The 72,089-nt window shown below is 38.1% G+C and overlaps 1 protein-coding gene across 1 annotated transcript; it reads right to left on the bottom strand.

The window, feature by feature from the left end:
* Window positions 1-13,514: 13,514 nt before the first annotated feature.
* On the bottom strand, window positions 13,515-70,846 carry LOC146003602 (trypsin-1-like). Its single transcript, XM_083141914.1, has 8 exons — window positions 70,646-70,846; window positions 37,857-37,973; window positions 37,054-37,126; window positions 28,320-28,485; window positions 24,895-25,100; window positions 22,160-22,362; window positions 18,812-18,872; window positions 13,515-13,921 (listed from the first exon to the last, which is right to left on the bottom strand). The coding sequence occupies exons 1-8, from the start codon at window positions 70,718-70,720 to the stop codon at window positions 13,800-13,802; spliced, it is 1,023 nt and encodes a 340-aa protein (XP_082998040.1). The 5' UTR covers window positions 70,721-70,846; the 3' UTR covers window positions 13,515-13,799.
* Window positions 70,847-72,089: the final 1,243 nt, after the last annotated feature.

The raw sequence follows: 72,089 nt of genomic DNA, 5'->3' as shown, positions 1-72,089 counted from the left end.
AACTGAAACAAACCAATAGCCACTCTTACGTAATCAGAAATGAGGTTTTGGCGCTAATTAAAGGACTTCTCACCCCACCCCCAGAGAGGCGCACCTTGCATCCATCTGGCTCAGTAAAAAAACTGCCTCACCTCAATCAATCGGGCCTTGTATCGGATTTTCTGAGATCCGGCAACTGGCTGATTATCTGAGAGAGTCGACAACTGTGAGTATCTGGGAGTCTGAGAGCCTCCTAATCGTAACGAGTCGGAACCCGGTATTTATACCTCCGACAAACGGGCCCGCCCCCAACCACCGGGGCAAGGCTCAATTGTTACCTTTCAAACAGGAAAGCCGTTGAGGGAAAACAACTGTTGGCTTCCCAGGCTACTGGGCAAAAAGCAACCTAGGCAAGAGCATTTACAAACATTCAAACTTTTACATATACAGGGTGAGTCACCTAAAATTACCACCGGAAATATTTCGTGAACGATAAATTTTGAAAAACTGCTTTCGTAGATATAAAGGTATGCAAGGGGCTCATGAAATTAGTGGACACAATATGTTCAATATGTAAGGAAATATTGTTTTCAACATAAACTTAGTTTTTTTTAAAAAAAATGGAAACACTTTTTATTTCTAGCTCATTTGAAAGTACGGAAAAATTCATTAAGAGTGGCGTTTGTTGCTTTGTAATACGTCTAGTAGTTCTCAAGTAATTCAAACGTGAAGTTGAGGGTGAAGGCGCATCCCCACTATGCCTGTCAACAGAGCCGAGCGCAAATCCGGTATTGCATACAACCTGCACGTTTGTGTTGCATTTTTCCTACACTCGCCATATAGATAACTATCATCTCGTCCTTTTCATCTCGCCCTTTTCAGAGTTTGAAAATACTATTTTCTCAGCAACAGTTCTGGCGTACGCACATTATCACAAGCGTCTGGTTAATCAGTGTACTTTGTCATGCCCTTGCTTTATATGATAAATCAATGTGAAATATAAAAATAAAATAAAAAATAAGGTAAAGTGCTCCCCTGTGCTTAGCACCACGCCATGAAGGCGTATAGGCGTCAATTTGAAATATACAGGGTGTACTAAAAGTCCCATTACCCCCCCCCCCCCCCTTTGAATTGTAAACACACCTGCAAAATGTTATTTTAACAGCATGCGAATTATGAGAGGATGGTATACCATTAAATCAGACCAATGACCATCATTTACTCCAGAGGATCTGTGTGCACACAGCTATTTTCATGGCACATTTGCCTCCAGGTGCGATGTGAAATCCTCCGTAACTTGGCTGGCGTGAGGGAAGCAAACGCACTGCAAACAGCTTCTTGAAGTTCCTCAGTTGTCCGATAACGATTATGGGCGACTTTCTGTTTGATGTGCCCCCATAGCGCATTATCACAAGATGTCAGATTTGGACTTCGGGGTGGCAATTTTAGAGGTGCTGCTAAATTTGGCGATCCTCGTCCAATCCATTTGTCTCTGAACACATCATTGAGGAATTCCCTTAAATTGGCCACCCCGAAATTCAGATCTGACATCTTATGTTACAGAGGATTTCACATTGCACCTGGAGGCGAATAATACTGTGTCATGAAAATGGCGGTGTGCACACAGATCCTCTGGGGTAAATGGTGGTCATCGGTCTGATTTAATGGTATACCATCCTTTCTTGTAGAAAGAAAAATTGTATAAGGTGCAAAGTTTAATAAATGAAAAATTAAAGATTTGTCATTACCAAACGAGAAGAGTCGATTGTTCCGATGTTCTATACATTATGACGTCAATGAATGAACGCGAATTTAAAATTGAAAGATGTTAATGTACTAACCTTTATGTATGTAATTCATGGCGGAATGTTTAAAATTTATACTTTTTAATCTACAAATTCACTCAGAGAAAAGAAAGACTTTATACAAAACATTGTCAAAAATTAATGTTCCTTTTCCCATTCATATGACTTCAATGTTGTATCCTCCAGACGTAAGAATTGGATATGTTATACTTACTTTTTTGAGAAAAGCTGATATAAAATTATAATATATTTCTGTTACTGAATGAGTTAATGTAGTTATATAAAATTGTATTTAAGAGCGTTTATGAACTTTGTGTGTAAAATGTATATTAAAAATGTAACTCATGTACTTATAATGTATGCTGGGCATAAACAGCCTCCTGTAAAGCTGTAAGTCCAATAAATCTTTGTTGAGTTGAGTTTTTAATCTACAAATATTTGTTTACTCAGAAAGATGAAAGATCAGAACCTTTTAGCTTACTTATGAGTCATTCCATACCAAATCAACACAGATATGTGCAATTTCCAACCTGACCATCTCCGATTTTCATGAAATTTGGGGAGTTGTAATTATGTACGGAACTTAGTAACTATGAAAATTTTTAGTTTCGTTTGTCCTGTAATTGTTAAATTATTCAAGGTCAAAGTTAGCTCTTTTTGAGCCCGCTTACGTGTACTAAATGTACTGTAACTCCGTCCCTATTTCACCTAGGAAGCTCAAATAAAGCTTATTGTACAGGGAATTGGACAAGCTTTCCAGTGATATATATAAAGAGCCCAGTGGCGTCTCGTGGCCTCAAATTTGGCCGGGGCTTATTTTTTAAAGAATTTAAAATATAATGACAATTCACATGAATTACAAAAAATAGGTATTTTTCTTCTTCTAGACTACAAAACTGGACTTATTTTTTAAAAAAAGTATTTAAACGGTAATAACAATTCATATGAATTACAAAAAAACATGTATTTATCTTCCTCTAAACTACAAAATTGGACTTATTTTTTTAAAGAATTTAAAATATAATGACCATTCACATGAATTACAAAAGAAACAGGTATTGCTGTGAAACGTATCTTTCTACGTACGTTGGTTCTCATTTAAACAAGAACTGTGCTCTCCTGTTCTTCTGCTCAGCAAATTTTGTAATTATTTTTTCATCGAAGCCCTCTATGTTTGCAATGTATTCTTTCTCTATTGTAAGCACTCCCAAGGCATTTAGTGTGTCTTGTCCCATTGCATTTCTTAAGCAAGTTTTAATACACTTCAATGAGCTGAAACATCGTTCAGATTCAGCTGTTGCCACTGGAGTTGTTAAAACTATGTTTGTCATTTTTATTGTTTCTGAAAAGGTATCCTGTATTTCTGTGATGGTAGAGAATACTTGTTGCATTGTGAGATTGAGTTGATGTGCATAACAATGCACAAAATAAGCACACGGATAAACATCTCTTACAAGTTTCTGGACTCCAAGCCGTACCCCTCGGAATTCAGATCCACCATCATACGTTTGAGAAACTTATTTATATTTTAGTTTGTACTGTTCTAATGCATCTAATATACATTGGGATATCCCTGATGTAGATCTGTCAGTCAGTTGCACGAAACCATGAAAATGCTCTACTACTTGCGAGCACTGAACAAAACGAATCACAATAACTAATTGTGTCTTATTGGAAATGTCGCTGGTTTCATCAGCTTGTTCAGACACAAACATAGCTTTGTTTACATCCTCCTGGAGGGCCTCACTGTAAACCTGGTACATACAGTCTAACAACTCATTTTGTATCGCGGCTGATGTGTATTTGTTTACTTTGGATTTCTCTAAATGTTCATGCAAACTGTTATCTAGCTTAGCAATCTCACTTACTAAATCTAGGAAGATGCCTCTGTTTAAAGATTGTTCTCTTTCGCTATGTCCTCGTAGAGCAAGTTCATGTTAACCACAGAATTTTAAGCAATTGATAATTCTATTTAATATATGCCTATTTTTCCGGACTAATTCATTGTGCCTTGTAATTGACAGTCTATATCCTTCATCGATTTGTGTTCGAACATCAACCTTTCCAAACAAACTCAATTCTAACGAGTTTCCAATGTGCGAAGAATTAGTTTCATGTGACTTAATTCTTTCAGAAAGATGTTTGAGATCACTTATACCATGAATTGTCCATGAAGCATCACCACCAAACAAAAGGCAATTAAAAGAAAAGAGAGTTTTATTGATCTCGCTAGCTGTCAACCACGGTTTTCTGTTGTACCAGTCTGGATTGAAAAAGCGTGATTGTGATTTGTGTTTTGTATTAATGTAACACTCGGATGGTCAGGACCTAATCGTTTAACAAATTTTTCTTGGTCACTCAATGTCTGAAATGGTGTTGCCAACAAGAAATCCACTTTGTTCATAGCGAATAAAAGCCACCACAACGCTACACTACAACACGAGGGATCGAACGAACGCGACGCGACGGAACTAGCCCTGAATCAACACCCAAACCCATTGCACTCCCCCCTTCGCTCTATCTGCTAGCACGTGACCTGCACTGTAGCGTAGACTACGCCTTCCTCTACGACGAGCCCCGAGACCGATGACTGACATCAATGCCGCTAGGAGCGCTGACGTATCCATTGCAGCAGACGATGAACTTACGTGGGTAAAAATCGCCTTTTAAAAGATTGTGTGATAGTTATGTATTATGGTGATTGAAAATTACGTCAATACGTCCGTTTTTCTTTAGGGGCTAAGTCCCGGAAGCCCCAAGGGACGAGACGCCACTGAACAAGCCTACCTTTGGATAAAAATATAATTTTGTCACGTGACCTTGGCATTTGACCTTGAATATCTCAAAACATGTCATCACCAAAAATCATGAAAAAAATGTATTTGGTTCCTCATGCCATACTCTAAAACATATCAACATATGATTCTGGGACTGCAATGGGATCAGAAGATACAAAATAATATGTGTAACTATGTGACTGATAAAAGCCTCATTACATGAACTAGGACGACTCAAATTTCCCTTAACATCCCCTTACAAAATGTAAAGGAGTTATCCTGGGTATAATTGGTAATCAAAGAAATAGGTTAGGCACAGGGGGATCCCTATCCGTGTGTGTCAAGCGCAGGTTCGGCATATTGAATTCAACGAAAAAATTCAAAGGAAAGGGGGTGATGTGATTTATCAAATCAGGCTAGAATTTAACGCGAAATGAAGTGACGAAGATTTTCCAACATATATTTAACCAGCAAAAAGTTATTACTGCATGCTTAACCATTTTCTCCTTTTCGAGGTGTTAAAAACAAAGCATTAAAATGCTCCTAACATGTTAGTAACTGACAGATCACGCTGACATCTCGGGAGAGAAAGAAGTATACCTAGGTACGGACCATTGCATATGATTTTAATTATAACACCATTAAGCCTTGTTTCCATTATTATGAAAAACTAAATATGCTGACGAAGGCAGTAATTTATTTTATTAAAAACATAAACTAAACGTAACGTTTCAACCTTCTAGCAAGGTCTTCGTCAGACTCTGTATCAGACTCTGTACTTGATACAGAGTCTGATACAGAGTCTGACGAAGACCTTGCTAGAAGGTTGAAACGTTACGTTTAGTTTATGTTTTTAATAAAATAAATTACTGTCTTCGTCAGCATATTTAGTTTTTCATGATTTTAATCAGTGACATTCACCAAATAGTTGAATAGTGAAGAATATTGGGAAAAGTATCTCAAACAAATACTTCCTTTGGGATGAAAAAATCTTCAGAGACGAGGCTAAATTTTATGTTCACAGTTAAGTTAATAGAAAGAATATGCAATGCCTGTGATTTGATAATCTACAGTAGACAGATCCCAGTCGAATAGTTGTTGCTGGCAAGCTATTGATGTGGTATAGTGTATGGAGAACGAGAATGGTTGGTTCATATTCAACAACGAAACCTTGAATGGTGAGGGCTTCTTGGATTTGTTAAGTGAACAGGTTTTTCATTGCTTATGGGATATGACACTTTTCCAGAGTTTTGAAACAGGGCAGAGTGTGACCGCGTTATGTGGACGTTTTGGTAAATTTCTTCATGGTAAATTTCTAGGTAGATTGATGGGCACACGGGTAACATCTTAGGAGGACTTTTACCTTGAGAAATATTTGAAGAGAATGGTGCATGCACTAAAAGTCCCTGATATTGACCATCTGAGAGAAGGCATAGTTGCTGCTTGGGATGGCGTTGCACCTGCTACATTGCCAAATGTTCTATGTGAGTGTGAGAGATGTCAACGTGTGTGCTCACAGGAACATTGACAACATTATAATGTGCATATATCGTAAGTCAAAGATATGCGTATAACTTATTGCTGGCTAAAGATACGTTGGAAAAACCTTCGTCACTTCATTTCTCGTTAAATTCTAGCCTGATTTGATGTATCACATCGCCCCTTTCCTTTGAAATTTTTCGTTGAATGCAACATGGCGGTCAACAATATGCCGAACCTGCGCTTGACACACACGGATAGGGATCCCCCTGTGACTAACCTATTTCTTTGATTACCAATTATACCCAGGATAACTCCTTTAAATTTTGTACGGGGATGTTAAGGGAAATTTGAGTCGTCATAGTTCATGTAATGAGGCTTTTATCAGTCACATAGTTACACATATTATTTTGTATCTTCTGATCCCATTGCAGTCCCAGAATCATATTTTGATATGTTTTAGAGTATGGCATGAGGGACCAAATACATTTTTTTCATGATTTTTGGTGATGACATGTTTTGAGATATTCAAGATTAAAGGTCAAGGTCAAGTGACAAAATTATATTTTTATCCAAAGGTAGGCTTGTTATATATCACTGGAAAGCTTGTTCAATTCCCTGTACAATAAGCTTTATTTGATCTTCCTAGGCAAAATAGGGACGGAGTTACAGCACATTTAGTACAGCTAAGCGAGCTCAAAAAGAGCAATTTATGCTAGCTTTGACGTTGAATAATTTAACAATTACAAGACAAACGAGACTCAAAATTTCCATAGTTATTAAGTTCCATGCATAGTTTCAACTACCCAAATTTCATGAAAATCGGTGATGGTTAGGTTGGGGGCTGTGTTGATTTCGCATGGAATGACTCTTATGTACAAACTACACATTTTTTGCAACCCGCAGTTTTGGAAGGTAACAATTTTCCTAAGCACAATGCATAGTATGCAGTAGGGTAACATGTTTGTTAAGACGCACGATTGGCGTCAAAAGGGGGATATTCATGTTACGACACACGAATCAACTTGTGAGAATGTTTGTTTGAAGCGTCAACTTCACGTTACAATTACTTGAGAACTTCTTGAAGTATTACAATGTAACGAACGCCATTGTTAATGAATTTTTCCGTACTTTCAAATGAGCTAAAATTAAAATATGGTTCCCATTAAAAAATTACTAAGTTTGTGTTGAAAATCGTACTTCCTTACGTAGTTGAACGTATTGTGTCCACTAATTTCATGAGCCCCTCTCATACCTTTATATCTGCTAAAGCAGTTTTTCGATATTTATTGTTGTTCACGAAATATTTGCTGTGGTAATTTTTGGTGACTCACCCTGTATATTTCCAGCTGTGTGTATAACAACCACACAGCACATTTAAAAAAAAACTCATGGCTTAATAAGTACTACAACAACAACTAATAATAATAAGAAGAAGAAGAACAACACTAATACTACTACTACTACTACTACTATTATTATTATTAATAATAATATTAAATGTTATTGCATGTATATAACAGTAATATACTATTCAATAACACTGGCGGCCGCTCAAAAGGACGATACGGACGCCGCACTCCCAAGTATAACCACAAGCGAACAAACTTTACATTAACATTTGTGTATCATAGCTTTCACATTGTGTGAATTGCAAATATTTCGTTGCTTACAGGTCGTTCGTTTGTATTTATTCTCCCGCGAGAATTGCGAAATTTGCACGCCACTGTGCGGGCTTTTTTTACAGCGAGAGAAATCTGGCGGGGAGCCGTCTTCCCACTTTACGTCCCTGCAAGCATTCTGAGGCGAGGCCGAGCGGGGGGAGAGGCGAGGCAACTGTGGGTAAAACACGCACGGGATCTGTGCTTGGGGTGACGGACGATTTCGTCGTCCGAAACCCAACCACCTAGCCGAAGCTGGCCGCTCTCTGCCGAGAACTGTAAACAACGAAGAATTGGCAAGGAAGTTAACATAAGAAAAAAATTCCAAGCGTAAACAAAAATCATTCTACATTCCAAAATCTACCATATTCACTTATGACTAACTCGGAGAGCAATAAATAACGTAATTTCAATTCAAGAAAAAATAAATTATCGGTAATTGAAGAATTACAGACTATTGTTTGGTTTTTGTTATTTAGAATCGCTTTGTGCTACTTTTGGCTAATCACGACTAGGAGAGTGAGTGATGATATAATGAAATTGATGGAAGGACACTCACAAAGAACAGCCATGCCCAGGCCGAGATTCGAACCCGGGACCCCTGGCTTTGTAATGCGGTATGCTGGCCACAGAAGTCGGCTACAGATTCTTGTTTCTTGCAAAGTTATCGCATATGTGAGTTGTATTTCTTTCTATGTCTTTAGTGGAAAGTACATTTGAATTACAATGATTTAGTCTACATCATGTAGATTTAAAAGCATGTTTTGATTAGCACGTTTCAAAATACTCCTGATAATGTGGCAACTTCTGGTAACTTCGTTTCTTTATTTCTTTACTTCAGTTAAATTTCAAGATGATACGGTTAGCATTTTATTATATATTATAGTATTTCCAAGAATTGTCACTTGTTTCTTCTCTTTCCATGGAGTAAGTGAAGCTTTTTCGGTAGTTGTGTGTTTGTCGCGATAAACAGTGTGAAGAACTTGTTGGTTCGAAGTTTCCCTACCAGAAGCCTGGACGAAGAAATAAAAATAATAAAAATAAACATTAAAAAATTGTTGATAATAGGGTTGCTAAAGTCTTGTATGTACTAGATGAACTTTCGCTACAAGCATGTCTGAAGAAGATTTCTAATAAGTTTGAAATTTTTACTTAGTATGTTAGTAAAGGTTCTGGTAACGAAGATATCACCTTTCCAGTGAGACTTTACGATGGTTCTCTATTTCACATATCAATTAGTCATGTTAGACACGATACGTTTTCTGTTCACGTTCAATGCACGTAAATATTCGTTATTATGCTTATCAAGCTGTACATAAACTAATATCACTTCGAATATTTCCCTTTGTTAAGTTAAAAAATGCTACAACGAAATCTGTTAGAATTCTATTTCTTCTCAACCTTTCGTGATATTCGTATTATTGTTAAATAATTATTAAATATATTATAATGGGTGCTAACGTGTAAAAGATGATATTCGGTAAACACGAATGTATCAGTTTCTTATCACAATGGCTGTTATACGAAATTCATCGTTTAAACTCATATTACTAGTACTCAAAATTTGTGACCTCTCGCCCCTCCACTTTGGTTTTCCACGAGCCGCCACTATTCAATAGCCAATACCAGTTACAATACATTTATTTCAATAGAACTGAGGACACATCCTGCTAGAAAAATTCGCTGCACACTGTACATAATTCATTTGATTTATATGAATTTTAAGGTAAAAACCAACAAATGTAATATGTCAACTTAAAGGTAAGAGTTCACGCTACAATTTTTGTTTGGAACATTTTCTTCTCAGATGCCTAGATTATTAATAAATTAATGATAAACATGAAATTAATAGTAAAAAATAAAAACTTGTTTTAATCCGTGATTAACTACTTAATGTTTGCTCCTATCGAAAAACCTAAGACAACATTAAATATAGAACACCTATTAAGCTTTCATTTAGGAAAGAGATCTTTGAGATCGGACAGTTGGTTTTAGAGATATAGTCATTTTTTTTTCAAATGTCAACTTCCGCCATCTTGGATTGGATTGGCCGACATTTCTATTAGCTATCACTTTGAAATGGCAATCATGATATTTTTGGTGTCCCTACACACCCATATAATTGTGGCAAGAAAGAAAATGAGTACCCCCAAATTATACCGAATTCTTGGCTGGCCCATAGACTATGTCAATCTTTTGCCTGTGCTATCTAGAGTTCTTGAGAAAATAGTGCATTCAGAGACGTTAAACTATGATAACACGAATAATTTACTGCCCCCGCTGTAATCAAGATTCCGTGAGAAACACAGCACAGCCACTGCTCTTGCTAAAGTAGTGGATGGTATTCTCTATGCCATTGATAAACAGCAAATCACTATTTTAGCACTTCTGGATCTCAGTAAGTCTTTTGACACGGTTCAGCCAGGGCGGTCTTCCCGGGGCCCCGAAAGGCCGGACGATTGTATTGTATTTCTACACGTTTTGTTAGATTGACCCACTGCATGTAGATAACAGTGACGTGTGAGGCCAGTTATCGTGGTTTCGTATAGGTGCAATTAATTTGCTCCCAACTGGACAATCGTTTTGAAGGCATGAAAGCGTTTTTAGGCACATAGAAAGTGATACATCCTTTTTTGTAGACACTGAACTTCTCAACTAACCTGAAAAAACTTGCAAAAACATTTTCAAATCTTTATTTCAAATTTTAAGTTCTTTCAAACACAAGATAAGGACATGAATGATATGAAAGAGCTGATCTCACTGAACAGCTTCCAGTTATCCTGATATACGCGCAGCTTGTTTCATGTCGCTTACTGTCCCTGTCACAGTAGCAAAGGCAGAGATCATTTTCTAAATTGAAAATTATATATATATACAGGGTTATTATAAATGATGTACCCATTTTCAAAACATCATATTTATTGAGGTACAAATCCAAAGCGAACAAGCTATATACCAATGGAAAGAGGAAGGTTCAAAGTTTGTTACCACAATGTTTGTAACTGTTATAAATGTTCAATGTGGCCACCGTTGGACATCGTCCTCTGACACACGCGGTCGGCCTGTGCTTTTTCCTTTGCACACACTTCCAGTCGCTTCAAATTGCTGAAACGAACGGCTAATGCTTTTCCTAGTTGGTGGTTTGCTACCGAATTTGGTACGGAATGCCCGCTGCACTGCAATTTGCGACTCACTTTTCGCGAACTCAAGCACGCAGAAAACCTTGTGCTCCAAGGTCGCCATCTCGCTCACAACTGACAGAGACGGTCCTCTCGCGAACTCTACCGGCCGCTTCCGCAACCACTACAGCCCGCCGGCCGCTGCCCGCCAGAAACTTTGAACCTTCCTCTTTCCATTGGTATGTAGCTTGTTCAATTTGGATCTGTACTTCCCTGCCTATGACGTTTTCAAAATGGGTCCATCATTTATAATAACCCTGTATATAAAAAGAAAACAATTTGAGTCAGGGACGCTGTAGTGGTCTGGCTTTACTTTTAATTCAAAATGGCAGAGCCAAAAAATCAATTTTAACAAATTAATCGATTCTTTTGCAGACGAAAATCAGGAAAAAATTCTTTAAGTCTTGAGTTTAACATTGTCAATGATATAATCAATTCATCTATAATTTAAGTATTGTATTTAATCATTAATCGTAATTTGTTAATGATTAAAGATATATTGTATTTTACAGCAGCTATTTTATTAGTTATTTTGTACAAGCTCTTATTGTTAGTCTCTGGCATCTGTCAGAAACAAATAAACTCACCTTTAATCATAATCAAGATAATTAAATTTCTTCACCACCACATATGCTAAATTTACACATTTTTTTCTATTCGTAGAACCAGCACTAACTGGGGGTTCTACTTGAGTCTGCCCCTGGGCCCCCATGAATCTCGCTACGCCCCTGGGTGCAGCATGATTTATTATTAGCTAAACTTAAATATTAAAAGTTTTCTCCTTCACCATTAAACTGGATTCAAACATATTTATTTAACAGACGTCAAAGGGTCGTATTACATAATTCACCATCTCATGTGTCTTAGCCTATAACGCTAAAAGCAGGCGTGCCACTTCTGTTCACCCTTTACACTGCAGATTTGCAACAAGTCATAAAATTATTCACTCCACATTTTTACGCAGATGATACCCACCTATATTCTCAAGTCATCACGCTTCATTGGAACATAAGATTCAGTCACTTAATTCTGACTTGAACATCGTCAGTAACTGGTGTGTATCTAACGGTCTTAAAATAAATCCATAAAAATCCACTTTCATGATCATTGGTTCTAATTATTCAAAGCCGTTAATTAAAAATATTAAGATCGAGCCAAAAACAAACAATTTGTCCATTGTCAGGAATAACACTGCTAAAAATCTTGGTCTTATTTTTGAGGAAATTTTGGATTGGACAGAACATGTACGTAAATACGCAATGTAGGAAAGATTATGGAACACTCAGGAATCTGAATCGTTTCCGTGACTTCCTCCCTGCGGTATGTAAGATAAGACTCATCCAAGCATTAATCTACCCATTCTTCGACTATTATGATAATGTTTACGGCCCTCAACTCTCGCAAAAGCCCACTAACAAGAATACAAATGGTGCAAAATGCGTGCTTCAGATACATTTTTCAAGCAAAAAGGTCTGACCGTATTTTTCCATTTTGAAATAATAATCAGGTTCTTACCATGGCCAACAGAAGGAAGTTGCACTATCTCTGTTTCATCCGCCACATACTGACAGAAGATAAACCGCAGTACCTGTTCGAGAAAATGCATTCCCGTAGGAAAATCCATCAAAATGTTACCCATAAGCGGAACAATTGTCAGTCTCTAGGTTCTCGGCCTGTGTATAGAACAGGTGGCAAACCACCATCGTGATGAAATTGGGGAGCTAAGAGTGATTAGCGGTCTCGAAAATCTCCTATAACGGCTGGGCGTTCGACATGCTGACCCCATTATCGGTTGAAGATCTCCACACTTCTGGGCAGGATTGTGGGAGGGAGACTGGCAGTCGGGAGATTGGCCTAGGTCCTTTAAGGGTTGTCGAGCCACGGTTTTTTTTAAGCAGAACAATTTCTATTTACTCCATCATTCTACCACGGCCTACAAATCATATTTCTCCTTTCCGGTTCCCAAGTCATGGAATGCATTGCCTGCGAACATCGCAAGTATAAACAACCCATTAAATTCCAAAGGTAAAGTAAAAGATCTGCATCTGCTGTTAATGGAACAATGGCACACTGATGATGTCAAGCCACTCACTATATGGAATTGTATTATTATGACTATTGTCTTTTGTATTTGTAGTTACACTTTTTCTTTATGCATCTAATTTTTGTGTACTTTTTGTATCTGTATTAAGTATTATTTTACATTTAGTTTACTGCCCTATACGCAGTTTATCATATATGTAGCATCATATTGACAAGGGTTAGGTGGCAGAGCAACCCTTGGCTGGACCTTTTATCACGTTATGTTAATAGGTATTTGTTTCTGTCCAACGAATTATGTGTTCCTATCTTCAAAAGACTCCAAAACAAAGCATGGCCTAGAAGGCCAAATTTTATAAATTCTCCCCCTTGGTAATGATATACATGACAATAATATCTGTTGCACATTTGTGTAATATACCTTTGAATCTGAGGCAATACCCTTTCCAATTAATAAGCGACTTGTGAGAAAAGTATTTTTTGTTTTTTATTCAAAATTAATTACAAAAAAGGAATCGAAACAAATAATGTGTATTTTTAATGACAAAATGTAAGCCTTTTCAATTATTTGTTTTGAACATTATACTTGTCATAAATTGCTTATAATAAGTGCCGTAAATATCCGGTTCCATTTGTACAAACTCACCTGAAAATTGTTAACAATAACTGAGTGTGAAAGAAGAAACGATACAATGCATTCATGGCGATAAAGAGGACAGTCTAATCACATGATATCAAAGATAGATTTCATTAAAGTAAAGATTAATATTTCATAAAATTGATATATCTGTCCTTTGAGTTACTTCGCTTTTACGGAGAGCGAAATATAACGTATCGCGTTGTATCTTAAGCATACATCCTAGATGTGTTCTTACATTTTCACATCATACAATACGAAGCGTCTTTGGTGTTATCATAAATCCATTGCACGTAGTTGGATACTCGAGTATACACTCCTGGATACTTCTCCCTGGCGCATCCCTTTCCCCATGAGACGATGCCTGCAAGGTAGAGTAACTGTTCTCAAATCAATGTTTACACAGATTGTAGCAACAAATGAAAATATGAATCGAAGAACAAACACAGTCATTTGAATAAAATAGGACGTGTGTTCCATGTCTTTTTATCTTGTACAGAGTAGTAGCAGCAAAAATATATTAAATGCAAAGTGTTTAACGTCCACGACAACATTTAGACAAAATAAACTGTACACATGAATAAGTTCTTTCTACACGTCTTATTTACGAAATTAATTTCGAGATACCTTTCCTATTATTAAATCATATTATTTTTCTCGGTGTAAAAATGAGTGCTAAAAATCTTGAACTTAAAAGTAAAGTACTGAAAGCCATAATAATTATAATAAATTGTAAATAAAGAAATAATTATAACTTATTCCATCCGTCCACATATCTATTGAGACGGAAAAATATACGTCAACATTCAAGGGTGGCCAGAGGGTGGGTGTATCGTGTGGCCAATACGTTATATAAACTATAGGGGCGATAATGAGAATTGAACCTTCTTAATGTAATAAATTATGAAAATTTTAAAATATTATTTTATATAATTATCGACAATTTCTTAGTCCGAAAAGTCCCGCACCATAGTCAAAACTACAGCATTTGTTCAATGTGCTCTCCGTTGAGTTCCACACATGTTTGTAGGCGGAATCGCAAATTGTTGAGCACCCAGGGGACATAATCCGGGCAATGACTTCACATACGTCCTTGATTCTTGTGCGAAGTACACCAGTGATTTAACACACCCTCCGAAAGCATAGTCCATAGGATTCAAATCCCTTGAGCGTGGGGCCCATTCGACGGCTCCAAAAAACAGCAAAATTAATTGTATTACCATTTTACCATTTTGCCTATGGTGTGGGACTTTTTCATTTATGTATTTATTTCGTCTTCTTTTATATGGGGAAGGTATGGCTGTAGAGCCTTTTCTTCCACTTGATCATGTTTACAAAAAAATTGAATGTAAAATAATTAAAATATTGAAAAAGAAAGAAAAAAAAAGAAAAAATATATAAAAATTACAGAGAAGTAAAAAATACAAAGAAAAATACATATAAGAATGGTAATCTAACCTATAGATACGGGCACACACACTCACACTCACACATACAGATTTTTACCCTTACACACGTACAAGCAAATAAATAATATTACACTTTCTTAAACACAGTCCAAAACGGAATACTTTGATGATAATTCATATTATCTATTACGTTAAATTATTTTTGTACCTTACGTCCTTCTATCATTCTCTGCACCCGCCACATTATTAGGGAAATCAAACATTTAATTTTCATTATATAATAAGTGTAACTTCAACAATTTTTTGAACGTCACAATTGAGGAAGAGACATGAATTTCAGGTGGCAACTTGTTCCAAAGGCCTTCTGAGGTAACAGTAAAAGAATTTGCATAAAAGTTGGATTTGTGGAGTGGAATGGAGAGCAAAGATCTTTCCGAGATCTGGTGTTGCGGCTGTGAAAGTCGGAAAGATGTTGAAATCGGTTATAGAGATATTGCGGAGGATTTTGTACAGTAAAATTAACTTATGAAAATTACGTTTATCGCTTAATTTAAGCCACTAGACCTTCGCAAAGTACGATGTCAAATGCTCTGAATATTTTATATCGAAAACGAAACGAATGCAGGCATTTTGAATACGCTGCAGTCGGTTAGCTTGTTCGTGATTGACATCCAAGAAAGCAATGTCTCAATAGTCAACAATGGGAAATACAAGACACTGGACCAGTTTGATTTTTATGTGTTCATGGAGGAAGTTTTTTGAGCCGATAGAGTGAATGCAAAGCACCGAAAACTCTTCTAGATACCTAGTTAACGTGCTCTGCCCAGGAGAGATGTTGGTTGAGTATCACACCCAGATTCTTAACAGTAGTGGGAAGGGCAGATGCGTATCATTTACGTTGAGTTTAGGGAGGCTAGATTTATCTATTTTGCTCAAAAATTCTAGGGGAACCTACAAGAATACACTGGGTTTTAGTTGGGTTTAGATGTAAGCCATGGCGTGCAGACCAAGTAAATTGCTTATTTGTTTAAGGTCATTGTTCACAATTTCTATTGCATGCAGTATTTCTTGCGGTGAGAAAGAGAAATATAACTGAAAATCGTCGCCATATATATGGTATTTACAGCAGTTAATCACCGTCGGGAGGTCATTTATATACAGAGCAAATAAGAGGGGGCCGAGTACAGTGCCTTGAGGGACACCACAAGGAATGTTTTTGCACGAAGATTTTCCATATAGGTCAACAACACATTGTTGACGTTCTTGTAGATAGGAGCAGAACTAATTAACCGCGGAGTCGGAAAAATTGAATAACGATGATAATTTAGCGAGTAGAATTTCATGATCAATGGTTTGAAAAGCTTTTGTAAAGTCTAGAAGTACCAGAACCATAAGTTGTTTATTATCCATGACTACTATAGCTCTTTTCAGTTCTTACGGCGGGCGCTCTAGAAGCTGGCAGGGGAAGTGGGGAGCGGGGATTACGCAACAGACCAACCAGACAACAGCAGTGGCGCCGAGAGACACGACGCGGCCGGAAAAAGTACTACGTGAAACTCGTTCTACTGGCCGCTACGTTTCTTATCGTGCTGGATTGGTCGCTTCCCCGCTCCCCACTTCCCCTGCCAACTTCTAGAGCGCCCGCCGTAAGAACTGAAAAAAGCTATAGCCTCATGTCATCGGTTACATTGACAAGAGCCGTGCAAGTGCTGTGGTTACTTCGAAAGCCAGACTGAAAAGGATCTATTAAATTATTTCGCGTTAGAAAGTTCCGGGTTTGAAGGGCTTTAGACAAGGCTGGGACGATGCTGATTGGTCGATAATCGTTCACGTTTATTATGTTGTTTGTTTTAGGTATAGGGCGTACCAGGGCGAGTTTCCAAGACAAGGGAAATGCGCCTGTAATTAAAGATAAATTAAAAATATGAGTGATAGGAGCAAGTACGTGGTAGAGATTTTTTTAAATCATGAGGATAGAAATTTCATCTACTCCTACGGCCGATGACTTTATCTTCTGTAACAATTTTCGGACTTGTTCTGGCGAAAAATAAGAAAAACAAAATTTTGGAGAAGTTGTGGAGCGTGTTTGAATGTTACGAATCGTTTCGTGTTTCACATTATCATCGACGATCGGAAGATCACCAAAGTGATCGTTCAATACTTCCGGTGGAAATTTATTAATGGATTCGTGGTTTCTCCGCTTCCCAACTCCCAGTATTTTCAATTTTTTTAGAGGACGTCAGGTTTGCTTTCGCATGTTAATAGTTCAGACGCGAATCGGCTATTTGATTTTCGTACTTCCTGGGTGCAACGGTTCCTCAGGATTCTGTAATTTTCAAAGATGGATGTGTTATGATCACCGACCTTGATCGCCTCCCTATATTTGGTGTACGCTTTGTCACGCATCGCCATAAGCCGGTGCAACTCGTCCGTCAGCCAGGTGGAAGGGGGACGCGAAACGCGCTTCTGGACACCCTGTAGATATGAAGGGCGATGATTGATTGATTTTAAAATTGATCTTTGGTAAAATAATGATGTCACTGACATAAGAGTTAATCGAGACCTTAACGATGACTGGATGGTTAATGAAATGATGAAGAGACTCATACAAACATTCATTCCTTACAGACAATTCATACAAAGAACGAAGTGGAAGATTAAAAATTCACACTGTTTTTATATATTTATGATTGGAACAAAGGCTGGTTGCAGTGTTTTGAAGGATTTGTTTTATTAAAAAAAAACTTTAAGAAATACAGCATTAAAAACTCTGCTCAAACGTTGGGATCTTCCAATACCATAGAAATGCCCTATGTGTAAGCTATACTTAGGTACTAAAACATTCATATAGATTAAATCCATATAAAAAATATTCTTTGCAGCAGCAAAATTTCATAATAAACTTTCAGAGAAGTTGAAATTGTATGGAGCAAATTAAAGATAAAATAATTATGCAGTATCCATGAAATTTTTCATTAATAATAAATATTTTATAATATCAATTCATATTTTTAATTGTCCTTATGATTAAATTACGTCTAATTTTATATATTCATGATACATTGCACAAATTCTCAATTTATATTGTAATGGTTACATTAAGCATGTAGTATCTTTATTGATCTGTTCAACTGCAAAAGTTAACTGTGTTGGATCTGAATATGTATGTATATGTAATGTATTATATGTATTTTATGCCTATGTATGTCATGCATTTCTTATTATTGTAGGTCTAATAATATCCTGTATCTTTTAATATGGACAAAATTGTAAAATTTCTCTACATATAATTTAAATTTGACGTTATCCCCAGCATTTAAATAATGGACTATGAAGTTAAATTACACATGTGTATGTGCATGTGTGTGCGTATTATAGTTCGTGGGAGAGTACCTTCCCTATCAACCATCTAAACATTTTCTACTTTAGGTTAAGACTGAGATAATTGTGACAGTGGGAATCGACTACCATGATTAAATGAACATTTCAAGTTATTCAGACTAAAGTAGTTTATTCATCCTAATTTATACTAATCAAAATTCATTTTAGAGGTTTTAATTTAAAAATATGTTTGATAAGGTGGATTTTTGTCCTATCGTAAATTATCTAAGTTTGTTATGTAAGATAATATAATCTGTAATATTGCCACATTTCTATTGGAAATCCTTTGTGGGATTAATATTATTTATTAATGTGTTTTGATTGAAAAATTCAATTTAGGGAAAAATATATCACACAGCTTAAAAATGAACATTGTTTCTTCAATGCTCAGAAATTTACTCCTCTTTGCACCATAACTTAACTCAATGAGCTCTAGTGCTCACAGAAAGGAAATTTTAAATTACCTGCTAGCTGTTGACGTCCTAAAACAGAACTGGAATAATGCAAAGGACCACCACTGTCTCCCTGGAATGGAAAATTCACAGACAGATAATACTGAATTTTCTTCAGATTTCGAAATTAGATGTTTCTCCTTTTTATATTATTCTAACAACTACCAAAAAATATTTTCATGCTGATTAGACAGGTTGATACGATCATCGCAATTATACGAAACAGTTGATTACATAGAGAATATTTGCTGAATTCCCTACTCACTCGTTAAAATATGTGTGCCAATTGCATCCATGACTTACTTATTGCATCGCCCATTCCTTCGGTTTGTAAATATCAACCAATATTAACTTAACTGCATCATCTAACGTTCAATATATTTGGTAAAGGAATGAATGATACATTAAAAGTAGGGAAGCTACGTATAAAGATATACTGTTAGAATGCTGAATGGGACCGACCGCCTTACCTTGCTTGTATTCGTTCGAGTCTTCCACGCTGGATCGTAGCATGCTCGAACGTTTACAATGGCATTGTAATTTTAATCTTAATATATAAAAAATGGATGTATGTGTGTATGTGTGTTTGTTCCAGCATAACTCTCGAACACCTGGAGGGATTTCAACCAAACTTGGAACACGTATCACTTGCAACCTGGAAAGAAATACTGTTGTGGTAAGACACCACTGGCATCCCTGGGGGTGGGGCTGGGAAAGAGCGACTTATAAAAGCTAAAAAACGACCGATATTAGTGTGGAATCCAAGATTTTCGGGGTCGATAAGATGAAAAGGGACACTCCCAATGCCGTTCAATTTATTTATTTTTGCTCTTGGAGGTAGAACTAAAAGTGTTGTTCATAAATTGTTGTTAAATTTATATTAAATAAACTCTCGATACAACAAGCGTCAAAAAAACAGAATTTGGTGTACTCAAGGACCGAACAAATAATATCTCACCAAAATCAAATTGCGTCGATATCTCGGAAATGAGAAAACATAAAGATGTAAAATATTCTACAAATGATTAGCACATCTATCTGTCCGTGGTAGTCAAATAATTGAAAATCAACAATGTGCAGACCGTCAATGTTTCTACATTACCGAAACCATTCGAACTATAGATGCTGAAGTTACTACAAAATTTCGTAAAGCTAAAAACTATAAACAAATTAGAGCTACGCAATTTATTCTCTTTCATTTGATACTCGTGTTTTAATGACGTGGTGTTCTTTATATTTACATAGAAACCACTGTTTTCTTTGAGGTGTATGCAGGTAAGGAAGCAATTAGAAACTCATTCCTAATGCTGAAATTTCATGAAAATTTCAAATATCGATTTCTCAAAGAGGTGGAATCTGAAGCAATTGTACTAAGAAAGGAGTAAAAGTTTTACCATTTAGCTTTTGGGGAAATATAAAAGACGTAAGTAAGTACTTAATCGGTGCAGGATGTTAAATTTAAATTTCGTCATAATTTAAGGCTAACTAAAGATAAAGATAAACACTTCCTTTCATCTGGAACATGGTTGGACTCTTTATCTAACGCTCTCTTTCCTTATCCTTTCATTCTTCAGTCCCTTTCTTTTCTTCTCCTTCGCTCTTGTCCTTTCAAATCTTTCTAACACCGTCTTCCATACTTTGTTTATCTTCAGTCCCCCATTCCAGTTTATTGTGTCTTCTTCCCCTTTCTTCTCTATTTCTATAAGGATTTATATTTCTATATTTCAGGTAAAACAACAGTTTACAGGAGAAGGCCACCTGCTGGAACACTTGGTAAGGATTGTTCCAGATAAACACTTTCTAATAATCTTTTGTGTGTGTATATATACCTTCCAGTTCTATACCTTATTTCATTTGTATTTGGTACAGAGTCTGAAGAAGACCTTGCTAGAATGTTGAAACGTAAAGTTTAGTTTATGTTTTAAAATAAAATAAATTCTACCTTGGTCAGCATATTCAGTTTTTGATTAATAATAATAATAATAATGTGATGAGAAAGTAGTTTTATTTTAAATAAATCGTTGTTGATTAACCAAATCAAGATATACTAGAACTAAATACCTGATTTGGAATTGAGCAGTACAATGTGATGCATCAATTTAGTATTTCTTAGCATTTACTTGTTCTAGATAATGATTCTATTTTTCTACAGAGTTTATATTTGGTACCCATTTTGATCTGTAAGGGTTGCAAAACAATGATATTTCGAATTCCAGTCATACTTCAAGTTTTGGTGTCTATCCGTTTTGGTTCTAAAGAAACACAGAACAACGTGCGCACACACACATATTCAGAATCTCTTCATCGTTCATTTTAGTGCATGTTTGTGTGTTTCCCTCCATCTCTCACACTCCCTTACTCTCTATTCTATTGACTCTTTCTCTTATTGATTCCTATTGTTGTGGCATAAGTTGAACATAAAGAACTTTATGACCAGGTGCAAATTTAATATGAAGTGCCATATTCAAATATCGTAAACCGATTTCGAACATGTCGGTATAATTTTAACGAGAATGTTTTGGCTAGACTTTGTCAAGCATTGTAATAATAATTTTCTTTTTCCTTATCTGCGAGAGCTAATTTCGTTTCTGATGGATCCCTAGTCCGCCTCAAGGGAAACAAACCTGCCTATACTGGTGCCAAGTCTGCTGATACAGACGGCGACGTTCTCGTTCACCTTCTACCAACTAGTGACTTGCAGAAGGTTTTCGTTTTTCCCTTCTTGATACATTTCACACGGAGTACGGGAAACAAGATTCGCGCTCTCAAGCCCACCACTGGTGCTTGGTGTTGCTCGTCCTGTCCCTCCCGCCGAGAAGTAGTCCTCTTAACGCGGCTTCAAATCGGAAACAGTCGTCTGATACATCGTCATTTGCTACAAGTGCTGGACCCTCCGCTGTGCAGTAGGCTGCATGTGTACCGCACTTTTATCTTGAATGTGCCCATTTTAATTACCTCAGATAGGATATTAATCTTCTCAACGATTTGTCAACTATGTTGGGAGACAATGTCAGTGCTTTTGCCAATGTTTTAGCTTTTTGAGAAGAACACTGTTTCTGAGGTAGTTTTTAGACTATCCCTACCTTTCTTAATGTGTTGTATTTGTTCGATACAGGTCCATTTACAACTTGCATTTTTAATCTTTCTGAAGGGCCTCTTTACACCGTCACTTTTTTAAATTTTGAGGTAAGAGTTTTACATAAGGCGATTCTCCCCGTATATACTAAAGAGTATAAAATTGCCATACGTGCCGACGTACCCAAAATTTTAAAATCAATCAAGCAATCAATCTACTTTTATGTCACATTACTAATATACTAGCAATAAAAACTAACTAAACTTAATTGTATTGTTAATGACCTGGCAAGCATCCGTTGTTCCGTTGTCTGACTCAGCGCACATCATATTCTCTGTGATGTCCCACGTGTTGTAGTTGGACTTCTTGCATTCCTCGTTGTCGATGACGAACACCGTCGTCTCCATGAGAGTGGACGCCGAGCCGCCGCTCTCCGACGTCTTTCCCCAGCCGGCCACCACCACCGGAAGACCGACGTAATCAACGCCTTCGTTGGACAAAACAAATATTAGCTTAAATCAAATCGAATTGAAGAATCTTAAATTCAACATCTAATAACAAGGACAATTGTTTCAGAGTGTACAGATCTTCGTGGTGAGTTTTTGTAATATCATTGAGGCCTTATAGCTGTGAGCAGTGGCGGCTCGTGGTCTGACTTTATGGGTGTGCACTTCAGACACGTGTCCAGAAGAAGTGTTATTTAACCCCTCTCAAATATTTGCACCTGTTTCTGCGTACTTTATGATGCTAAATGTATTGGCAACCCAAGTTATGACCACTTTTTACTGAAAATGAGGCTATGGGATAGTTTTATTTCATGAAAAATATCAAAAATATTAATATATATATATTGGAAATACTTCGGTGAATTTTCCGTCGATCACGAGAAAAGCAGTGTTATTATATAGATAATTCAATATTCGATAACCTGACAAAATCACTATAAACATAGAAATACCGATCTGTAGGTATTAAATAAACATATACCTACAATAAACGTGATCTTCAACAGTATTAAAATATTTTTAAAATAAGGTTATTATTTTTCGTCTTTAAAACCGTAAATATATAACATGGTTATGATTTATATTGGAGGAAGGTGGAAAGTAGTGGCGCCACAATTCCACCTCGCCCGGATGAAAATGTTATCTCTAGCCACTCCTGCAAACAAGGTACAGCAGAACCAGCGACCACATGCAGAAAACCAGTTGCAATCTATCTAACAGTTGTTTACTTCTAATGACCGACAGAACCAAGCGAAATAAATATTAATGAAAATAACAGAACTTACTCAGTCCACTCCACACTATCCTCTTCGTAGTTCAAACCTTTCCTTTCTATTCCACCGTATCCGTATTATTACTGCAGTTGCTAAACGCTTTGTAGCTAACTTCCCCCCCAAAATTCAACAACGTGGTCTCTGCTTTCTCTTTGTACAGATTTTCCATTCATTATGAAAGCAAACACTTTCCACTGAAACAGGAACGAGATTTTGACAGTGCAACAATTATGCAACGCGCCAGCAGGCACAGCTGATCCACGGTTCTTCTGCGCGGGTTGGTATGATAATTCGACTACTACAAGGGCAGTTTTTTTGACCAAGCTGCACTAAGCAAAGACAAGATAAGACATTGTTTAAAGCACGCCTTTCGCTTTGAGTTGCACCCCCTCCCCCCATTCCGTCTTCCCTTCTTTCTTTCCGTTTCATGCTCGGAGCAGTGTGGGCGAAGATACCATAGAAACTCCCTTCTCCAAAAATATATATATATCCCTCGATTTACGACGATGTGTGGGTTGCCTCTACTCCGCTACACGATTTCAAATGGGACGGGATTGCAACACTGCTGTATCGTGAACACAATGCTAGCAGTGTGCGTGAAGCCCATAATAACGCGATCTAGAAGAGTGAAAATCTTCTCTTTTCTTGCGTGCTGCAAACAGCGGCAAAGGAGCACAGGACAACTTGTGTTCCGAGCGAACGTATCTCATCGGCAGGCGCTGGTAATGCGAACCCGATGGGGCGATTGGGCTTCGGAACGTTTGATATTTTGAAGGACATAAGTGAATAAGTATAAAAAGAATTAATTGCATTGCAGATTTATTTGTATGTGCACGTGCGAATGTGCGAATAGCCAGAAGCCGCTACTGGCTTTAAGTGGAAAAAACGGCAATGCTATACGGTAAAAATGCAAGTAGGCAGCAAACGACATTTTACTTTTCTTGCAGTAAACGAAATGCAGCAAAAAATACACTATCTTGAGTGTGAATACTGTGTGACAAATTATACCTTCAACGTAAAAGTGTCAAATAAGATGAGGAACTTATGTATGGATAGTGGCACATGTATGATCAGAAACTTAGCCATAAGCCCAGGAATTTAACATTGACTGCCGGAAGTCTGTGGATATCATCCTGCTTCCATATCGTATTGAATCGACCTGAGAGGAAAAGTACATGTCACTTGAAAGTATTAACATTTCTGGCACGTGTGCATGTAAAGGTAAGAATAAAATCAGTTTGTCCAGGATACAGAACTCGTAGCGTCGAATCAAGGCCAAAAAGGTCAAAACATTAATAAAAAAAGCTTTCGATCTTGGTATATTTAATTATCTGTGCTACTGGTTTGACATGTTTTTTTACCCCAACACACTCTGTGTATGTGGGTGTGTGTGTGTGTGTGTGTGTGTGTGAGTGTCTGTGTTATTTTCATCGCAGCGATGAAGAGTGTTGAACCTGTCAGTCGACCTCCTCCCTGGAAATTCTCATTGCATATTTCAAATTGAAAAATAGTAAACATCTCATTATATTTAATGTCACTATAACGTAAAAATAGTTTAGATTCAAACATTAAACGTAAAATTTAAGAACCCGAGCAGAAGTAAAAGTAAAAAATGGTTAAAGTAATTTTAGACAATACATTTACCGTATTGAAATACCATTATAAAAAAATAACAAGTAGTGGTGTAGTGAAATCACACTGTGATCACGAAAACTTGTCGAGAAATATTTGTATTTTTACCTGCAGACGGAAGACACACAGGCTTTATCTGCTTGGAAAATGTTACAGGATCCTGTATTTTTACTAGTGCAATGTCATTGTCTAAAGTCCAACTGCTGAAGTCCGGGTGCTTGACGACATCATCAACAGGAATCTCCTGAACATCGTCAGAAGTAGCTTCTCTGTTGTAGGCTCCCAGAACGACACCAAGAATACTATTATCTCGCCTAAAAAAGGCCAACAAGTCTTAAAGTCATTAGAATTTCTCTTAATCTCTCTTAATCTCTTAATATGTATGTAGTATCGGCTACGAGAAATACATTGACATCAACTGACTACGTTAAAGATAGTATTTGTAAATTTACGCTTAAGCGTAGACCTCACTTCCACGTAGTACACCCTGGACTGCTTTTGCAGACTACCGAGGCTCTGGCGTCGACCTACAGCCAGTATAGACCTCTGTAGGGCTGTATGTGTTTTGTTCTTGTGTGTGCTGAGCGCTCCTTTGCAGCCTCAGCTTTTAACCCAAGTAAGAATATTTTAGTCTGCCATTACAGTTATGTTATAGCTATTAGTTATATTTTAGTTATGGTAAAGGGCTGGATCCCGTATAATGTGACGGATGCAAAATAGCCTAACTGCTGACACACCCAAAATTACGGATTGAATTTAACGTACAGCAAGATATTTGCACACATTCGTATGAAGCATAATAAGTGGTATATTTTTTATTTCAAATCAAATATTCCAAAGGCTCTCCCCGTTTTCGTAGAGGTAACTCTTTCACCTTGAAATCAAGTGGTCCCGGGTTCGAGCTCTGGTGGATGCACATTACAGAGTGATTCATATTCCACTCTAAACTGTAAGTCCAGTCCCAATTAACCTATCTGACCATTAAGAGGATTTGGAAGAAATATTGACAAACTTTGTCTAGTAGTCTGAATTTTTCATGGTCTGTAAACATATACTATCTTTGCACCAATGCCAAAGTGCTAAATCTTAATTTGAGATGAAAACATTTTAATATTCAATCTCCTGGGGGGGACAGGTTTTACGTTTGGATAAATATTGTTATCGGTAACATATGTACCGTACCTACTTATGATTTTTTATTAGGTCATATGAGATATCATAGGAATCTATTATTAAAAATGGTCAGAAACTGCACACAATAAAGATCAAACTTTAAATATTGATGGTTTTAGTACATGCGGGACGATATGTCAGCCCTGTAGCTAGATATTTTGGCGCCCTGGGTTTGCCCCCCAAACCCTCCCTCCCCAGCACTGCCAAGTTCTGGCATTTTATGTGTGTCCTTCGAATCCTTGAATACTTGCTCTATACAACAGTGCTAAATGCTTTCTGATGTAAGAAATAAATTTCAATTTATAAAATGTTTAAACTGTCTGTTTGTTTTAGGCTAACCCTGTAGATGGACGATACAACAACAGCCACCACGAATTCTGGCACTCGCGTCTCGCTTGTCTGCAAAATGCAATCCAGGCTGTACTACAGGGAAGATTGGTTGACATTTGTATGTGTTCTGAAAGCGTCATCTCTCACACTCCATAAGGCTATTAAAGTAAAGCATTTGCTATTATATGAAAAGTTCTGCTATATAGAGCACATATGAACATAAATACTTCGTAGCAAAAAAAATGTACATAACATGTTTTCTTACCACTTTGAACAGATACTCTTTCCTACTGATTCTCCTTCACTCTGGCCATGAAACGAAACAAGGAATCTACGAGCTATTATCTCTAGGTTCTAACTGTTGGTAACTACAAAGAAGCATGGTAGCCAGGATAGATGTTTTGCCCACTACACCCATTTCCAAATATGTATGGTTCCTTCACACATTTTTGGCCAAAGTTTTTCAACAGTGTGGTGACTTCAGATCTTCCACGTTTTCTTTGATCTTCTTATCATGTAAAACAATGTCATTCTTCAGTCGCAATGCCATAGAAAGTAAAATTATAGTTGGCTAATCGTCTTTTATAGAAGAGTGAAATCTTGAAATCAGCAAATGTAGGAACTGTCGAAGATCAAACGAAAAATGTTTACATTCTTCTTTAATTTCTTTTATCTTGTTTTAATTCTAAAATATGTTTAACTTATTAAATTTGTGACCCAAATATGCCTTGATCTCCTCGTTGCTTTCTCTTAAATATCATACACAATGAATGTTTATCTTTCATGGGACGGTAAAGTACTACAAGGTTTCTTGTTAACAACACTTTCTTATATGTCTTAAAACTAGATTGTACATCTTTATCAACTTATTCGTCAATGAACTTATACTTTTTTGCTAGTAATAAATCCGTTTGAAGATAGTGTCTGGATGAATTCTCACGGCAGTAATGAGATTCAACTTTCATTTATCTACTTATGTTATTGTATTGTCTTAACCATCTGGTTGTCTCTATTTTTTTTTCTCATCGTCTTCCTCCTCTTCTTACTCCCTCTCATAGCAGTCACTTTAGCAAGGGTGGTCCTGGCAGCTTTTCTGATGCAGCCAAAGTATTCAAAACATTTTTTTCACAAACGTTTATCTTTTGGCCACCAAAACTAAAATGATACTCAGGCTCGCAGCTACGGATAGGCGACGGGCAATGAAGCCTAGGGCGCCATTCAAAGCTCTAAAAAAGAAGCAAATATGCGAAGGAGACATTTTCATTTGTCAGACTATATTCTGGTAACACACTGCTGTAATTTTCTGTTTCCCAAAGTACTAAGACATAACTGAAATATTCTTAAATATGCTAGTTTTAAAAATATATACGCCAAAATCAAATTCCTTATAACTTATATTCTGATTGTGACCCTTAGGCCGTGTCCGAAATGTACAAGACCGTACTTGAAGCGAGCATCCTCCAAGAATGGTCTCGAAGTCATGGACTAGAAGTGAAAGTCTTTCGAATTGCTCTTCGACTACAGCACCAAATACGATCAGTAGATAAAACTGAGGACAATTTTTTTCCCCGCGTTTTAAGCTCTTGTTTTTCACCATAAAATCACATAGCATTTTCAAATCTTCTCATACATACATTTCCACACATTACAAGAACTTCAACCAACAAGTTGCTTGGCTTTCTACCTACGTGATTTCAAACAAACGAACTAGTGCATGAGTCACGTGCTCCGCGCTCTGATCTGGATTGCTCGTTTAATTGGTGCTTTCGAATTGCGCTAGGTGACGTCGCTTCAGTCAAGAACATACTTGTAGTCAAAGTCTGCTCTTTGTACCTTTCGGACACAGCCAGTGGACATTGCCTCCGATATGCAACAACTTTACATGTGAAACTGAATTCCCCACCAACCACCACCGGACTTTTGCGTATTTGTCTACATCAAAAGGACATGTGGTGGCCACACACACTTCGTCGAGTTTACGAGGAAGATAAGGTATTATTTTATCTAAGATTTTAAGGAGTTGTACTTACCCGTTGACGCAGTGCCCAGCGGTGAGGACGTAGCGGTCGTTGATGAGGCTTCCTCCGCAGAAGAACTTCCCTTCTTCCGTGAGCATCGCCATCCACGGGTACTGCCTCTCCATGGCCACCCTTCCTCCCACCACCCTCGACGTGCTGGGACTCGCACTGCCACACACTGTATTCAACAAATAAAACATTAAGAATATGGTAAATTTTCTTTACTGGAATATATTATATTATGTTCTTAATTCAATAATACACATTGTACAATATTCATATTTCTACTCCCTTTTCTTACTGCTGGTATAATCACGGCGATTAGCAATCATAAACTGATACAATACACTCTAACAATATATGCAATTGGGTTTCCAGCAAAAGTATTGGCAACAGAACTCTCGTTTTGTTGTAAGCGCGAAATAGTGTTGTTTATCGCCATCTTTGGCGTTTTCTTACGCCATTTTTCGTCTAACCACACCATGCATGCGGCCTTTAACACTAGGATAGGCGTTGTGTTTCACCATTTCTGGCCTTTCATTACTTTCACTGTATATACATACTTTAGAGTGTTAATGATGGAACAAGCGCAATGGCATTATCCAGATTTGAAATTCAGAAACTCTTTATGTATTATATATACACATGTGGTCTAAAGAATTTTGATAAAAGTAGGAACATAATAGGTTTACTTCTTTGAAGCTCATCAGTGGTGAATCATTCATTTTGAGTTTTTTTTTTATTTTTAACCACTAAACAAAGATTTTTTTATATTTTCCTAAACAGTATACAAGATATGGTTACATAGAACGATTATTATTTTATGTATACGGATAAAAGTAGTCAACCTACTTTCGGAGGTATGCGCTTATGCCCTGGTACCTGAAAATTAACCCAGGGCGTCAGTTCCGCGATTTTTTTACGGATTCCCCCGCTTTTCTTTGATTCATCCTTTATTTTCCATTTTTTTATTACAATAATTCTCTGTGACATTGGCAAGAATGCCCCAGTGTGAAGAACCAAATTTGTTTGGTTTTCCTGAACAAAGTTGGTTTTACATCATTCTACAAGGTAAGAAGATTAAGATAAACGTTAGTAATAGTACGAAGTAAATATGTGTTAGTGTTTAACATTAATATTATTTATGATCACAGATACGAAATTACATAAGTGTGTAATTGGGTGGGTAATATTTTCTTAGGATAAGTTTTATTGTGTGTCGTGTGCATTAGTGTTGATGGATGAGATGAGGAATAGACATTAACACGATTCTATGAATGTTAAGCAGGGTCTATGTTCTAGTATGTTATGTTTCAGATAGTGAGAGTATTATTGGCTTTGAGATGTAAGTATTAATACTAGGAAATGATATGAAAGAACGAGTGGTACCTGATGCAAGGAGACTTGCGGGAGACCAGCAAGAGTTGCTCGGACTGGGATGAACATCGGTACGACGGTTGGTACCTGGGACATCATCAGGAAGGAAAGAAGTAGGGAGATTTCCTGGGAAGTATCGGGTACATTAGTACGTTCGGTAGTGGAAATATGGAGAATTGTCAAGAATCAGTGAGAGAAGTTTGCAGAGTGTTTAGTAACGAGAATAAAGAAGGGGGTGTGAGATTACAGTTTAAGAAAGAAACGAAAAAGAAAAATTTGGGTTAAATTCGGTTGGTTCCTGGGTCGAATCCTTGCAGTGTTATCCTTTACCTTTCTCCTGGGAGGCGTAACCTTTTTTTCGTTTTGGCGTATCACTGTCTTGTGTATTAGTGTGTCCTTCTTGATGTTCCTGTGGGAGGTTCTGTTTCATTATCCTCTTGGTGATCTTAATCCGAAGGAGGGATATCCTGTTATTGAGTTTGTCGAAGGTGGATTCTTTGTGATCTTCTGGGGGGTATATTACATTCCGGAGGTAGGGGTAGAATGGGGAGGTGAGTGATGCCGGATTTGAAGAGGGAATGTTTCTCTTTCGACACCAGGTTTGATAAGTCGTTTAGTAACGTAAAGTGCTCGGATTTCTTATTAACTGGTACGTGTTGAAGTTTGGTAGCTTTTGTCTTAAATCTTCGATTTGTTTGTTCGATGTGTGGCAAAAGAAGGCTTTATGTTCCGGTGTGTCCGTCTCGGTTGTACATTTCAGGCATTTATCAGTCTGTCTGAGGTTGTGCTTATTTAGGTGTTGACCGTAGGGACCGTGTCCCCTTAGGAAATGTATGAGACCTCTCGTGGGATGGAAAAGGTTCAGCGAAAGTCGTTCTTTTATGTTTGGAAGGAAGCTGTGAAGTCTCCTTCCTTGTGTAGCTTGTGTCCATTCCTGTTGCCAGACGCTAAACAAGTGTTGGTAAATTTCTGGTACCGTGACAGGGCGTATTCCAATTAGTTTATAGATTTCGTCCTCTTGTCCATTTCTAAAGTAATATTTTGATGCTCTAGTTTTAATAACGATTTCAATAGGCTGTAGGCCCGCAATCATGAGAAGAGCCAGGGTTAAGTTTGTTCTGAATGCACCCGTAAGGCGAAGTATCACTTTGCGTTGTGAAGATCTCATTCTGTTTTTAATGTACTGTTTACTGGTTTCCATGGCCCACAGGGGCGAGCCATAGGAAATAATAGCATTATATATGGTAATGAGATATGTTTTTATGTGTGATAGTAGAAGGTTGTAGTTTGCGAAACTCAATGTGGCTAGACTGTTTATAGTTGTTTCGGCCTGGGTTGTTGCCAGGGCTATGTTTAAAAAAAAAAAACATCTTCTCTTGAAGAGTAATACCAAGTATTTAGCTTCTCTTACTCTTTTTAAGTTTCTTTCTCTGAGTTTGATTTGAGGGTTTCTTTGTAACTTCCCCTTAAGGATAATATAATGAGTCTTTTCCGAAGCTATTTTGAGTTTAGCATAATCACACCAATCGGATAGCATATTGATTGCAGTAGATGCTTTATCTTCGATTTCCCTTCTTGAGTTACCGGAAGTGAGCATGATAATGTCATCCGCATAAGCTATGATCTGGTCTATGTCTGGATGGTCTTGTAGTTCCATAAGCGCAGGCTCCAAGTTAGTATTCCAAAGCTCGGGTCCCAGAATGGAACCCTGAAGCCAACCTTTTGACGTAATCTTAGTCATTTGTAGATCTTTGATGCTAACTTTTCTGTTAGAGAAATAACTTTTCAGAAGTAGGAAGAGTGTACCTGGGCAGTTCATGTTTTTGAGTGTTTGAAAAAGGCTGGGCCACCACAAGTTGTCAAATGCCCCGGCGATGTCCACCATAATTCCAACCATGTACTTGTTTGGAGTGTTTTGTGTTGTAGACGATAGCAGGCGTAATGCATCGTCAGTGCATTTACCTTTCGTGAACCCAAATTGTATCCCTGATATGGGTTTCAGCAGGCGAAATTCTTTGAGTCTTTTAGGATAAGTTTCTCGAAGAGTTTTTCCCAAAACGTTGAGAAGGCATATTGGTCTGTATGAATTGACCCTGGTTTTATCTTTATTTAGATGTTTCTTGATGATTATTAAGTTTGCTTCCTTCCAGGTTTCTGGGAATATCTTCTGAATAAGGCACTAATTAAATAGTTGAGTAATGTAAGGCGTAAGTACTAGGGTGATTTCTTGTATTATTTCCACAGGAATTCCGTCTGGTCCCGGGGACTTCTTCATTTTCATGCTGCTTATTTCGTTTTCTACTTCCTGGGTAGTGAAAGGTAATATTGGCGATTCTGGATATGGCTGGTGATAGATTTTTCTTGTATCCTTATTTTCATCGCTGTCGTTTTCAGGTTTGTCGTCTGGTATGAGATTCTTCATTAAGAAGTTGATGGTTTCTTGCAAGTCCTTTGTCATATTCGTGTTGTTCTCGTCATTAATTAAGGTGGGAATGGTTTGCGGTTTTTTTTATTTTGCCGGTAGCGATTTTATACGGGGTGCCCCATTTATTTATTTCCAGACGTTTTTCGATGAAGATATTCCATTGTTGTGTCTTATAATTTAGTACCTCAGTTTCGTATTACTCTTTTTGGCACGGTAAATCTGGAGATTGGCGATGTATTGTGCGATGATGGATTTTTGATATAGTTTCCTGGCTTTTTGCATTTGTTTCTTAAGGTTGGTTAGTTTCTTTGGCCATGGCTTCCTCTTCATTTTCCTTTGGTTATTTCTGGGTGTTGAATTTTCAATTGCTTGTCTGATGTTTGCAGAGAGTTCCTCTGCGAGCGTGTTGAGTGATTTTTGTTGGTTAAATTGTTCAGGGATAATGAGTTATTCTAGGAATTTTTGATGATCGATTTTTCTCCAGTTTAATATGTTCTTCTGGTCTGTTTGTTCAAGCTGGTGTTGCCTGTAGATTAACTCGAATAGTATTAAGTTGTGATCGCATGTTGTGGCGAGATCTATAACTTTCCAGTTTTGGACATCGTCCAAGGCCCTTACATTCGTGAGTGTTAGATCAATGTTGCTTGAGGCGCCCGCCCTTCCCCTGTAGGTGGGGGATTATCTGGCTAATTTTCGACTTGTAGGTTGTGCTCAGAAATGAATTCCTCCATGGCTACCCCCTTGGTGTCGGTTTCTTGGCTGTACCACCACTGAGAGAAGGAGTTTGTGTCAGCTGTGTTTATGATCTTGTAGTTTTTGTACGCATTGCAGATCAGATCGATTTTTTCCAGATATGGGTCTATGTCATGGCTGAATTGAAAATAACTATTTATTAGGATCCAAGAACAATGCTCGGAAGATATTTGAGCGCAATTTATGTGTGTGTCACAAAATTGTGTTATTTCGGTGATTGTTAGATTTCTGTTTCGGTTAATTATTGCTGCCATGGTTTGATTGCTGCCCTGAATTGTTTGAACGTTGAGTGGTATGTAGGGAATTTTGTTTTTGGATGTGTATGGTTCCTGCATGAGAATTATGTCACTGTATTGCTCTTTGCAGTAATTGATTGTTTGAAGAGTTGCAAGCTTGATTCTTCTGGTGTTGATCTTTGCAACGCGTATCTTGTAGTTATCTATGAGTGCCGTACTAATTGGTGGCATCGGGGCCATTCGTTTGTTGCTATGAACTCCATCCTCCCGTGTGCCCTTACAAAGTCCGCGTAAACATCGTCAAGTACCAGGGACTCTCCGCGACGTCCGAAAGCTGTCTCGGTTAGCCGGAGCAGCTACTCTGTGTCGGTAGGAAGGTTGTAAGTTTTTAACGTTATCCTGTCCACTGCTTCTGGTATGGGGAAGGTAATAGTTTTGCCCTTGCTATGCTTCTTCCTGACTAGTATTCTCAGTGCAGTAATGAGAATATCTCTCTCTTCTAGGCGTGAAAGTTTCAAGTTGTGTTCGAAGTTTCTATATATTAGGTACGGATCCGAGGGATGGAGTGAGTGTTCTGGCGAGGGTGGTGGAGGTTCCGAGTCAGTATTGAGATCGGTGTCATGTTAGTCAAGTGTGTCTTCTGCAGTGAGTTCAATTTTCTTGAATGTGAAAATGTCTCCTCACACTCGAATATTTCCGACACTCTTTTGACCACTGGAATGACATCAGACACAGAAAAGGATGTTTGAAAACCTAGATTGCATTTCAGATTCACTTTCGACATTGTAAAACATCTGTTCCTTGATGATGTGTCAGATGTAGGTGTTCGTGTCAGAGCGGGTTTTATTACCTCAATTGGGCAGAAGGAGTTGGAAAAGGGTCGTTGAGGATGGAATGGGTGTTTGTAGTGGATTTTATATTCTCCGATGGGTTGGACGGTTCAGCAGAGAGGTCGAGAAGGGTTGGGGGATTGAAGTATGTGCTATATGGGTACATAAAGGGGGGAGCTTCTGGGTTTAGCGTGGAAGAGTTTACTAAATCGATTGCTTTTTTAGTCGGTATGCTGCCGCTCTTTTAGCGTTTATTTTTCTTCTACTTGGTGGATTTCTTTTCCTTTTTGTTTTAAGGATGTTCTCCATAGTCTGTCTTGTCCACTAGACTTTGCCACATGAGGGTGTATGTTGGGCAGGCTTTGTTGTCTTTACTATTGCATGTTTTGTTCCTGTTTTTACATGGAATGCATGTTTTCGGTTGGGGTTTTTATCACAGTTTTTTATCACAGTTCATGATTCTCATTCCCACAATGGGTGAACAAGGGTTTGTTTTTGCAGTATTTTGCTACGTGGCCACTGTATTAAATCTCCTTGTAATCCTGCCTGGCATTTTACACACAAAAACAAGCCTTGACGTGACCACCAGACTAGGTGGAGTTTTGGCCACTGAAAATAACCATTCAAGGCAACAGATCGTGTGTCCAGCGACTGAACAAATGAATTAGATATATAACACACTACGCTGAGGACGGAAGCCGAAACTTAGGTATGTACATAAAGATTAAATGCAGTGGTTAAAAGTCCAAAACAACATGTTTTCATTTCACCATAAATGACAGGCAGTGGCTACGCTTAGGGGGTTGAGGGTGGGCAGTTGTCCCCCACGTTTTGCAACTTTTGCTCCCGCGCTGTGCTAAACCTTATCTGTCAAAGGAAAGTTCCCTAGTTTGCCCCCTTAGTTTTGGCACTTTGTCCACCTGTTTTGTAACCAAATCGTTGCCACTGATGACAGGTTTTGATATGAACTATTTTTGAATCCTTTATTTCAGAAACCCCGTATCGACCACTTCTGAGACGAAAAAGATATTCGAAAAGTTTCGTGTAGGGTAGCTCTTGCCAAGAAATCGACCATGTAACCGCGTACATATGTATCTTAGGAACTCGCTGACATGATCGATTTCTACATCAAACGATGCGTTTTGGCAAGGGCTATGAGAAACTGCAGAAGTATCGCTTTCGTCAGAGGTCGATAAGGGGTTTCTGAAAAATCATTTGCTGTTCAAGGTTGTTTTTTTTTTTTTTTTTTTGTAAAGTTTTACAATGACGAAAGTGAATCTGAAATGCAATCTAGGGTTTCAAACATCCTTTTCTGTGTCTGATGTCATTCCAGCGGTCAAAAGAGTGTCGGAAATATTCGAGTGTGAGGAGACATGTAGATTTTATGTAAATTGTACACATACATCCAATTCACACTGGAGGGCGTTGATGTGGGTTGTTGCAGCACTAGTGCAACAGCTGCAATGATGTATGTAAATTTCTATAAATGATGCATTTAATAATTGCAATTTATTTCTCAATAAAACCTTAAATTGGTAACACTACTGGTTCAGAAATGGTGGCAAGATGGGTTTTTGCGACAAAAATGGGTAGAATTTTCTACCACATTCATAATTACAATGAAGTAAAATCGTATGCACCGTTTTGGAACTTATGATACATACTAAACAATCAACTCAAGCAAACAAATAAAGTGGGGATAGAGCAGAGATTTCCAAATTTTATAGTGGTAAAATCTTCCATATAAACATGAATCGTTTTCATTCGACGTGGTTTCTTGTGTATATACAGTTTTTGTTATTTTGGAAATATATTAATATCCACTACATATTGAATCTAATGTGGCACAAAAGAAACTTTCAAAAATACTGGTATCACACAAATTCAAATACATTTTCAATTGCTAATGAGATAAGAACTGAGGGGATAAAAATTTGCAAGTTGCAATATGAATTAAATCAGCATCTACAACATCCCATTTTCCCCAGTGATCGGCTTTTAGTGGCCAACAGTGAGGGTTAGGCACACCTACTGTAACATGCAGCAGATTTCTCGCGCTTCCGCAAACAACCTTTACATACAGAGAAATGTATTCCTAATCATGAGATATAGGGGTGTAAGGGGTACCTTCCACGTAGGCGCCCAAAAGTCAACCTCACTTCCACGTAGTGCACCCTGGACTAAAGACTAACGAGGCTCTGGCGACTGGCACTATGGTCAGTATAATTTTGTGTGTGATGTTTTGTTTTTTGTCCTTGTGTGTGCTGAGTGCCTCAGCTTTTAACAGAAGTCAGAACATTTTAAGATTTTTAGTTATACAACGTTAGAGTTGTTATTTGTAATGGTAAGGGGCTGGTCCCCGAATAATGTGACGGGAGCAAAATAGCCTAAGTGCTGACGCCCCTAAAATTTTAAATTCAAATTCAAATTCAAATTCATGAGATATAAAGTGTAAAAATGTTCTAGATCCTGAACATAATGTAAATAATGATATTGATAATGAAGAGAGACTACAATCATAATAACAGATATTTGACGAACAGTGTTACCTAGTGTTACCACCTAGGACACTCGTCAAACAGTGCGGTCCACATTAACAATTTGAATGATGCTCGCAGACCACAAAACTATAGTGCAGTATTGAAAGCTGTAAGATGCTGCCATCTACCATTTACTAAATCCGTTTTTATGTTAAGTACTTAATTTTTCAAAAGTGCAAGGGGCACATCAAAGGGCTGTGCGGGCCATGGGTTGAAGACCTACTCAAAAATGAGATATAATTTTTATTACACGCCTCAAGTCAATACATAACACCGAGAACATTTGTATCAGCAACATGTAGTTGACTTGCATATTTTAGAAATTACGAATGAATAAATGTGGTCACCAAAATTCCAAATGGAGATGAAGGTTTGGCGAGGCTAATTGAGATACATAAAATGTTGTACTCCCCAACTTCAAAATCGCATTTCCACTTGATAACAGCTAATATGCAGAATACGTATATTTAGTTTTTACTTTAAAAAACGATGGAACTCGGAACCTCTTGATTTTAAGGTAACAGTGTTACTACCATCAAGGAGGCCTTATATGCAGACATCAAGTTTCGTCTTGCAACTACTTACTACAGAAATTTTTGGAAAACAGTCCTCGTCCCCTCTGAGACATAGGAGAAGTTCTTGGTATATGTTGATTTATCTGGAATATAAAGAACACGATTCATCAAATTTAAAATATCTCTGGCTTCACTTCAATTTTTACATGTAGATTACTTCTTACGCTTTTGCTGAATTTTTGGGTTCTTTTCGCGTCTTTGGATAGAAAATCCTTCATTCTCAAGAAATCACCAGAAGCTTAAACTATATAGTGAGTAGGACTAGAACAATGTTCCACTGAACACTTTAATTAAGAACAGAATCACAGAATTAAGTAATTAAACTATCCATTTGCTTCGAGAAAACGAAAGTCAAAGTGGGAGTTCTAACTCCCCGTAAACATTCCCTTGGTGAACTATTTCCTGCGCAACATCTTATCAAAAATTATAAGTAATTTGTTTCCATAAGAATCAACTAGGGTAATTGGCACGTGAATTACCTTGTAGAGCTCGGAGATCAATATTCCCCTAATGCTTGCAATATAGCAACAACGTTCAAAATATAAATGTTACTACAGTTGTATTTCGGTTTTCGTCGCAAACAAATATTAATTGGTCACAAAAGAAGCAAGAAATAACAATTGTCATAAAAGGAATTAGTTTATTTTATTTAATATGATGATATGCTAATGGAGTGAGTGTTTTGGTTTGTATATTTTCATCGATTTTTCAATTGATAAAAATACATATAATTATTGTAAAGGCTGCTTGATATAACGTGCATTTGAATTGCAAAGAAAAAAACAAACTATTCACTCCTTCATGTTGACTAACCTGAATATCATCATTGCTTTCTCTGTTAAATGCACGATTCGTGTGCAGCGATTCGACTGGTTTCTCCGCTGATCGCATGAAATATCTACCATCTAACCATAGTAATTTCCGCTGACCCTGAAAATGAGAAGAAAGCAAGTTATATTTGCAAAAGTTCATGTAATTGAAATTTTATTATATTTTATTGAAATTAGTATCAGCCTTAGTATATTCCATACAGAAAATGGCATGAAATTGTACCAAAAATATAAGTTGTAAATGTAAGATATATTGGTAATTATAATTATAATTATGATACTACCCATAAATAATGTGTGTCTCTCCAGCTAGCGGTTACTATTTGCTTACAACATTATTGTGCTTTCAAAGCATATTATATTCAAGGTAAAATTTATCGTTAGGTTTAGGGCATCAACAAGGAGAAATGGGTTATTTCACTCAACATTAGAGAATAGTAACAACTAGAACTGCTACTCTAAATAAAAGAACATGCACAGTTGTATATCAACCAGTGATTAAACTATATTAATTATTTGAATACTGCATTTTCATAATAATGAAGTGAAGAAATGGACAGAAAAATTAGAACATTTTTCTGGAATGTATATAGTTGTTATATATTGGGTGCAACGAATTACATGTCTGTGGGTTTTATTTAGTTCTGAGATATTGAAGATTTAGCTCATAGTTTCCGATTATTTTACTGCCAGAGATATGAATTCAGTAGTATACACCAGTTCCTTCCAGATCGCCCAAGTGAGGTGGGCGAGTCTTTCCCTTTTATGCCTTTATTTTTACAGTTTTTCGAAGCATTTCATGACTGGGCGTAGCGTTTCACGACGTATATTTTAAGAGGCCACGCCCTTTGTACATTCGTGGTTATTTCCCGTTAGGGTAAACGGGCTCGCATACCTTCATGGTTATTTCCACAACACAAAAAAGTGAGAAAAATAAAATTCAAGATTGCCCTCTAGCGAGGCACAGGAGCCTTTTTCGCCATCCGGCTCTTTTTTTGCGTTATTAACCGAGAAAACGAAAACTGAGTGTCATGCACGGAAGTAAAGGATTTTGGTGTTGTTTACTTTGCCAGAAAACTCTTTACTGTGTTAGCCATAGATCGCCGCAATTCTCGGTCAGTTGCTTGTATTTCGGTTGCTCGAGATTTTTGGAAAAAACATACAGCTGCCTGTTCTCCCAATCGAGCCAGTGGGGAACCAGGATGAAATTGTCCACCATCAAGGTCGTTTTGCCTTATCTCGAGTGCCCCACTATGAAGCATCGAATACTTTCGGGGAGCAACTCGCCGTTTTTCTTTCTTCTTTCACCTCTTGGTTACGTCCCAGCTCATACGATATCGCCGGCATTTACCCAGGAATTCTGCGAACCGGGAAGACCCAGCCACTTGACGTAAAGTTTACCCTTCTTCCGTCGCAGCACTTTCTCTACGAGGTACGTGTCCGGGAATTGGGTGGAGGATATTTCCTGTTCGTAGAATCTCCCCTCTATGTCTTCGCCGTCCACGGCGCTTTTAAGTCTATAGGTGGGTATGTAGGGCGGGGAGGATGGCAGGAGAACGTCGGTTACGGTGAAGATCTCGGTGGACCAATTCCTGGTGAAACCTTTATCGAACACACCCGGTCGCTTGAACTTGCTCACCCTCAACTTGTCCCCTATTTTATACTTTGCTCTCTTGCGACCGCTGCTCTGGCTTCGCTTGCAGTACACCTCGGATATTTAGTGCCCCTCGTCTTGCTTGATCACCTCCGACGGTTTCATTCCGATCGTCCAGTTGTTGTATTCGTTCAGCAGTTCTGGCATCAGGTCCACCCACTTGTAGTTACCGCGGAGAGTGAATCGCTTCCACATGAGTTTCTTGAGGGTCCTGTTTAAGCGCTCCAAAATGCTCGCTTTCAGTTCGCTGTAGGAAGAATAGTGGAGGATCCCGTTATCCTTCAGCACCTTCTGGAAGACTTAGTTGTGAAATTCCTTCCCGCGATCTGTCTGAAGGAAACGAGGCGATCTTTTCTCGGAGGTGTCAACGCCGAGAACTCATGGCGACAGAGGTGGCGTCGTTGGAGGCTTATAGACGACAGAGCTCCGATGCAGAGCTGGAGCATGGACTATTATCTTGATTACTTTCTTTCAGTTCTTCATTCCTTCATTTTGTTCTTGTTTACTTACTTACTTAAGGCCCACGACTTACGCTGGCGACTTGATAGGACAGCACCAGCTCCAAGAAAAGCGGTATCGTATGCTCCATGCTCGTCGCGGTAGCTTCTGCGTACACACGGTCCCCGACGGAAACGATGTCGTACAGAACTCCGCTTTCATGTTGTCGTGCTTGATCCTGAACAGGCTCTTCCCATGATGCAACCTGATCGCGACACCACTCGAGGGATGTAAGTCCACAATCCGGAGACTTCCGCCACAGGGCGGGAGTTCGTAGACGATGCGATTGTTGGTGAACACGAAAAAGATCTTGCCGGTGTTCTCTTCAAACTGCCTCACGATGCCGTTCAAGTGGACGACCGTGGCGGCCAGCAGGTCGGTTCGAAAAGCCATCAAAGCCTCGTCGAGCAAGTCACGAGCTTTCACAAACTCCTCGCTTGATATCTTGACGTACTTGGTTTCTTTCTGTTGTAGCCGAACACGTTCGTCGGCATGTTACAGTGCATCACTTTCTTTTCCCTGGTTTGACTATTTTTTTTCCCTTCTTGCTTCAAGAAAGACCTCACTGGTACAATTAGCGACCGATTCTCCTGCCCTGAAGAGCAACGGTTCGCCTCGCAAGGCAAATTTATAGCTTATGGCTAACACAGTAAAGAGTTTTCTGGCAAACAACACCAAAATCCTTTACTTCCGTGCATGCCACTCAGTTTTCGCTTTCTCGGTTAATAACGCAAGAAAAGTGCCGGATGGCGAAAAAGGCTCCTGGGCCTCGCTAGAGGACAATCTTGAATTTTATTTTTCTATCTATTTTTAAATTTCTATCACGTTTGGCTCGTATTGGATATATATTTCTGTCAACATAATTTTATTTTTAGTCATATTTGAGAATTCGATATACCAGTGAAACTTGCTTAAACGGAAATATTACCATGGTCCCTGAAAATCATGATAAATTCACTGGATTCAACGGAAACTATCTAACTCAGAAATATTCCACTATGTATTGTTGAGAGAAAATGTCAGTTTCCGCGCAAATGGTCTGTCAATCACCTTTGGAAATCAGATATATTAATTTTTAAGACACCGAAGAAACACATCACACATCACTATCACTAGACTGGTTTTAAAGCCATTGGTTGCTGCATACTTGTATTAGCAGCCAGGGACGTCGGAACTTATTTCGTAGTGAGGGGGGGCAAGTTTTTAAATCCGCAGACATTTTTTAAATATATATATATATATATATATATATATATATATATATATATATATATATATATATATATATATATATATATATATATATATATATATATACACACACACATACACACAAAATTTATAAAATTTTACATTTATTTTATTTCAAATATTCATGTAATTTATATTACATTTTAGATTATATTAGAGATGCTGCTCCCATCGTCCTCTCCGCTCTAGGTAATATAATTGCACAAACAAGTGGTGACATACATTAACCAGCCAATGGACGTTCTGTTGGCGTATTTAATTGCATTTAATCTTACAGTTAGCTAAACTGTGATGCATGTACACATTGGGGCAATACCAGCTTCGTTGAGGTCATGTCACGATGTAGAAGAGGGGCTCCTGGATAAATCAAGTTCTTAATTGTTCAAGACTTCCTTTTTAATCATATCATTTAAATACAAAAAATTACTAATTATTAGAACAAAGTTAGAAGGACTTAATGGCTCAGAATAGAAACCAACCTTTTGAGAAGCTCTTGCATCGTAGATTTGAGGGTCCTTACTGTTCTGATTTCAACACGTTCCAAAACTAAGGCCCATAAAACTGTTTTAGAATCTCCATACCATTGCTTATCTGAAGCTGTAAGGAGATACTCAGCACACGTAAGAACAACGTATTACACCACAGAGGATTATTTATGCTGGCTGTAGGACCTGGTGCCAGAGCCTTGATGGGAAAAGTAGTAATTCCTCCTTGTTGCAGGGCGGTCAAGTGACATTGTTGACCTTAGTTGTGGGTACCTTACAGCTATCACCTGGTTCAACTGCAGGTGAAGGAACATTCTAATGAGAAATAAAATTCCAGTTTCCAACTGTAGCATTAATACAGATTATTGAATTAAAATGAATAAAGAAATTGCAGGGGTTATCCGGTATAAAGAAAGGCATTATCTAAAACACGTATTGAAGTTTTACACTACAGAATGATGAAGATTCCCTCGGAATATTGACCAAGTTTGTTGTGGTGATGTTCTAAACCATTCGAGGGCTGATGACAAGAATGGAGCTAGTTCTCAAAATGTCCGAAGCCCATTTATTTAGCCTGGTCTACATCCAGGGAAATTATCTTCAAGACACAAACTCGTTTTATTCTATTTTTGTTCCATTTATATTTCTTGAGTTAATGTTGTGAATGAATAATGATTGGATTAAGTAGATAACGCTAGGACAACAACGACGCATCCATGCGTTGCCCAGGATTCGAACCTAAAATCGCCTTCCCCGATTTCAAAATACCAGGGGCAAGCGCAAGGGAAATCTACTTGCAGACATTAAAAGCATGTTCCTTACAACCAATACTTATGCTATGTGTACAGAAATTCTAATATTCGAATCGTATGCCCCACCCCCACCCCGAAAAAATAGCCGGCACGAGACGAAATGTGGTGCGATGTGTTACAATATCGTGCGATGAATATTTATTCCGTTTTAAATGTATACGTTCAGACGTATTACCATTGCAGATGTAACTAACTTTTGCGCAATGACTAAAGGATATGATGATGATAGTCATGAACGAAGGAATCATGTATGTGCTTTCTCGGAAATCGAACACCTTGCTGTTAAGCTTTTAATTTTGGTGGCTTTATCATTATCACAATAGCTTCCTCAAGAATAATTTTATTCTACTGCTTACCTCCAAAAAAAACGTCTTTTGTTCTGCTTGTTCCTTTACTCTTCCCCTGAAACCACATTTTCAGAAACACATTTGACATGTTAATAATGATACGACGCGGTGGTCGACGGACACACTGTTTTCCCCAAGTTTTCGATGCACTCGATAACTGACTACTGACTTTTAGTTTATGAATGGACCAACCCAACACCAAACTTCAACTGAAAAGTTCAAGAGAAAACGTGGGAAAACTCGATCATCTTCCGAAACGCGCACCTGAATAAAGCTTTCACGACAGAGGTTGTGGATATGAAAGAAAAGCAGAAGGGATGCAGAGAAAGGGAGGCCAGGAATTCTTCAAAGGATATTTGGTTCCTCCACAACACCTGTTTCGCGGAAATATGCCACCTTGGATCTATTTCGGAACCGCAGACCGTTCTTATCTGAGTGCAACGACCTCTGCCCCATCGCCACCACCTCCCCAGAGTACAGTTACGAGGGAGGGCATCTGTAGAAAACCTGGTGGACTTGGAAAAAGAAAGAGGGCATTTTTAGGAGGGACAATTCACGTTACGAAACTGCCATTTCTAATCTCCTTAGGAATCTTTCAGTCACGTACTTGTTGTTCTTGCTGTTAACGGAGTGCAAAAATATGTTCATATTTTTTTCAATTGATTGATTGAATTAAAATTTGTGGGTGCGTCGGCACTTAAGGCCATTTCGCACCCTTCTATGTATACGGGGAAATGTCCCCTTATCTAAAATTCTGACTTAAAATTTAAGAAAGGGGTGTAGATAGCCCCTTGGAAAAAACTAAAAGTGCAAGGTTGTAAAGAGACCTGCACGAGACAAACACAACACATTAAAACGTCAGAAAAAACAAACTAAAAACCTCCTTACAGACGGTGGAAGAGTCCAGCTCTTCGCAAAAACCTAAAAACATGGGATAAAATACTGCTGTCATCACCCAAGAGGGATGACAAACAGCCGGAAAGGTTATAAGTCTGCCGGAGGTAAGCAAGATCAACACATTCAACGAGAATGTGTCGGATGCTTAAAATAACATTACAAGCACGACACAACGGAGGGTCCAGCCCTTGGAGCAGGTGACCATGCGTTAGACGGCTGTGTCCTATACGCATGCGGGTAAGAATAACTTCTTCTCGCCGAGAGGGACGGGATGAGGAACGCCAAGCACCTATGGTGGGCTTAATAGCGTGAAGCTTGTTCCCCGTTTCCGTATCCCACTCGGCCTGCCAAGTGTCAAGAAGGCGACAACGGAACACGTTCTGCAGGTCGCTAGCAGGCAAAAGGTGGACGAGAACATCGCCATCTGCATCAGCAGACTTGGCGGCAGCATCAGCTGCTTCGTTCCCCTGGATGCCCACGTGGCTAGGGACCCAACAGAAGTGTACATCCGCACTGGCTGATAAGGACACAAGCCGTCTGAATATGCGTTGCGCTACCGGATGCCGGGAATACGGCGAATCCAGGGTCTGCAACACGCTGGTCGAATCACTGCACACAAGGACTTTCTTCAGACCATTGACGTCTGCAAAGTCCAGTGCCTTTAGAATGGCGTATAACTCTGCCGTAAAGATGGAACACGCAGGATGAAGCGAGTAACTGGAACTTTGAGAGTCTAGGACGAAGGCGCAACCAACTGATTCCACTGTCTTGGACCCATCCGTGTAAAACACATTAAAATTGGGGTGCTTCGCACGAAGTTCTAAAAACCGTTGCTGGTATACAACCGTTGGTGTTTCTGCTTTTGGAAGGGCAGTTAGAGAAAAATCGATGGAAGGTGCAGGAAACTCCCAGGTAGGGAGAGGCGGGATGAGTGGAGAGACGCCAGGAAGATCACTGTCAACACCAAGTGCTGACAGGATCTCGTCTGCACGAACACCAAATGGTCTAGTGACACTAGGATGGAGCCGATACCTTTCAAGCCTATTCATGTCTGAGATGGTGTGAAATGAGGGATGTGAAGGCATCGAGCGAAGATGGAGGAAGTAGTTCACTACCAGCCGCTGTCTTCGCAGAGACAGCCACGGCTCAGATGCCTCTACGTACAAACTGGCGATAGGGCTGGTCCGAAAAGCACCAGAGCACACACGTATACCAGCATGGTGGACGGTGTCTAGGATGCGAAGTCTAGATGGGCGGGCAGAAGAATACACGACACATCCATAATCAAGCTTCGACCTGATGAGTGCACGATACAATCGAAGCAGTACCGTCCTATCAGCACCCCAGGAAGTATGGGATAAAACACGTAAAAGGTTGAGAACTCGAAGACAAGAAAACTTTAACTGGCGAAGGTGAGGTAGCCATGTTAATTTCTTATCGAAAATGAGGCCCAGGAAGCGGACCTCATTCACGAAGCACAGGGGAGATTTCCCCATGTACAGGTCAGGATCGAAATGACATGTACGTTGACGACAAAAGTGAACACACACGGATTTCTCGGATGAGAAGGTGAAACCTGTTTGGGAGGACCACTCAACCAAACGGTTTATCGTCAGTTGGAGTTGACGAGAAGCTGACGCGAGATTCCGTGAGCGACAAAAGATCGTGAGGTCGTCTACATACAGAAGACCATGTACAGGGGCAACAATGCTCGCCATAACACTGTTCACTGCTATGGCAAACAGAGTCACACTTAATACGCTGCCCTGCGGGACACCGTTCTCTTGTTCTTGAAGATCCGAAAAGGAGTTCCAAACACGTACGCGGAAAAAACGATCAGATAAAAAGTTTTTAATAAAGTACGCCATATGGCCACGGACGCCCCAAGAATGGAGCTGCTTTAGGATGCCAAAACGCCACGTTGTGTCATATGCTTTTTGGAGGTCAAAGAAAACTGCAACTAAATGTTCCTTGTTGAGGAATGCATCCTGAATGTGTGTTTCCAGCTGAACCAGATGGTCCAGTGTGGAACGGTTGGAGCGAAAACCACATTGAAAATTACTTATCAATGAGTTTTCCTCCAAAAACCAGGTGAGACGCTTGTTGATCATGCGTTCCATCAACTTGCACACACAGCTAGTTAAGGCAACGGGCCTGTAACTCGAGGCTGCGGTGTGTTGTTTACCTGGTTTCAGGATGGGAACAATAATAGCTTCTTTCCAGGAAGTGGGGAAAGAGTCCTCCAACCAAAGCCTGTTGAATACCGCCAAAAGGAAATTTCTTGCTCCAATGGGCAGATGACGAAGCATCTCATAGTGGATCTTGTCCACTCCAGGAGCTGTGTTCTTAGAATCTCGAAGTGCCTGATCGAACTCCCGTTCAGTGAATGGAGAGTTGCATGGCTCGGTGTTATGACTTCGAAAAACGAGAGGGCGTCGTTCCTGACGTTCCTTCTCACGGCGGAAACGTGGTTCATAATTTACAGAGCTAGACGCACCAGAAAACTGCGTGGCCAAGATATTAGCTATGTCTCCGGAATCTGTGTACAACGTCCCATCGTGCTCCAGAGCGCTCAGAGGAGTAGATGCACCCCCCTGGATGCGACGTACTTCGGTCCAAACGGCTTTCGACGAAGCCTGCTTCGTCAGAGAAGACACGTATTGGACCCAGCACGCCTTCTTACTGGCTCGAATGAGCTGACGGGCACGGGCACGTTTAATGCGGAACTGCTCGAGGTTTGCGGCAGTGTGGTTCCTATTAAATCGATCGAGAGCATGATTGCGGTCCTTGATGGCTGCACCGATCTCCGCAGTCCACCAGGGGACTGGGCGTCGCCTCGCAGGTCCACTGGGATGTGGAATGGAGGTGCGTGCAGCATCATGCACTCCTGACACAAAGACATCTAAGGCATCGATTGGTGGCAAAGTCGACGCCAGATCGACTTCAAGGTCCACTGCACGCTCGAAGGCTTCCCAGTCGGCCCGACTGAGATTCCAGTGAGGGTGTTGTTCACGTGATTGCTGAAGATGTTCGAAGGTAAGAATGAGAGGGAAGTGATCACTCCCACAGAGATCAGGATGAACGCTCCAAGATGTGGTAGGAGCAAGGCTGGGACTGCAAAAGGACAAGTCCAACGCAGAGTATGTGCCAGAGGAAGGACTGAAATATGTGGGAGTTCCATCATTCAGCAACGTTAAAGCTGATGCCTCACGGAATTGATCTAAAATTTGACCCCGGGGCTCTGTACGAACGGAGCCCCACAAACGATGGTAGGAATTAAAATCGCCCAAAAGAACTACAGGAGACGGAAGTTGTTCGAATATACAATGGAGGTCCTCAAGAGAGAATCGCTCCTCCCTTGTGATGTAGACACAGCACACAGATATTGGCTGTGGTAGATGGACCCGCACGGCGACAGCTTGGAGGGGGGTAGTGAGAAAGATTGGTGTTGAGTGGATGGTATCTCGAACACCGATTGAAACACCACCGTGTGCACGCCGACCCTCAGGAAGCTTGTCGGTGCGGTAAAGCGTGTATCCGTTTAGAATCACTGATTCATTTGGACGAAAATGTGTCTCTTGGAGACATATAATGGCAGGGTCAAATTCAGATATTAAGATTTGCAGTTCCTCGAGATGAGTACGGAAACCGTTAAGGTTCCATTGGAGACAATAAGCCATAGCTGGAGGTATTATAGTTACCTTTTGAGGCGTACTTTGTTTCTAGGCCCTGTCACCTTGATAAATTCTTCATCCGCGGCTTCGTCCTGTATCATGTCCTCGGGTAAGGACACAGAGGGCGAAGGGGATGAAGAAGGGGGAGTGGGGGCGGGTGCTTTTAGCGCCCGCCTGGCAGCTTTCAGCTGCGCTTTAAGTCTCACGGTGGTCGATGCCGCCCTGACTGGAGAGTTACTGGACTTCAGAAAATATTCTTTTGTGTGTACCTGCTTGAACTTCTTTTCAGTGGAGCGAGGAGTGGTTGCTGGTTTCCTCGAAGCAGGGCGAGCTACTACGGGAAGCGTTGTCGTTTGGGTTGACACGTCGCTGGTTTGTACACCTACACTGCGACGGGTAAGAGCAGCTGCAGCAACTGTAGCGAATGGCACAGGTAAAGTGGTGCGTATACTTTCGCGGAGACGTTGTTTGGCTTCACCCGCAGAGATTTTCTCTGTAACGACCAACTCTCTGATTTTCTTCTCTTGTTGGAAAGAGGGGCAGTCACGATGCCAGACTGGGTGCTCGCCTTGGCAGTTAATGCATTTCGGACCTGAAGAACAAGGTTCGGTCCCATGATCAGGCAGACTACACTTACCACAAAGGGCGGTAGTGGCTTTGCAGGAAGGCTGAGTGTGCCCAAAGTGCTGGCATTTGAAACAACGCATCGGGTTAGGAATGTACGGACGGACTTTGAGTCTCAAATATCCGGCCCGTACCCTGTCTGGGAGAGTGGTCGTTTGAAACGTCACTATGAGTGAAGCAGTTGGTACTAGTTCTCCGGACTTACGAGTCTTTATTCGCTGCACTGCGGTCACATGTTGGTCTGAGAGTGCTTCAAGAATCTCTTCCTCCTCAGCATTTAGCAGATCCCAGTGGCGAATCACACCTCTACTACTGTTAAGTTGACGGTGAGGTTCAACATTAACAGGGAAGTTGCCCAAAGATCTTAGCTTTAAAAGGTTGTTAGTCTGGCGATCTGTGCTGGTCTGGATCAATAGACTCCCGTTTCGCAGCTTTTTTATTTCTGGTACATCTGAACCAGCGGCGTAGTCTAGCTGTTTCTTGATCAGAAATGGTGACAAGTCCTTTAATGTAGCAGCTCCATGTTTCTTGGTTGTTGCAGATTCATCGTTACTGTCGGTCTTCTGCACTATACTAATCACAAGATAACGTGGCACGTTACTTGTCTTTTCCACTAATTGAAGCGGGCTCAAAGGCCGCGCTCGTTTTGGGGGTTTCCCCCCGTTTGAGTTGTTTTTTGTACCCATATACAAAATAATGTTATATAGGAGGGTCCATAAATTGTCGCCTCGACATGCCCTCTATGCCGAGGAAGGCCTACCCCCAAAAATGGAGGCTACTCGAGGACCAAACCGAAATCCCCGAGGCCACGTTCGCGACTGCACCTACCCCTGCAGCCAACACTGTCCCATCGGCACGTGCAACTCACACCTTGGGATAGGGGTTTTTTATCGAGGTTGTCTCCTCTAGCAGGACCCTTAGTTATAGGGAGGTCAAAGATATGGATATGAATGACGTGATGGAATGGTGAAAACGTGAGATATGGATGTGAGAAATGAGTGAAATGATGAGATGAAAATGACCTCCCCACCTTACTTAATAGGGAGGTCAAAGATATGGAAATGAATGACGTGATGGAATGGTGAAAAACGTGAAGTATGGATGTGAAGAATGGGTGAAGTGATGAGATGAAAATGGCCTCCCTACTAAGCCCCCTCGCCCCGTCAAGGCAGTCCTACATGGAGGGGGCATTTTTTTTTTTTTTTTAAATTGGTTCATAAATGTTTGAACGAAATCGTCGTATGAAGAAAATTGCCGTTTATGTGCTCTAAACCAATATCCTGCACGATTTGTAAAACACCTTAGCACACTTAGTAATCTTAAATGTTTGAATACAAGATAAAGGATTACTCTGAGCATTACAATGATGAAATGATGTTCGATGAATATTGTCACATATTGAGTTTGTCGACGTAACAGATCCAAAATGAAACGCATTCGTAACAAGACCTGTACTTAGGTTGTAAGTACTGGTGCCAACATCATGAATAAAGCTTTGAGCAATTTGTGAACCATTATTATCTTTCCTTTTTCAAGTAACATGTTCACGAGAACGTAAACTTTTTATCAATCGTTTTACATGTGTTGTTTCTGACGAAGCTTCAGGATCGGAAACAGATGAACTCAATCCGGAATCCATTAGTCGGTTAGGTTGGCGAGTTGCATTTACACTATTTCGTTGCATTTCACTGTCCCTTCTGACATTATTCGTATTTGAATGTCGTTACAGATTTCGTACCATATTTAATGTTGACAAGCTGCCAGGAAATATCATTTAAATAAGTTTCAAGAGTGTCTAAATGTTGCTCTTGTGTTTTTCTGTTTTCTTCTAATACAATTAACTTGTCATCAACAGTCTTCAATTCTTCTTTCAATTTGTTACCTATCTGTTCGTTACACTTAACACATGCAACGGCAACAGAATCAACTTTTATTGTCAGTTCTGAGACAATGTTGTCTAACCTACTATTGATATTCTTCATGTCTTCATTAACAGTAGAAAACTTTGTGTCCAGCTCCAGATGGACAGCTTCTAGTTTTGTATTCACATCAGAATTTAATTGATTGTTTTAACTCCTCACTTATACGTTCATTGGATTCTTGAAGTTTTTGATTGAGCTGTTCATTGCATTCCTTTATCTCTTGACTGGATTCCTGAAGTTTCCTGTTTAGCTGTTCATTGGATTCCTTCATCTCTTGACTGCATTCCTGAAGTTTAATGTTTAGCTGTTCATTGGATTCCTTCATCTCTTGACTAGATTCCTGAAGTTTCCTGTTTAGCTGCTCACTAGATTCCTCAAGGTTCCAATTAGCTGGTCGTTAGATTCCTGCAGTTTCCTGCTTTAGTGATAATTGGATTCCTGCAGTTTCCTGTTTAGCTGCTCACTGGATTCCTTAACTTCTGATCTAATTTATCCTCCATAAAAAGCATAATATCTGTAATGGTGTCCGAAGATCAGAAAAATTTGGAGTGACAGTTTCGAAATAAGATGGCAATTTGAAAAAATCATATTCTGAATTACATTTAGAACAATAAAATTGTTCACTGGTGGTAGAATAAGTACGCCAGTGTGTTGTAGTTAACCTTAAGCAATTAACATAATGACAAGAAAGACAACTTACACACTGTATAGATCTTAGGTCACAGGCAGGATCATTACGACAGTCAATCTTCACAGATTCCCCAGTCTGCTCATTTACTTCCCTATTTGCACTTCAGATGTTGAATTACTGTTGTCGCAATAAATGGTATCCTTCTTACATATTTCCCTGATTTATCAGCCATAATATACACAAGTGTCAAAATTGTACAAGGACAATCAAATTTAAAAGTTGAGAACTAAATACATTTGTTCCTCAAAATCCGAAGATACTCTTCTTTCTTGGGATCCTTTTCACTGTCGCCAGTGATTTGAGACTCGACGTTTGCCTAATCCAAAATTACCTTTTAGTTAAGTTCACTGATTGCACAAATAAAAAATGTACACACATCATAATTTCGAATATATATCTATATTAACACACTTCTACAATCACAATGATAGATGGTATTCACAGCCATTTCTTAGATGTTCAATTTTTATCAACAACGTTTCAAACAAGAGAAATATGTGTCAGTGTTGCAAGCACCTTAAATGTTTTCAATAACTTCATAATAATTGTGAATGTCAAACCAGTTTCCGAACCAGGAACCTTTTGTGACAAGATCAGCCACCGCGGTGGCTGTTTTATCCTTCTGTAAATAGATACTGTAAAATGTAAAGAAAATAAACGTAAGTATCAGATTTCGATTACATTATAATTTTATTTTATGTTTATTTCTTTGCGTGCTGTCAGCTACGTTGAGATATTAATGATCTTAAAATTTCTCTTTCACTTTTCTTTCAACTTACTTCATTTACTCCTTCACTATATGTCTACTTTAGTTCTGCTATCGGTTAACTAAAGTCTAGACTGGTTTTTCTTGGAAATTGAAGTCGCCATTTCTTGTCCTTTACAAGTACCTCATATCATCACATACACTGTCTTATTATTTATACTGCAAAGTCAAATCACTCCATCAAGGTCATTCTCGGTTTATACAAAAGCATCAGTCTTCTACCTTCCACAGAAATCAAAGGAATGCTTGTCAAAATCTGTTTGGCTGCTTCAAGTTCAATAATGACTTAAAATTGGGCACATATCAATATTGGGTTGCACACACAGCTGATTATTCCTAACGAAAACTAATATTTACAATCTTATTATAACTATACTGCTGGACAAAATAAATCGGGCACTTGAATTTTTTGTGATAACGCATAAATTCTGATCCGAAGGTTAACTAAATGTTGCAGAAACGGAATTAAGTACGAATGCATAAACAAAGTCCGGACATATGAATAGTGCATATGGTAATACTACATGATCTGCCAAACAGTCTGTAATACATTGCAATTCATATATCAAATATTAAGGTGTCCGTTTTTTTGTCCAGCAGTATATTTACAGCCCTTAACGCAACTATACAATCCCTAACCTAATTATTTACATCTCACATCCAGGTAGATACCGCATTAAGCGGCTGAAGTCTTAATCATGTATTCAAATTCGGATTTTCCAGGATGAACGTTTCAGCTGAGGTTTCTAATTCACACAAATTTTCATCAAATTTTGAAGTTATCTCATTGCCAGCTGCGTGTATCTTCTTCGTCAGGTCACATTCAGGTCACTCCAGTCCAAATCTACTTTCCTGATTTTCTTCAGGCAGGAAGAGGTTCTCTTGCGTGTTTTCCTGTGCAAAGATTCCTCTAATTTTGAACTTACTTTGCTTAATTTTTACTTGAGGGAAAGCTCTTTGCATTGGAAACAGAGTCTTTAGTTTCTGCTGCACTTCTTCTCCAGATCTTCGATACTCCTAGTGTATCAGCCACTTTCCACTCTCCAATGTAGATCTCCTTCCCACATTGCTCTCTGCTCTCATGACCCAATTTCCATGCATGTAGTGGTGGTTCTGATGCTGTGCCCAAGATGGCGTCTCCTTCGTCCTTGGAGCAGTGGTTCTTCTGCGACAGATGTTGTTAATCCTTTCAAATCTTCCACCGACGCCATCTCTAGTGCTAGTTTGTCAGCTTCCTGCACGTTTTGCAACATTGACATCCGCTTAATCTTGAAATTTCACTCAAAATACCAGCGATTTAGCTTCCATCAACTGAGCATGGACATGTACAGGCTTCTATTTAACGAATTTTAACAATCGTAACCCAAACTATGTTTTTAACAATTGAAACGTGGAGCAGATAAATGTATTGTTATATCAGACATATTTTGTAGCAAACTTACATCACGTCTATGAACTGGGAGGATTGTGGGAGGGAGACTGGCAGTCGGGAGATAGGCCAACGTCATTCAAGGGCTGTCGCGCCACGGATTATTATTATGAACTGGGAGAAATACTAGATCCGTGGATTGATGGCTTCAACCGTAACTTTTAGCAACGTAACTAATTTACTATGTGGTCATTTTAGTGTTACTTTTAGTTTCCATATGAATATATTGTCTATTTCGGTATATCTACACGAGACCCAGAATTCAACCAAAGTGAGGAAACTTTATGTATTCCTTTCTGTGGTTGCAGTCTCTCAACTAGCCACTTCATCATAGCCGTATATAAGGCGATGGTTTAATGGGTCGAACCTCCCCCCCCATTGGTTTAGTGAAACAGTTTGAATTGAAACATAAAAGAATTGGCCAAACACTACGTTCATAGGCTTGTGCACAGGGGGTGCCAGGGGAGCCTGGATACCCTAATGTGTCCTCAAAAAATAAAGAATGTAGAAGCTAATATTAAAGTAATTAAAATTGTATCCGTGTTTTTTAAGGAAAGTGATAAATCGCACAGAGCTCCTCCACATATCGGGCCGAACTTACCCATCTGTCTGTCACAGCCTCGATTGCTAATGCAACCTTCTTCAGCTCACAAGGCTTATTTGTGAGCAGTGCCGTTCACTGCCGAGTCTTCCGCGGAGAGGCCGCTATTACACCGGGCAGTGAGAGCGCGTCTGCCTGCAAATTGGATGATGCTACATCCGAGTAAATGGAACCGATAGCTATGTAATGAAATAAGCTCGTACAATTACATGGACAGTTAAAATTAAAATCAGCAAGTACCTTGTTACAAGAGGTGTTGCAAATAATGTTCTCTTGCTTCCATACATTTACGGCATTCTTTAAGGAAAGTTTCATGAACACGTATCAGTTCCTCTTCCGAAATTGCTTCATTTACTCTCCTGATATTTTCTTTCAATTCTTCTAATGTAAATAGATGGTTTCAGGTTTAAAGCTTGGTAGCTCGCCACGCAGACGTCATGCAGCACACACCGTTTCCCCTTCGGTTCTTATCAAAAACAGACCCTGTATCCCTACATGAGTGAAACCAACAACCTCGTTATATGAGTAATTTAGTAATTTTATAACATTTGTTAAAACTTTGGACCAAGATCTGTGGTTGGTTTTACAAAAGAGTCTAAGCAAACGAATGATCTCTTTATTACATCTCTCAATTGGATTCGCATGAGGCGAATATGGTGAAGTGAGAATATGCTTTACACCAATTGACTTTAAAAAAATCCCATTCATTGGATTTAAATTGTGATCCATTATCCGTTAACATAACTGTACACATAGGATAATGATGGAAATAACCTAAGTTAATTCTGTTGATAATTTCTCGAGTTGTTGCCTTCCTGAGAGGATAAGCCATAACATATTTGCTGGTCAATTCTACAATAGTCAGAATATGTTGATATCCTTGAGATAATGGCAATGGACCAATCAAGTCTAAAGATAAGAACTGGTGTAATTTGAAAGAAATCACGTGAAGCTCCTCTTTGGTAATATGTTGTGTTTTTTGTTTCGTCCTTGCACATTCTACACAACACTTAAATATCACTCACCTTAGGCCAGAAATAGAATTTAGAACACTTCTTATAAAGCTTAGAAAACCCTAAATAGCCAGCCAAATCATGTTCTTCATACAAAACTTTCTTGACAGCTGCTTCAGGTACAAAAACTCTCCAATGATTCGAGTTGGTAGATCTATAAAACAATATATCCTTATGTAGTATAAATATTCCCTTAATTTCGAAATGGTCATCACCCTTGCCTAACATAAAAATTATACGTTGACATAATTCATCGTTTTGTTGTACTTTGATCCAATACAAAAAGTATTCTTCTTCAAGTAAATCAACATCTGAGCAGTTTACATGTAAAGTAAAAGGAAATAAATTGTTTTGTGACTTAATTGGATATCTACTTAACGCGTCCGCGGCCGTATTTGCAGACCCACTAACATGCTGAAGTGTATAATCATAATTTGCAATTTCAACGCCCATCTATTAAGCCTTGGATTTAACGATCTTGCTGAATTTAACCAAGAAAGTGATTTATGGTCACAGTGTATTACAAATGGTCTGTCCAATAGATATATTGAAAATTTTTGGCAAGGATGGCAAGACATTCTATTTCATGCACAGAATATGTTAATTCTGAACCTCTCAAAACTCTGCTCGCATACTGGATAATCAAAGTTTCACCATCGTCAGAATATTGCCATAAGACTCCACCGATTCCTATTTTACTGCCATCAGTATTTACATGGAAAGTGTTGTTCAAGTTAAGTTGAGCTAACATCTCCGGAGACAAAGCCAATGCCTTCAGACGTTTAAATGCCTGAAGATGTGCTTCATTCCATTCCCTTTTCTTATTCGTTCTAAGTAAATCGTATAAAGGAGCAGCAATCATTGCAAACTTATCCACAAATTTTCTCCTCCAATTTACCATTCCTAAAAATTTTCTTAACGCTTTTCTATTTGTTGGAGTAGGATATTCAGTTATTGCTAGATATCTTTCTGGATCTACAGCGATGGTTTCACCTGATACTATGTGACCAAGAAACTTCACTTCAGTTTTACAAAATGTGCACTTCGATAATTTGATGGACATATTTACTTCTTTCAAAGTTTTCAGCACGTAGTCCAAATGTTTTAAATGACTTTGCAGTGATGATGAAAATATAAGAATATCATCCACATACACTATCAGAAATGAACTAGTATCATTGCCAAGCACTTTATGCATTCTGTCAACAAGAACACTAACAACACTCTTGATACCAAAAGGCAAAAAATGAAATTCCATTAAAATACCACGATATGAGAAAGATGTGAACTTAAAAGATCTTGGTGTCAGTAGTATTTGAAAATATCCACAAGTTAGGTCAATCGTCGAAAAGAATTTTGCGCCTCTCAACCTAGGCAAAAGTTCAGATATAGGTTCAACCTGTGTCATGGGTTAAATTACATGTTCATTCAGCTTCCTAAATTCAACAACAGGACGCCACAATTCATCTGTTTTTGGAACTATGTGGAGAGGGTTCCGGTATGGAGAAGTTCTTTCATTAATTACTCCCCACGTTTTTAATTTCTTTAATTCTTTCTCCATATCATCTCGCCTAGCAAATGGAATAGGGTACGTAGATGCCACTATAGGTTCATTAGTATCTAGCTGTATGTCATAAATTCCACTTTGGCTGCCTTTGGTTTGTCCGAAAACACATCTTGATACTTCAGTAATAAATTAAATAAATTATCAGCAACACCAGCTTCACAATATTCGTCGCCATAAACTTTCTTATGGATGTCTTCTTCGGAAGCTAGATAAGCAGAATCATTAACATGAGAAGATTCAAATGTCAAAGTTTTACAAGATCCAATTACGGAATTTAGCGAGCAAGTATTATTTGTGGAACTCGGAACAAAAGGAGCTGATACTTCCTTACCACTTGAATGAATTAGTTCAACAGTAGACATACGATAATTGATTATACCCTTGTACTGCCACAAAAATGGTGCTCCCAAGATCAAATCGGCATGTAATTGTTTAACTACATATAAACCCACGTGGAAAAATTCATCTCCTAACTGCATAATGACATATTTAAAACCTACAACTTTTATACGTTGCTCGCCAGCGAAACAAGCCAACTGAATTCCTTCTATTGGTTCCAACTTTATACTTGGCAATAAAGAACTTAGAGTGATCCAAACCTTGTAATCCAACAAATTACATTGACTACCAGTGTCAATTAAACAATTAAGAAACAAGTCACAAATTCTTCCCTGTATTTCTGGTGCTTCAAGTAAAGGTGTAGGAGTTCCTTTATCTTTAACAGTCCACTCAGGCTCTGAATCAAACCACTCCAGCAAAAATGCAACAGGTAAAACATCTTCTTGATCAACGTCTAAATATTTAACTCTATTAAAGTCACCGAGACAAGACTTAACATGCAAAAGGTAAGGATCATAATTACAAGTAAGCTCCAAGTGGTCATCCTTTGGCAGGGAGAATTGGAGCGCATTTCCCCGCCTTAGTTGTTTAATGTTCTCGGAGGGCTCCCACTAGTAACATTAGTTACTGAGGAACATTCTTGGTTTAAACTAATGTCATTTCAATTCATTCCATTTCGGAAATTTCCATTGTTCCTTGCTGAAATCTCTGAGTTAGTGTTAATGGAGTCACCTCGCAATTCTGTATTGGTCAGACTTTGAAATCAAAATTACATTCCCAGAAATGATATTTTGAATGATCCAATTAACATTGGTTTATATGTAATTTGGTTTTATCACTAGAATATAAGTCTATTGTCCTGCGTTCTTGTGTTAATTGTTAAAGGTTGGAAATTTCGTGACAACCCACATTCTTAGAAACTGTTTCTGGCAATTGCTTCAGAATTTCTCTTATTATCTCAGTTTGTTTAGGCTTTTCTACAAGGTTCCAATAAGATGAATATACCTTCAATGCATACGAGAACGCAAAACTGCCAGTTGGCTTTCTAACAAATCAATGGAAGCAAATTGTTCAAGAAACTTGCACACAAAATCATCATATGATGAGAAATTCTGTCTTTCACTATTGAACCAATACGCTGCAGTGTTGTAGAAACATTTGTGAATAACTTGCAGGCGATATTGAGAAGATACACCAATCAAATTTAACATTGTTGTCAACTGGTCTATAAACTCCCTAGCTGATTGTTTCGAGACGTCACCTCCAAAACGTGGTAACTGGCTTAGCTCATTTACACGAATAACTTTACCCGGGCATTCTCCAAATGTGTTTCCTGCAGAAATATTTGTATTACATTCTGCACGCGCAGGTTTACAAAACTGGTTTGATTCAAAATTTGGAGACTCAGAATTCCTAGAAACAATGTTAATTGGATCATTCAAAATGTCATTTCTGGGAATGTAATTTTGATTACAAGACATCGGACTCATTGAAGTTGTAGCATTTGTATTACCAGCCACAATATATATTGGCTTCTCACATGAAGGTGTATGCTGAAAATACTTTTGTGAAATTGGATTATTTGAATAAGCTTTCGTTGTACACTGAGTTTTATTATGAAAACTGGCATTCAGAGGACTCCCATAACCATAATGGTTAGTAGAACAAGGTTCATTGTAATGCACTCTGTATATGTATTCTCCGAAAGTGCGAAGTCCCTATTGGCCAACGGATGTGTAGTGAAATGAGCAGGTGATTCGTCACGTAATGGAGGATCCCACAAATAAGATGTATTGGAAAGCCTATAGGTAACATCAGTTTATAAAGAAGTAGCGTTCTGACCTGATTTACGTTTAGTAATTGCAGGTACATCAATATCAGATGAATCATAAACGGAAGAACCAACACCACGCTTGTCACTTCGAGCACTAGCCCGAAATTTAACATTTCGTGATCTTCGATTTGAATTTGCATTATTTGTTTGACAAGCCACATGCTCAGTTTGTTTAATATTTACGTCCTTCTCGCTCAGTTCTCGTCTTCCATTCAAAGTTTCGTTAGCAACACTGTTGCTGATGGCATTGCCTTGCTCCAAAGAAATAACCCTATCTCTAAGGTCATTTACCAAGGTTTCAGAGCTACTTGTAGCAGTCTGAACTACCTTCATTTTATCTAATTCCGCATTTAATGTTTCAAACCTAACCTCTTGTTGAGTAAATTTCTCCATAATTTCCTCATTGCAGACTTCCAACCTTGCCAACTTTCCGTCATGACTGTTCATTTGTTCTTGAATATCTGAAACTTCGACATGCATTGTACTAATACCTTCATCCAATTTACACCTCAACTCATTGCTAACATTTTGACAAGTTTGGACAACATCTTGTAACGAATGTTCAATATGATCAAGCCGGCTGTTAAACCTAACATTATGCTGCTGTAATTCATTTCGAATGGCTTGAAACTTCTCTTCCAGATTTTCATTATTTTGTTGCAAATCCTTTTGCAATTCCCTTTGTAACATTTCATTATTTTGTTGCATGCCCTTTTGCAACTCCTTTGGCAACATTTCATTATTTTGTTGCATATCCTTTTGCAACTCCCTTTGTAACTCATTTTGCAACATTTCATTATTTTGTTGCATAATCTTTTGCAACTCCTTTTGTAACTCCTTTTGCAACATTTCATTATTTTGTTGCATATCCTTTTGCAACTCCTTTTGTAACTCCTTTTGCAACATTTCATTATTTTGTTGCAATTCACAGCGAATGTTCTGTTTCAATTTTTCTTGAAGATTTTCATTAATTTCCTGCAAACTTTGGGTAACCATAACTTGAAATGCAGCAATAATCTTTTCCAAGTTGGGATTCACTGTACGTGTATAAGATTTTAATAAAAATGGATCGAAATCTGCTTTACAAGATTTGCAGAAATAGCTTTCATTAGAAGAACTAAATATTACCCAGTGCATTACAGTCAAACCTCTGCACTCCAAATGTTCCCATTTATTCCAGCCATTGCACTTCACAAGACGGGAATCTGCTTCAATGTTACTGCAACAAATAATATTCTTCATTGGGTCAGCATTTTCTTCAATAGTTTCATTTTCCCTGAAACTATCGACGACATCGGATCTTAAGAAAACTCCCGTTCTTAAGTTGTAAGAATGTTGCTTCCGATCCATTATTTAAAGTAATCAGAAGATAACTTCCACACTATATATTCACGAATCCTGGCTGAAGGTCGCCATACTTGTTGCTGTTATTTTAAATTAGCAACAAGTACAAATATATTATTTGTTTTAAGAAAGAAAATACGAATTGGTATATTACACTATATCCCATAATACATAATTAGAACAGTAACAGTGATAATGAAATGTCTTTCTTCTTATCAAAGATTTTTATCATTAATACAACTTAATTGTGAATGTTATAAAAAGATGACAGTCACATCTTTCAGACCGGTCTTTCGCTTACCGTGAAGTGCATCCTAGTCTCTTATACCGGGTCTATCGCGTTACGTTTCTGTTTTTTAAATTCAAGTTTTGTAAACATAACTGTGTTTAGTGTAAATAAGTAAATATCAGTGTAACTACTGTAAATATCACTCTAAATATTGTTTTATATTGCAATTGCTGTCTTTCTAAGGTGTAATGGATCGACCCTCTACTTCAAGAGGTAATAGGGACAGAGTTTGTTCAACAAACAAAAACTTTATCGAACGTGTTCAACGGTGATTCTGGAAGACAGTGATAGTAGTGATAGTGATAGTGTCAGCGATTTCGATGTGATTGACGATTCAGACGCAGACCCAGACTTTGTTATAAGCAATGAAGAAGATGCTAGTGAGCAGTCGTCATCAGAAGATGAGGATTCCCTGTTAGAGCCAATTCATTCTGAAGAAAACTTAGATACCCCTAGATTACCAGAGTATTTCTTTGGTAGAAGGACAAGGCGATGGCCGTTAGCGGTCTTCTACAGATTGATAAATGTATGCAGCGTGAATGCATTTATCTTGTACCTGAGCTAACAGGGTTCGCTTATGACAACAAGATTTAAATTTCTGAAGAGACTCGCCGTAGAACTGATTGAGCCCCATGTAAGGTACCGACTTTCTATCCCGAACTTACTTCGTGATGTCAAAAAAGTCATAAGGAATAGTCTCAATGAGGACAATCTACAAGATCGCCCAGAAAGAGTTCCTTCAGATAAGTTTATTAAAAGAAAAACATGCAGCATGTGTCACTATGCCAAAGAAAGAAAGACTGCATACAAATGTATCAAGTGTTCCCTGCCCATAAGCTTGGAATTCAGCAGCAAGGTTTGCATAACCTGCGCACCAGACTGTGTGTAAAGACTATATTTTGTTTGGAAAAGTAAAAAACAATTTTCACTTTGGTTTGTAACTTGTTATGATGTTAATAATTAGATTCCAAACTTGGTAATAAAGTGTTCTCTGTTGAAATGGTTCTTATTTATGTTTTTATCTATTTCCCAGCAAAATATAAAACCTTAAAAAGGAAATAATGAAAACCGTTCATACCGGTGTCAGAAAGCGGGTCTTTCTCGTTATGTAACAAAATTCATCTTTCGGTTTAAGTGTTAATTCCTTTTCAGTAAAACGTAGACTTTAACGTTTAAAGTTCATTTCATGGTGTTTCTAGTCGAAAAATATATTTTTATAGTGCCTATAAATGCCTATTAGTGTGCCTATTTTGCGTAAACGTGCCCAAAATACCTATTCTGCCATTTTTGCTTACTTCAGTTTTTTAAACGCGCCTTTGGCTTCTCCTATATTGAGAAGGTAAACCTTTATTTATGATAAACTGACTGAAATCAGCTATTCGCAAGATTTGAGGGTCTCAATGGATGTCAGATCTTTGGAAATCCAAATGGCGTTGAATCAGTATAAGCAAATTGGATTGGACAACAGGTTGGTGACTTATACTTGAACAAAACTACTACAACCCCCTTCCCCCCTTTTTACCACCTGAAAGCTTGTAGGAGTCAATCAGTACTCTTTTCTCAATAGCTTTATTGCGTGTGTGAAAGGAAGTAGGTAGTTATCTGTGGAGATAATTCAAAATGCCACAGCACAAGGCGACCAGAAGTACATTAATGAAATAATGGATTGATGCAAAAGCTTGTTTTACCACTGACGAGAAATTTTATTTTTGTTATTCAACGTCGCTTTTATCCACGTTTGGCTAATCGCAACGTTGAGAAAGAGTGATAATGAAACTGATGAAGATTACACTCACAAAGAACACCCATGCCAAGGTCTGGTTTTGAACCGGGATCCCAGGCATCAGTGGTGGCGTTTAGGGGACTTCAGGGCACACTTACAGAACAGTAATTTTCCGTGAAGCAATTTTACATAATGGTCTTGCTCGAAACTCTCAGCTGCTGACGTAATTTCCGACTCGTTCGATAGCCGTTGGAGCCACATAGTGGTTCGGATTCCACTTTAAACTGTAGGTCCAGTCCCGATTACCCTTTCTGTGTATAAAGTGGACTTACAGTAATTTCTGGCTTCCCTGAAAAGAATTTTTCTACCTCTCGCGCAGGTACGTATTTACCGGGAGGGGTTCAAACCCATTGTCTCAGGAAAAATAATAATAATAATAATAACTCTTTAATTAAAATAATGACATTACAATTATGTTAAACTAATTAAATACTAATTAAAATAAAAAATAACTAATATTATATTGTCATAATTACAAGAATAGGTAAAAAGACGGTGTAAGAATAAGGACATAACAGCACGTATTCATTATCTATATATTTCACCACTTCACCTGTAGTTAAGATTGGCATAATTTGTATACAAACAAATACCCTGGCAAAAAAAAAACTTGTGATAAAGTGACAACTATCGATTGTACAACAAATGATAAACAAATATATTTTCCTCATTTAATTTTAAAACTCAGTAAGTCTTTTGGAAATTCCAGAGATGTTTAGTCGAGACTTGGGGTTAGCTGGGAGAATGCTCCTATAATCTAACATAGTGACAATGAGAAAGTTACGGCGATGACATCCTCCCGCATCCCCCTCACTTCAAGCACTGACACTAAGTCAAACGATGTTATTTATTCTAAACTCTCATGTCCATAAACAGATAAGCACCTCATATACTCGTGAAAAAAAAACATATGCAAGTGGTTTAAACTGTTTGATTTGTGGTTTCAAATCCACTTTATACAAAGAAGGCTAATCGGGACTGGACCTACAGTTTATAGTGGGATCCGAACCACTGTTCCATGTACCTCAAGTGGGTATCGAACTCGGAACCACTTCATTACAAATGAGAATTTGATTCAAACTATTGTCAATAGATTGTGAAACATTTGTGTGCAACTGTAGTACAATGGTAACACAATTTTATTTCTTCAGAGAAATGTTAATTGGAGCATCCTTCAAAATATATATTTCATTTTGATTGCAATTCATTTTTCTTCAGTTATTAACAATTATGGACACAATAGACGTGAGCACAAGTTATTTTTGTAAGAGTTACTGATTATTCCCTGCAAATGTGAATTTCAATCAAAATAATATTAATAAATGGTGAATCGTTAGCGTACTTTTATGTAATGTTAATAAAGTATAACTGTGAATTGCAAGATGAAAATTGAAATAAGTTCATATTCAATAACTACTAACTAACTCTCTAGCCTTCTTAAACCCGAAGGTTCATGGCTGCAGCAACACAGGCCTTCCATCTGTCCCTATCTTGAGCAAGATCTATATACTCTTTTCCATCCATACCGATTTCCCTTAGGTCCATCTCAACGTTGTCCCTCCATCTTCGTCTGGGCCTTCCTACAGGTCTCTTACCATCTGGTTTCCCAACAAGAATCCTGTAAACTCCTCTTTCCTCTCCCATTCGTGCCACATGGCCTGCCCACCTAAGTCTTCTTGATTTAATTATTCTAATAATATCTGGACATGAATACAAATTATGTAGTTCTAAATTATGTAACCTTCTCCACTCACCTGTCTCCTCATCCCTTTTAGGTCCAAATATTTTCCTAAGGATCTTATTTTCAAATACTCTCAATTTATGTTCCTCTTTTAATGTAAGGGACCAAGTTTCACACCCATATAGTACTACAGGCAAAATTACTGTTTTGTATATTTTAACTTTTAGTTTCTTAGATATTAAACGAGAAGACAAAAGTTTATGAAGAGAGAAGTAACATGCATTTCCTGAATTAGGCCTACTCTTTATTTCCTCTTTAATATAATTTTCATTTGTTAATATTACTCCTAAGTATTTGAATTTGGAAACTGGTTCAAACGAGTTGTTATCAATAATTAGATTTTGATTATTACCTAACACTTGGTTTCGGCCTGTAAGCATATCTTAATTTTCTCTTTGTAAACTTCCAAACCTATCTCTTTAGCAGTTTTGAAAAATATTTTGGCATTATTCTTAATCGTATTTATATCATCCCCCAGTAAGTCTACATCATCTGCATATGCTAACAAGTGAGTCACACCATTTAATTTTAGTCCTTCTTTAGTTTCTTTTACCTTCCTTACAGCATATTCTAAGGCAAAATTAAAGAGCAATGGAGATAATGCATCTCCTTGTTTTAACTCATCATGAATTATAAATTTGTCAGACATATTATTACCCACACGAATTTTACTTTCTGTTTCACTGGTGCATATTTTTATCATACTAACAAGCTTCTTAGGTATTCCAAACTCTACTAATATATTATATAATTTCTCTCTTTTGACCGAATCATATGCTTTTTTGAAATCAATGAATAGCTGATGGACATTTTGATTATATTCCCACTTTTTTTCAAGTGTCTGTCTGATGTGAAAAATTTGATCTGTAGATCTATTACGTTTAAATCCACATTGATAATCACCTATTTCATTAGCATATGGGGTTAGTCTTGTTAAAAGAATGTTAGACAATATTTTGTATGTTGTTGAGAGTAGAGAAATTCCACGGTAATTATTGCAGTTCATTTTATCACCTTTTTTAAACACAGGAACAATTATGGATTCTTTCCACTGTCGAGGGTTTCTTCTTTATTCCATATTAAACAAATTAATTTATGAATTTGACATATTAATGAATTTCCACCATATTTAATTAACTCATCTGGTATTAAATAAATGCCAGGTGCTTTGTTATTCTTTAGCCTTTTAATAGCATCTTTAACTTCAGTCAAGTTAGGTTCTGGAACTAAAGGTTCTGCTGTGTGGACTTCATTTACTTCTGATTTATCTCCTACATGGACATTTAAAAGGTCATTAAAGTAGTTCTTCCATCTATTTAGAATATCGCTTGGGTCAGCTAGAAAATCACCGTCTTTATCTTTTATCAAGTTTACTTTAGGTTGCCACCCCTTTCTAAATTCATTTACACCTTTATACAAATCTCTGATATTTTTATTTTTGCTGTTTGTTTCAATTTCGTTAATTTTGCTTTTCAAGTAATCTCTTTTTTTATTACTTCTAAACGTGCAATTAACTTCTCGCTTTATTCTATTATAATTGCTTAGATTTGTATCATCCGAGTTATTTAACCACCTAAGTCTAGCCTGATTTCTTATTTCTATTAGATTATGACATTCATTATCAAACCATGGCTTACTTTTTCTTGGTTTATGGTATCCTATACTTTCTTTAGCTGCTGATTCTATTGCATTACGTATGTGCTCCCAATTCTTATTTACGTCTGTTTCATTTATATTTTCATCATCATTTAAATCCTGCAAAATATCAAATCTATTTGACAGTTTAATTTGGTAATCTTTCTTAATTCTTTCTTCAGCAAACTTTCCTGTATCAAATTTTATAACTTTTAGATTTTGTTGCTTATGATTTATCACTGAGAGTCTTTCTCTTAATTTAGCAATTACTAAATAATGGTCACTGGCACAGTCAGCACCTCTATGTGTACGAACGTCAATTATACTAGTATGCCTTCTCTTATCAATGAGAATATGATCTATCTGATTATGAGTTTTACCATCTGGAGAAGACCAGGTATATTTATGGATATCTTTATGTTTAAAAGTGGTACTTTTCACAATTAAATTCTTTGAGGTTGCAAAAGTAATCAATCTTATACCATTATCATTACTTAATTCATGAAGACTTTCTTTACCAATCGTGGGTTTAAATGTCTCTTCTTTGCCAATCTGTGCATTACAGTCACCTAAGAGAATTTTCATATCATACTGAGAAAATTTATCAAAGACCTGTTCTAACTCTGTATAAAAATCATCTTTAGTATTATCATCTTTATCTTCCGTTGGTGCATGTATGTTTATTAAAATAATTTTACACCACCTACCCTGTAAAACTGCATATGATATCCTATCATTAATAAATTCTACTGTTTTAAGAGCCGAGATAATTCTATTATTTATGAAAAAGCCTGTTCCAAAATTATGAGTTTCAGTACCACCATAGAAAAAAGTATAATTTTTAGTTTTACAATTCCCTTCTCCTGGCCACCTAACTTCCTGGACAGCTACTACATCTAATTTATACTTCACTATCTCATTAACTGTACACTGAAATGCCCCAGGCCGGTAAAGGCTCAGAACATTCCAGGTGCCTAATTTAATATCCTTATTCCTAACGTAGATCTTATCCTTAGTCCAGGGACCTCCCAAAGTAGTCCCCACCCGGAGATCCGAACGGGGGACTATTTTACCTCGGGAATATTTTACCTTGGGAACATCCATGGCCTTATATTTCTGTTTCTTGACATGTATTTTTACAGTGCAGAGTTGTCAGCTCTACGCCTAACCCCCGATATGAATGGAGGAACTACTACACAGGACAAACACAAACATATTAGACAGCACAATTACTACACAAGACGAACACAAACACATTAGACAGCATAACTACTACACAAGACACACACAAACACATCACAACTACTACACAAGACACACACAAACACATCACAACTATAACACAATATAAACACACACACACCACAACTACTACACAATATAAAAAAAAAACACACACACACACACACACAGTGGAAGTGATCGATTTGCAATACCGGGAAGGCGCCACTCGTGGAACTGAAATTTGGCGCTCACGTATAGAAATTCCTAAATTATGTGGAATTAACACTGGTATGATTGTCTATACACTACTGTGGTAGCCATAGACAAATGAGGTTCGGTATTCGTTGTGTACTTGTTGCTGTGTCTACAGCGTTGCCGCATTGTTACTTTTTCATTTGGGGTATGAAAAGGTGCCTTGAATTACAAACAGACCGGACTTTGGAATTTTTTTAACTTGCTGGAATTTTGTACAATCCAACAAGCTCGAAGGAGAATGGCGATAGTGACGATGACAGTGTGGAGGCAGAAGATGTTGTGGAATGCGGCTTCGAATAGAGGTAAGTTTGGTAACGGTGCAGTTCCTAGTGTTCTACGAATAGTTGTACCAATTGCATAGAGCGTTCATTTGCATGTGAGAAAATGGCATCTTCAATAGTCTGGATTAAATGCTTGTTCCATGATTCATTGACAGTAGGATAGGTTACGTTAAGTTAGAATAACAGAATATGCATGACGAACATTATTCTGTTTGTACATATGACACGTATAACTTCCATGTACAACATATATTTTACACACATGGAACATGGAGCAACGTAAAATATGAAAATATTCAATGCCTGTTTTAATATACTTTTTAAAAAAATTTAGGGTGCTTAAAGTACTTAAAGTACTTAAAGTGCCTATTTCAATCATTTTTCGTGCCTATTTGATTGCCTATAAATCCGCACCCTAGTTATTAAATTAGCAAAGCATGGAATATTTTTCACGATTACACATTGAAACAATGGTGTGTCAAAAAGGGGTGAACATTCGAACTATATTCGAATTTTTTGTTCTTAAGGTGTTGTATGTGCCACCTCAGTGGCTGAGCGCGTTTAGTGATCAGCTCACGATCTCGCCAGTAAAGTTTGATCTAACATGTACTTTTACCCATGTTTGCAATTAGTCTAAAAAATAACAACTGAAAGCTATGTGGGTTAAGGAAAATAAGTAATAAAGGTAGAACTGTGTATCTGTGTATATCTCTACCAAATCGCGAAGTTAAGCGATCATGTCTGTTCCAACTTCCAAGTGCAACAACTAACCTTTGATTAACTTTTTATTACTCACAAAGAACACCCATACTAGATCCTGAACTCCTGGCGGCATCTAAAGCCACCCCTTATGTTCATGTTAAAAATGACATTTTAACGTGATGGGAATTCTTCCTGTTTTAAGTAGTATATACTAATTTTTAGAATTAATTCAATTGTTCGAAGCCCCAATTTTCTTTAGGGAGCTTGGCGAATATATATCTTGCTCTTTTCCCCACCTGCAATTTGGCCGTTATCCAGCTACTTGTGTTTAGATCTTCCTATGAAATACGTACGATATCATGTGTGAAAAAAAAACAATTTAGTTAATTGTTAATATTGGTAAGTATAAAAGCAAAAAAAGTTTCGATTTCGGGAGGGAATACATAACTGGTTCGGCTCACTCACCTAATATTATTTGCCTATTTCGTTATGGTATTCGTCATTGTTGTGTCAAACGAAATTAGCAGTGACGTCAATTAGGGTTTTCCAGATATGAACATTAAAAAAGTAGGTGTAAGGATTGACCTTCCACGTAGTACACCCAATTGTCAACCTCACTTTCACGAAGTACACCCTGGAAGGCTTTTTACAGACTAACGAGGCTCTGGCGACTGGCTCTATAATTCTGTACGTTGTCCTGTTTCTAATCCTTATGTGTGCTGAGTGCTGTTTTACAGCCTCAGCTTTTAATCTAAGTCAGAATGTTTTAAGATTTTAGTTTTGCGACATTGCAGCTATGCTATTTGTTATGGTAAGGGGCTGGACCCTGTATATCGTGACGGATGCAAAATAGCATAAGTGCTAACGCACCCATAATTTTAAATTCAAATTCAAACATTAAAAATGTAATTATTTAGCAGGTCTAGTTACAAGATTAGATTTCCCGCGTAGACAAATTGTTAGTACTCACTCACGCCTGTTGTGTGAGATGTCCTTTGTACTATCAACCCTGTGGGAGAAGAAAATCACTGTCGACCCGTCACACTACTTGAATGTAATATTATTAATACTACTTGATATCGGTATTCAAAGCAAGAACACACCGACAATGAGACTCGATGCACTGACCAGGCGTTGATCTGAGAAAAGCCGTTTGGCAGGACTTAGTCCACAAAAGACTTGTTACGCCACGGAACAACAATTATTCGAAGAAAAGAAAATTTTATAGTGTCATATTTTGCATATTCGAGAGAGATATACACAGTTGTCTCTTTATTATTTCTCTTACTTAACCCACATAGCTTTCAGTTGCTCTTTTTTAGACTAATTGCGAACATGGGTGCAAATACTGATTAGAGTAAAATTAAGAGACTCACACAATGAAAGACACAGGACTCGAACCAAAAACTTCGGTTTCGAGATCATGAGCTGATCACTCAACTCTCGGCCACTGAGGTGGCAAATAAAACACCTTAAAACGCTTTTGTTCTCACCCTTAAAAACACAAATTTTAAATGCCCTACGAATGTACACCATTTCTTCACACACCCTTGTTTCAATGTCTAATCGTCAAAAGTATTTCATGTCTTGTTGATTGATTGAGTGATTTAGTTTACTTTTTAGATTTATTTTACTTCGCTTTTCTGCCATTTTAGTTAATCGCGAAGATAAGCATGATTGATGATACACCCGTTGTCCAGACAGGGATTCTAAACCGGAACACCTTGCCTTGTAGCGCGTTGTGCTAACCAGTCCGCTGCGGAGGCCGGTCCCATATCTTGTTTATTTAATAAGAACTCGAAATCCGCAAAAACAAATATCTAGCCTGGTGAATGGCTAGACTTAAGTGCGAAACGGAAATATATATGCAAAGCGTACTTTACTTGCCAGTTCCACACTGCCATCTAGCGAGCAATCTAACATACATTTAAATTATATATATACTACAGAACTGAACAATATAAGTAATAGGAATATGGTCACAATGATAGGAAAACTTGTGTAATCAATAGCCAGAGACTATAATGTTAAAATTTCATTTTGATATACATAATAGTGTTTGTGGAACAAGGACATGAAATTTGCCTTTTTCTTTTTTTTAACCTAAGATCTGGATTAGAACTAAGATCGACAGTTAGCTTTATACAACATTGGAGAAACTTGATCTTATTTCATTAACGGATCGTAGATCAAATCTGATCTCCAGTTAGTGATAATTATACAACCGGCCTAAGAGGGGTTATGACCTCCAATCCGTTAGGCATTCCTTATTTGGTATTAGTTGGAACAACCTAATTGCATTCGTCCATTACATTGCGTCACAGGTATCTTTCACCACTTTAAAAAAACATAAATATAATGAAACATGCTATTTCGTACAACATAAATCTATAATATTATTTAAAAACATTTTTTCTGGATGGTGTAATGGAGCATCCACGGATGATCTAAAAATGAACTTTTTCCTCCTCTTTTATTAGTCAACGCTGAAAGGATAGTTTTTCACACATAAACTTGATTTTAGAACAGCAGGACAAAAGTAAATTTATACTTATTTTAACAATAGGTTATTTTTTTAACCATACTAACACTCTCAAAATGGTGATAGCCTATTCTGATTCCAAGTTATCCAACGACCTCTGTGGCGGAGTGGTTAGCACAGCGCCCTGCGACGTCACGGGCTCCTGATTCGAAACATACCCTGGGCATCGGTGTTCTTTGTGAGAGTACCATCATCAATTTTATCAGATTATCACCCATCCTCATCGTCGCAATTAACCAAAAGTGGCAAAGCGCAACATTAAATAAGGGTCTCCCCTGTGGTGTAGTGGTAACGTTGTCGTCTTGTAATCAAGGGTTCGATATCCGGTGGAGGCACATGGCAAGGTGGTTCGGATCCCACTTGAAACTGCAAGTCCTGTTCAGATTAGCCTTACTGTGCATAAAGTGAACTTAAAACAATAAATCAATCAATTGTGACGCTAACAAAAATGTAATTAAAATTCCAAATTGCCTGAATCGAGAACCGTCAGAAAATCACTGTAATGCGACAATAGTATAATTCCAATGTAAATGTACCTAAAATCCATTCATTTTTCTAAAACGAAAACCTACCGTGTCTGAAGATAACGTCGCTGCATTAATTATCGACAAAACTCCAAATAATATCCTCCTTGGTGTCGTCATCATTCGTATTAAAAACACACACACAAACAACAGAAGCCAAGCTCCTAAAAATCTCTTACGAAAACAGGCAGGCGCCACACCACATGCTTTGACCGTCACCAGAGCTTTGTGTTTCCTGCTTCCATTCACAGCCCGTGACACCCTTTCACTGCAGATAGCAAGTTCATTTATCTGGTAGGCAGGTGCCATTTCTACTCTTGCACTTGAAAGATAAAGCAAAGCAGGTAATAAGTAAAGTATTACATTACGTATGTCAAAACAATCAACAGCATACATTTGCATTGCCTTCGTTTTTCGGTCATAAGAACAGATAGACCTCGATTCAGTTTTTGATAATTTCGAAAGATTACGATTAACTGTATGTCTCGGGAGTGGAAATTCCCTTCAGTATACAAAAATGTACGTTAGGAGATATGCTACTGTCACCTTGCAGCAGTGTGTACATATCAACTCCTCAAAGAGGGTTGAACTGTAAAGGCCAGCCAATGACAGAAGCACGCTGAAGAGTACTTTAGAGCCAATCATGTCTGGCGGGCAATCAAAACTTGACAGTGAGAATATCGTAACAATATAACTTCTTCACATCAATAATTGCATTAAAGAAAAGTGTATCTTGTAACGCTTTGACGAATTTCGCGCAACACCTTACCAGTCTACGATCTACTATCTATACTAATGTCCAAAATTAAAGCAACAAACGGAAATTATTTCCCGTGTGTCCATTTGACCACATATTACGAACAGGTGATAGTAATATTTATGATGTCATAGACAACCGGTTTAAGATTGAAAATAAACTAACAATGTGCGAGGATTTATCAATAAAAAACTCACGATAGCAACAGGTTAAACTTGGCAAATTTATCAACAAAAAAAATCACACGATGAAAGGATTTCTGTTTGTTGCTTTAATTTTGGACACTAGTGTAGCTTCTGCTACTAAGAGTTCATCTCGAAAACCCTGAATTCACAGCAGTAATTATGTGGTCACAAAATTGGTTACCTCCTCCCCCCCCCTCCAAAAAATAAAAAACTCACGCAGACAAAACTTGCTAAACCTAGGACAACATTTCAAAATATACAATGCCAATTTCAGTGAAATTTGTGCTTTAACATTACTATGAATTTCTTTACGAAACTCCACAAATGTAACCTAGACAGTAGTTTTTAAACTGTCAATGTGTGTTCTTAGGAGGGGTGTATAGGGTGTCGTTACGCAACACAGAGAAGCTACGACGACAGAGATGTTGTTAATGGGTGGTCAGGGGAAGTTGGCATCTTTCATCTTTCATTTACTTACCTATTCGAGGGCCAGTTTCCTTGGACATTCAAACCTTGGTCCATTTTTCTCCATTTACTGCAAAGAGACCTC

This window comes from Lepisma saccharinum, chromosome 20, assembly GCF_977018435.1.
Source record: "Lepisma saccharinum chromosome 20, izLepSacc3.1, whole genome shotgun sequence".
In the NCBI taxonomy this organism is placed as follows: domain Eukaryota; kingdom Metazoa; phylum Arthropoda; class Insecta; order Zygentoma; family Lepismatidae; genus Lepisma; species Lepisma saccharinum.
Note: the sequence above shows the minus strand (reverse complement) of the source record. Positions and strands in the feature narration are given on the sequence as shown.

Excerpts from the sequence above, each read along its gene's own strand:
- LOC146003602 (XM_083141914.1), bottom strand. The coding sequence starts at position 70,720 with ATGATGACGACACCAAGGAGGATATTATTTGGAGTTTTGTCGATAATT. Across the intron at positions 28,486-37,053 it reads GTTTTCCAAAAATTTCTGTA|TGTGTGGCAGTGCGAGTCCC; the intron begins GTAAGTAGTTGC and ends TGTTGAATACAG. Across the intron at positions 22,363-24,894 it reads TGTGTGTCTTCCGTCTGCAG|GCGTTGATTACGTCGGTCTT; the intron begins GTAAAAATACAA and ends TGTCCAACGAAG.